The 68581-nt window shown below is 48.2% G+C and overlaps 5 protein-coding genes across 9 annotated transcripts in view; 3 read left to right on the top strand and 2 right to left on the bottom strand.

Annotated features, from left to right (window-relative positions):
• LOC134034934 (thread biopolymer filament subunit gamma-like) overlaps positions 1–1770 on the bottom strand; it is a 5938-nt gene extending 4168 nt beyond the window's left edge. For both annotated transcript variants that reach the window (XM_062479643.1, XM_062479644.1), the window contains exons 1-4: positions 1073–1770; positions 786–846; positions 554–649; positions 123–302 (exon numbers count right to left, since the gene is read on the bottom strand). In XM_062479643.1, coding sequence (XP_062335627.1) covers positions 123–302; positions 554–649; positions 786–846; positions 1073–1746 — 1011 coding nt within the window. In that variant the 5' untranslated portion in view covers positions 1747–1770. The remainder of the gene's footprint in view (positions 1–122; positions 303–553; positions 650–785; positions 847–1072) is intronic.
• Positions 1771–2486: 716 nt separating this feature from the next.
• lztfl1 (leucine zipper transcription factor-like 1) lies at positions 2487–9537 on the bottom strand. Of its 2 annotated transcripts, none has more exons than XM_062480142.1 (10): positions 9340–9537; positions 8839–8963; positions 8401–8595; positions 5944–6001; positions 5039–5110; positions 4873–4938; positions 4671–4748; positions 3871–4047; positions 3599–3702; positions 2487–3501 (listed from the first exon to the last, which is right to left on the bottom strand). In XM_062480142.1, exons 1-10 carry the CDS (start codon positions 9340–9342, stop codon positions 3483–3485), a joined length of 897 nt encoding a protein of 298 aa, XP_062336126.1. In that variant the 5' UTR covers positions 9343–9537; the 3' UTR covers positions 2487–3482. The 2 variants fall into 2 exon arrangements, with proteins under 2 accessions (XP_062336126.1, XP_062336127.1); XM_062480143.1 differs by having other exon boundaries at positions 3871–4029.
• Positions 9538–13397: 3860 nt separating this feature from the next.
• LOC134034741 (dnaJ homolog subfamily C member 13) lies at positions 13398–42519 on the top strand. Its single transcript, XM_062479316.1, has 57 exons — positions 13398–13563; positions 16904–16984; positions 20841–20916; positions 21386–21535; positions 22167–22208; positions 22400–22600; positions 22856–23062; positions 23518–23613; positions 23779–23870; positions 23964–24130; positions 24271–24350; positions 24501–24670; positions 25620–25719; positions 25949–26056; positions 26154–26309; positions 26713–26769; positions 26857–26979; positions 27138–27212; positions 27669–27764; positions 27918–28058; positions 29089–29106; positions 29594–29676; positions 29937–30090; positions 30180–30283; positions 30379–30538; positions 30835–30897; positions 31110–31211; positions 31350–31454; positions 31606–31808; positions 31949–32033; positions 32216–32370; positions 32456–32501; positions 32781–32935; positions 33111–33312; positions 33572–33687; positions 33822–33900; positions 33997–34132; positions 34666–34850; positions 34990–35064; positions 35223–35342; positions 35555–35734; positions 35998–36204; positions 36335–36448; positions 36542–36658; positions 36800–36977; positions 37313–37404; positions 37631–37730; positions 37813–37887; positions 38032–38144; positions 38392–38561; positions 38661–38703; positions 38786–38959; positions 39123–39302; positions 39531–39671; positions 39947–40090; positions 40185–40284; positions 41192–42519. The coding sequence occupies exons 2-57, from the start codon at positions 16917–16919 to the stop codon at positions 41287–41289; spliced, it is 6777 nt and encodes a 2258-aa protein (XP_062335300.1). The 5' UTR covers positions 13398–13563; positions 16904–16916; the 3' UTR covers positions 41290–42519.
• A 302-nt stretch (positions 42520–42821) lies between these two features.
• On the top strand, positions 42822–52874 carry topbp1 (DNA topoisomerase II binding protein 1). 3 transcript variants are annotated; one of them, XM_062479919.1, is made up of 30 exons: positions 42822–43223; positions 43351–43444; positions 43534–43668; positions 43878–44021; positions 44254–44435; positions 44652–44845; positions 44983–45165; positions 45394–45560; positions 45702–45865; positions 45987–46240; positions 46389–46600; positions 46733–46837; positions 46987–47159; positions 47305–47516; positions 47648–47787; positions 47869–48045; positions 48124–48312; positions 48403–48527; positions 48647–48770; positions 48969–49130; positions 49234–49342; positions 49529–49724; positions 49823–50061; positions 50259–50392; positions 50638–50752; positions 50931–51094; positions 51418–51546; positions 51767–51856; positions 51951–52112; positions 52610–52874. In XM_062479919.1, exons 2-30 carry the CDS (start codon positions 43358–43360, stop codon positions 52748–52750), a joined length of 4608 nt encoding a protein of 1535 aa, XP_062335903.1. In that variant the 5' UTR covers positions 42822–43223; positions 43351–43357; the 3' UTR covers positions 52751–52874. The 3 variants fall into 3 exon arrangements, with proteins under 3 accessions (XP_062335903.1, XP_062335902.1, XP_062335900.1); XM_062479918.1 differs by having other exon boundaries at positions 44983–45183; positions 50641–50752; XM_062479916.1 differs by having other exon boundaries at positions 44983–45183.
• Positions 52875–53792: 918 nt separating this feature from the next.
• The window catches only part of tmem108 (transmembrane protein 108), a 31706-nt gene continuing 16917 nt past the window's right edge, over positions 53793–68581 (top strand). Inside the window, exons 1-2 of the mRNA XM_062480357.1 lie at positions 53793–53800; positions 54490–54587. Of these exons, the coding sequence (XP_062336341.1) occupies positions 53793–53800; positions 54490–54587 (106 nt within the window). The remainder of the gene's footprint in view (positions 53801–54489; positions 54588–68581) is intronic.

Genomic DNA, 68581 nt, shown 5'->3' with positions numbered 1-68581 from the left:
AAACGATGTGTTGGAATTATAAAACACTACAATATCTATTTCTAGACACTATTGTTTACTGATATTTCAAACTTAATTCACAAGACAAGAAACGCAGGTGAAGAGTGTCGGATGAGCTGTACCTTGAGTTTGTAGTACGCGTCAGCTTCCTCTCTGTGTTGTCTCACACAGTCCTCGTGCTCCATCCTCATCTTGTTGAGGGCGGCCGCCACGTCGAAGGACTTGTCCGTGTCCACCTGGATCATGGAGACTGACGTGTCCGTGGACGAGGCTCCCAGCTTGGACTGCAGGCTGAACAACTCCTGACCACAGAACCAGAAATGTCACGTTCTGCCTTGTTTTTGTGTGGTTACTCAGGTGTTGTGTTGTGGGGCGGGTCGAGGGGGGTGTTGTATTGTGTTGTGGTGAGTTGTTTGCTGTTGGGGGGGTTGGGGGTGGAAGGCTTCTGTTGTGTTTCTTTCTTGGAGTGTTTAATGTTTTGGTTTTGGTTTTGTTGTTGTGGTGTGTTGGGTGGGGTTGTGTTCTGTGTAAGCTATAGCCACAGTGGCATTACCTCATCCTGAGTCTTGGTGACAAAGTCCAGATCTTCTTTCAAGCTGGAGTGTTTGGCATGCAGTTCAACACTTACGTCAGAGGCCATATCAATGTCCTAAAAGCAGACACATTTTCAACAATTACATGTACAACTACACCTACAATAAGCACTGACTGTTGATCAGTCACTATTCATGTTAGACAATTCTCCTGTTGTGTCATATTTTCATGACCACATTAATGTTGCCTACCCTTTTCATTGATGCAATATCTGCTTCAAGCTGAAACCTCACACCCTGCTCAAAATCATATCTGCAAGACAAGAAAACAGAAGCCAAAATATATCATTTACATTTCACATAAATGTAGAAAAATATGCACAGTAAATCCACAGTAGCTCTATTTCTAAGAAGCTTCCTATATCAAATATATATATTTGATGTAAGAACGGATACAGTCCTTTAAGCCTCAGTTACATTTGGTATGTTAGCCGTTCTCTCTCAGAGTAAGGTATGTATTTTCATGAAGTGTCCCTTACTTGGCCTTCAGTTCGTGGGCCGTTCCCCGGATGCCGTCTAGTACAATCTCCAGCCTGACGGTGTCCAAGGACAGGCTCTCCAGCTTCCCCCTGTGCTCCACCAGCTGGCTCTCGTACCCCGCCGTGGTGACCATCCCCGAGCCCTCATGTGCCACGTCCGCCCCGCCGGTGAGCTGGGCCAGCTGGGCCTCTAGAGCGGCGTTCTCCTGATGGAGCTGCCTCACCTTGGTGATGTAGCCTGCGAAGCGCTCGTTGAGGCCAGAGAGCGTGTGTTTCTCCGCGGCGCGGGTGAGGACCGGGGCCAAGGCGAGCCCACCAGCCTGGGCGGAGCTAGCCGCAAGCAGGGAAGCCCCTGCGCTCATCCCCCCGGCGGCCATGGTACGGCCCATGGAAAAAGCAGAGCTGGCCATCAATGCCCCGACACCTCCTCCACCTCCACCCAGCCCAAAGCCTCCACCACCTCCTAGACCCAGCCCTCCACCCAGTCCCAGCCCATAGCCTCCTCCTCCACTCCCTAGACCCAGACCACCACCTAGCCCCATCCCCATGCCTAAGCCAGTCCCAGAACGGAGAGCAAGGGCCATCCCTCCAGCACCACCACCAGCCAAACCCAGGCTGGAGAAGCCCAAACCACCAGACCCGGACAGCCTGGAGGATGACAAAGAGAGAGCCATGATAGCTGGAGCAGGCAGAGATGTGCTTCAGGAAGCTAGTGGGGTGTGGATGAACACAGAAGGTTTATATAGAGAGATCAGGAGACAGACACGCCCAAACACACCTAGCCTAGATGGAGATCCCAAGGCACATCCAACCATCAGAAAATCACAGAAATCTATAAATATGTCACATAAGCAGTCACCTTGAGGCTATTCTGTAGCTTAGGATTGTTCCTATAGTTGCTTCAATCTTCTACCTCTGCAGTGTGGAACACAGTGTCCACGTTAACTGTGATGATGGGAGGGAGGCCCTGTCTGATCTTGAAAGCCTCTGGGGGAGGCGCCTCAGTCGGCTGCCCTGTGCTGAGGAGGCATGGGCAGACCTGTCTGCTGTGAGCAGGTGCTGGTGAAGACACACCCTGAACACACTGTCTCTGTGCAGCTGGAGGACACCTTACACGCTTCTATTTGATGTTCTGGTGAAGGATGCATGGAGGATTCCTTAACTGTAAAATAATATCTATGCTTCATAATTGTATGGATCATATGTAGACTCCATACTAAATCCATACTAAATGTATGGATTATTTAATCCCATGAATCAGTACTAGTATAACTACTTGTAGGAGTCCGTTTATCTCAAATCACTGTTCACTATATATGGTATCGTTTTAGATTAGTACTGTATGGCTGCAAAGGAATCACGTAAAGCAGAGCTTATCAAAGCAAATGTAAATGAAGCCATCCTCGTTTTTGGCAACCGTTTTTTTTATTTAGTTCCCACTTTGCACAATACACACATATGCATGTCTAACAGAACAATAGATGCATAATACTCTACAAGAGCATTACATCAGAGGCAGAGTTATATAGCTTTTCATTCACTTTCATTACTGTCAGCATTTAAGAAAAAATACACAGTTTGGTGTTCCCATAAAAATACTCCCTACTCACACACATCATTAAGCAGTAACAGAAGATATAAACGGTAAGAAATTAAAGCACGTGTCATAAATTACATTGTGACTGCACCACATTTCCCCAGACGTTCCTCCAAGGTATCAAGGAAAGGTCTCAAAGAAAACTAACTCGCTAGCGTAACTGAAATGTAAAGTACCTTGCTCCATTAGGCTAATCCCTACCTCTATCACACAAGCTTTTGTAGGGTTCGTCATTCTGAATAAAGCAGTTGTTGTCTGACTGGTGAACATAGCAGACACACTAGTGCATAAAGAAGACAGGTTCATCTATGTGGTGCCATAGAACTATGTATCAGTTTGATGAGAGAGAGAGAGAGGTTTGACTGCAGGCCTCAAGGTATCCAGCATTTTTACTCAACACCAAAATCATGAGAAGGCCAACTTTGACAGGGGGTGTGACAGTACTTGCATAGGACGCTAGCTGACTAAGAAACTGATTGAATAAAACATACACAAGCTACAACTGCAACTTTACGGGAGGCCACACCATGGTAGCAGAACAATCAGAAACTTCCAGAAACTAGAAACATCTGCTGGGCCCACAATCTCCATCCACCAAATGCCACGACCGTACTCACATTCCTCTACTAAAGTCAATGACTAGAAAAGATGTTGGAGAAGCTGGATGATAGAATTCTGGGGGGAAGCGTCTCTCGTTCTACAAGTGCAGCCGTAAGATAAATGATTTGTTCGGTCTCTCCTCCACACTCTCTTCTGATAGGTCCATTTGTCGTCCTGGTCTGCTGGGTCACGTTCATCTGTACTGGGTGAGGCTCATTCATCGGACTCATATCTGAAGTAAACAAATTCAAAAACTTTTTTTAGACAATTGCCATTCATGTGAAGGTAGATTTCTACACAGTGCTGTGTGTGGAGGCTCCCTCACTGACCTCTGCAGTCGTTTCCTGATATCCTTGATCTGCTCGTTCTTCTTGGTGAGTATTTCCTTCATGTTGCGGTAGGCTGCAGTCTGTTGGAACTTCTTCTCTAGCTCCTGGGCACGGACACACACACACACACACACACACACACAGACACACACACACACACACACACACAGGGTCAGGGCAGTAGAGGAGGGGATACTGTGACAGGTAGGACCCACAGTGACAGGTTAAACCCAGCCTGGGTAGACCCTAGCTCCTGGTGAATGCTGCGATACCTTCTCAGCCAGAGCCAGCTGATCCTGGACCCTGAGCAGGTCGTGCTTGGCAGAGACCAGGTTCTGCTGCAGGTCCTTCTGGGAGGCGGCGCTGGCGTGGAGGGAGCGCTGGTAGTCCTCCTGCAGCGCCGACACCGTTCCTTCCAGGCTGCTGATCTCCTGGGAACGACACGCCAGCTGTGCGAGACAAGCGGGAACTGTCAGTGGTGAAGTTGGGGGTAAAACACACTACACACATGCACACAGACAAATACACACATACGGAGACATACAATTCCATGCCTGGACGTACTGGCAAACACCATTGTAAGCTTTCACTCACAAAATGTCTCTCTCAAACACTTCTAAATGTGCACTCACGTAGGTCAGATTGATACATACCAGTTCATTTCCATGAGAGCAAATGAAATCAAATAACAGTTGACAAGCAAGAAAGAGCCAAATGCAGGACAATATTTGAAGAAGCGCTAGATTACTTATCTACAAAACAGGATTCCAGCATAGATGTAAGCCAAACCAAAAAACTGAAGGACTATCAAACAGAGATATGGTATAAGCCCCCCCCCCTCTATCTAACCCTCCACTCATCCACCCTTTCTACTCAAGTCATACTCACATCCTTGTGTCTAATACCAAGATCGACTAGTACCCCATGACTGGAGACCTTGTTTACATCTCTACCTGGGTCGGAGAACTCAGGTCCACACATGCACAGCAGCAGCTCATGTGGATTTGTCCCTGGTTTACTGGCCGTACAAAAAGTATCTGTATGAATACTAGGTACTGTGTTAATACTCTACCTGCTGTTCCCCTTGGATCTTCTGCAGATCTTTCAGAGCTCGCTCAGCCTGGCTCTTCTCATCCATAGCACTCATGGCCTGACAAAACAATGACAGTTTTCCTTCATTTATCATTAAACCACCCAATTCATGTATCAAGGGTAGAACTGTCTGTCGCCTGGCGAGACATGATGTTCAAGACATTTTACGATGTCGGTGATACCTGAGATTCCAGCGTCCGGAGTCTGCCTTTCAGCTTTTCGTTCTCCTCCTGCAGTCTGGATATCTCCTGGCCCCCAATCAATTCATAAAGAACAGGTTCAGAAGGATGCTTTTAATATAACAGCACTAATCCCTGGTAATCCCAGGCTTGAGGATGAGATCCATACCTTGTTCAGGAGCTCCGACACCCCTCCCTCATTTAGGGGTGCTAGCTTAGGCTTGCTGATCTCCTGGTTGACCTAAGATTCAAGTTTCAAGTTTATTTGCCATTTGTAGCAAGTACAGGTACATTGGAATTCTTTAGTCCTGCACCTCTTGACGATTCCTAGCGGCCTATCTAAACCTATAATAAATAATCTAAACCTTTGATAAATACTCTTCATCCTAACCTATATGAGTTACTATACTTATCAACAATATATATGATAAAGTAAGAATTTAAATTTGTTATGATATTGAATAATTCACCGAACCACTGAGAATAACCTAAACTAAGAAAATTAATTCAGGAGAACACAACAAAGACACAATAAAGAAGGCAGCTAGACGCCCCAAACTGTTCTGGTATATGTAGGCCATGCCTTCCAAAAACTAGAACGACAGGACCAGAGGTGACGAAAGGGCACTGTGCGTGACAAGCACCATGTGTGAAAAACAACAGTACTTCTTCTGCTGTGGAACATTTTATTATTGGCCCTCCTCACAGTGTATATGTCCTTGTGGTTGAGGAGGAGTAGAGGGGGGGGGTGGTTCACCTCAAACACTACCACTTGATGTTCTAGAGAAGGCTATTGCCTCTGGCTAGGTGTGACATTACAAAATCCCTACTTTCCAACACCTCATTCTGACATACTGAAACCACCAATTGATTGGTCAGTTTCCATGCACGGCATCACTGTTGTTACAATGCATGCATGACTGTTTACTTGACTACTTGGACTGTTGTTGTGAAAGGGGTCTAAGATCTTGTGATACGAACAGGATTTCACTGAATTGAAATATTATCCAAAGTGTTTGGATAATATGTGTAATAACTCCAACAAAAGTTATTCTGATGTTATAATAGACTCACCTTATTAGTGCTTTTAAAATCTGTCTTCTCAAACTCAGCCACTTGTTCTAACAGTTCTCTACAGACAGGAATAGACACAAGAAACACAGATCACAAAAAAAAGTATAAATAAAAGTACACTACATACTGCAACCAAGACTATTAATACATTTGAACCACTTCATCAAAATAATTGAATAAAGCGTTTCATGGGAAAGTCAGTGTACGTGACTTTGCCGTGTTGGTCAACATTTATGAGGTGTGAATTTAGCAAGCCGGTGCAAAACATCCAACAAAAAACATCCATTCTTTAAACAAAGAAAAATATTTACACCCATTGTCCTAGAAAACAAATGCTTAAAACTCAACACGTGATGTGTTTGAGGTGAACACAACTGTCAGTTTACTTCAATGTGGTTGGAAAAGGCAGATAAATGCACGTAGACCTGTGGTAAGGGGTGTATCTACGCCTTACTGACAGTCACTAAAGTCCTACACATCTCACACTTCCAACAGGCCTGTTTGTCTCACTGCACAAAAACATGAAACAACACCATCTACAACACGCCTGGGTTTGCCTGTTTGGTGCTTTGACTTTCCTCAGGGTCACCAGTTCACTAGATGATGTCTTATAGTGAATGCAACCCCCTCCACCGCTCCTGTCACACACAGCTGCAAGCAAAAAGCGCCATAACTCAATGTTCACTGGATTTACTGAACACAGTAATTACTGAATTTGACAGAAGGATTTAATTTCACAGGATCTTCTTCTAGGAATGGTGATGCCATTTTCCAAGAGAATTGATTTGTCAGTCGTGCATTTATATGTGTTGATCTCTTATCTCAAACATAACCTCCGGAGCAGGTTAGGTGTGCAGCCTGGGTTACCATGGCAATGCACTGGTACAAAATGAACCACGGCTTCTGCAGAGATAATGACCTATTCATTTGAATCAGTTGTGTTCCAAGGAGCAAACAAACATCTTAAACCAGAGTTGAGAAACACTAGTGTCAGGTCCTTTTAGGCAGCTCTATTCAGGCAGAGGCAAATCAAAGGCCAAGTTACAAAGCATCTCCTCGTGACTTTTCTCCATGTTGATGAAGGACTAAAAGCTTTTCAACATCAAAAAGCTACAACTTTTTACTCTGTACCTACCTCCTCCTCAAGAGACACACTCACCCACAGCCAATGAAATGCTCTCCAGGCTGGTCAGGTTCACTAAATCACACTATAAATCTTCCAGAGCAATGTTTCTCTGGCTTTGTACCAAGTCAGGATCTGCCCTCAGAGACAGGGAGGGGGTGAGCAGGGCCCACCTGCACCATGAATACAGAGAACCCTGATAGCCCCTTATATTAGACAGTATACTGTAAGTCCTAAAACACAGCAAATACCCCCCAAAGTTAAGGATGCTTAGTAACTGCTTATTACCAAGGTTTCACTATTGATTGCCCATTGCAAACGGGGTTAAAAACAAAATGATGTCTGACAACCACACACATAGTGATGTAGTACCTACTTCAAGGTGTATAACAATGTCATATGGATTTGTGTCCAGACTTGCCAATTACACATTCTTGGCAGCCAGGCCTGGTTACCTTGACTGCAAGAAGCCCGTCTTCTTTCACTTTTTTTAAGTTTCTCAGTTACTACTTTCTTCTCCTGTTTGCACTCTTTGCCTACTCGCTTGACACGTTTCTCTTATTACAAGTGCTGGCAGAAAACATGCAGTAAAGATCACAAAAGAAACATAAAAGTAACAGAATACGAACTAGAAAACGGTAACCACAACAGGTCACACAGCTGTGGTTCCGAAGCTGCTTTCACTGTGAGTGCCTTAACCACATAGGTGAAGCAGTGTGCCGTTCACATGAAGAGCCCTGAAGAAGATGCTACAATTTGGGAGGTGCCCGACTGTGTAAACATGAACATATGAGGCACTCCTTCCAGAAGCTAAGTGTGGTCACAGCAATGACATTCTTCCTACCTGAGCATGTGTGTGACACTCCTGACCCTTGAACTGTTGAACTGCATTATGACATGTTCCCATGAATCTTTTTCGAATAACTATTCCAACAAACAATGTGAAAAACAACGAATTTCAGTCCAACCTAAATAAAAAAATAAAAACTAAGTGTGCCATAAAAGACCAACCCCGCACAGATAAATACTGGTGGCAAGGGGTGGCAAGGGGTGGCCGCTGCCACCCCAATAAAAAATACTGCCACCCCAATCTTCCCATGGAAAAATATTATTTGTACATTACAGAACATTTCAATAAATAATATTAATGTTATTGTTTAATGCAAACTACAATGTTATAGCCTAATCATTTACCATAGGGAGTACTGTACCCCCCTACTTTGGGTTTTGATTCGCCTCCAGGAGGCCACCCAACAACTTCCTTCTGCCACCCCATTGGCCCCCCCGAATGAAAATCTCTAGATCCGCCACTGCTCCTCCAGACTACCTCTCACCTATTCTCCAGCTCTGAGATGTCGGCCTGCAGACGCAGGTAGAACTTCTCAGCCTGGGAGAAGAGCTGTCTGAGGAGGAGCACGTTGGTGTGGGCCGTGTTGATGAGCTCCGTCTCCACCTCCCCACGCACCACCGCCTGCAGCCCGTCCAGCATGTCCCGCACCTCATCCACCGTGAACGTCTCCTCTACCAGTCTGGCCAAACACACCATTTTATTTTGATACATTTTTTACTCATATCGGCTCATTTGTACATACACACATTATTTTTTTTACTCATATCGACATTTATTATTAATATACTTTTTACTCCCATCCCTTCGATCAGCCTGAAAACACACATTAAAACACAAATGCAAGCACACAGACAAACATAGATGGACACAAACAAATGACACATTAAACCATAGTCAAGGAAAACATTTAAGGAAAACACACCGGCTGTCCTTGAGCTCTTCAAAGCAGGTGTCAATAGTCTTAAGTCTCAGGACCCTCTTAGAGCGTGCAAAGCGCATGTAGTTGATGGTTTCATTCTGATGGTGTTCATTGAAACCAAACTCAGCCTTGGAGAGAGAGAAAGAGAAATTAAAGTTCGGGTTTCATGAGTGCCAAATGATCACCAAAACTTTCACCACATATAAATTTGTCTCGTGTTTATAGCTGGATGGTTTGTCACAAAAACCAAGGCAGGGGTCTAAGACCATCTTATTGGTGTTATGAGCCTAGCAGAGCTACAGAAACTGTTAACCTAGCTTGCAGTTTCAGATTTAGCAACCTAACATCAGCTATTGTAGCTACATTCACATTCAATATAATACATGTTTATAAGCTATAGGTGGGCTTCTTGCTAAGGTATTAGAAGCACGCTTCACGTACGGCTGGTTGGCCAACGATGTCTGACTAGCTAGCTTATGTTAGCATGCTAGCTACTGTACTCACCATTGTGGCTAACGTAGAAGGATCAACTAAAACACCAATTGCGACTTTTTAAACCGGTATCTTTAGAGTAACAATGCACGCTAGGAAGCAAAGGTTACACACAAAAAACTCAGTTCAGAGCCTTTTTTTATGTACTTCAGTTCGATTCGCTTGGAAATTGTGTTATATCTGAGAAGATAATCTGGTCATTTACTAGCTAGCCCTCTCTGTTTGGAGAATGTACCTTGGTTACAGAATACTAGCGTCATGAGCTGGTTACTAAGGGCAGGTTCAACAGCACAACGTTCTGAACTGTTAATAATATGAACACTAACAATAATACACTGTCGAGGCAATCTCAGGGCGCCACAGGTTTAAAAAGGAAAAAAGAAAAAGTAAAATAGTAAATAAATAGCTGTATATGGAAAATGCATATTTAAGATCTGTAAATGATACAGTATCGACTGAGGTGCTCAGATATTTAGGATTCGAGTTCCAAGTTTCAAGTAGAGCTAAAACACACGCACATAAGCGCGCGCACACGCACACACACATACAGTAGGCTACATGCACTCTGAAATCTGCTAGTTATAAATTGTGTGTGTTGTATATACCAGCAAAAACAAATTGTTTCTGTCTATCATTTAGAAAACACCACTGTGAAACTTCGGTGAAGGTATTTTAACAACCATAATTAACTCTGCTATCTGTGACCCCAACCGTTAAAGACCATTCAGGGTTCAGTTGTTACAGGGGTTACATTGTCTGGACTTTACTGCTGGTGAACTCGTTCCAACTGAGTGCCATTTATTTGACCAGTTTTAGATAGATAGTTCCCATGATAGTTCCCATATTTATATAATGGTCTCAAAATCTTACCTAATTTAGTAAAGTTTCACGATATTCCATAGTTTCTAGATACGATCTGGTTGCTTGTCAGGAGCCTATCTGGTTCAACACACTAAACGGATTGGACACAGTGTGTGTGTGTGTTGTTCCTTGGGCCCGACTCAGCCCTTAATTCCTATTTGACTCCATGTGGCCCGAATCAGAAGTTCATAAAAGTTCAGTTAGTCTGCCTCCTTGGATGCCTTCTTCCTCAGAAGCATAGTGGGAGACGTCAATGTACATTTTGTTTGGGAGACTCAGAAAAACGAAAAGCTCTCTTTTCCCCTCCTTGTGTCGGTTTATAATTAAATTAGGGCTAACCGGTAGCGCATGGTTAGCCACTAGAATCAGATGCTTCATAACGTGATCTCTCTGGCGTTGCTGTCTGTCCCACTCCACACAACTCTGACACTTACAGAGGCCACGATGTTTCCTCTCTACCTTCAATCACGGTGAGTTTCTCACACTCTTTAAACCAGCAAACCAAGTGCCACCGAAAAGAAACAGTTCATCTCAAACTAAAGGGGCTAAAAAGTCACAGTTAGAATGTGTTCAGTTTCGGGGATGTGAGGGAAAGTAGAGGAACATCTTTTGAGGCTTGAACAGTAGATTGGTCTGTTATGGACGTGCACAGCTTTGTGAGAAGGCCTACTGAGGCTTCTATTTATGGCACAGAAATACATTGTGCATATAGATAAACAGCAACTGTAGTACACAGGATAGGTGGGACACTCAGTCAAGAGAGAACATACAATGGAAACTATGGCAACGATTTCTTTGTGGTTTGTCAGCTGGTGTAATGTGCTTTTCTAGGCTGTTTCATCACAGACAAATATCCCCCAAATCCCTTTCAAACTTCATTGCTTTGTCATACAATTTCTTCCGAATTTGTCTTTCACTGAAAACTTGATTGTAACCGGATGATTGTAACCAAATCAAATCAAATGTATTTGTATAGCCCTTTTTACACGCAAGCATGTCACAGAGGGCTTCACATACGCCCATAGAACTGCCCCTCAACCAACCTAAACCCTCAAGGAAGACAAGGAAAAACTCCCCCAAAAACTCTTAACAGGAGAAAAAATGGAAGAAACCTTGGGAGGAGCAATTCAGAGAGGGATCCCCTCCTCCAGAGACGGTTGGTGAGAGAGAGGAGCAGAACACAGGCTAAACATAGTCATACAGTGTCGATGGGTTTTGAAACACCAAAATCCATTGTTCAACTTTATAGATGTAGGACAGGACCGGGAGACTCGCGACCAGGTCCAGCGTTGGCCGACCGACGACCAGGCAGGTGCTGACAACTCAAACCCCCCACACCACAAGGGATGTGTGTGGGGGGGGACAGAGAGAGGAGAGCAGGGATTAGAGAATGCCAGGAGCAGCTAACAGTTACAGTCATAATTGAATGAGATCCCCACCGGTCAAGTGTGGACTGGTGCAGCAATTTAACAGAGCAAAAAAGGGGAATTTGATGCAACCCCACACACCAAGACAGCGACAGCCCCCCTCGTTTGGAACATGAAATCTGTTCCAGGGGAAGAGAACTCTAAAATAAGTTATACTTATAGAATAAGGATGGAAACAACCCGTCCCCCGTTGCCTCCAACTAGTAACATACTTTCCTTTAACAGTCGTAGAATTGACTAAACAATAACGTTTTTAACCTAATTTTAAATGTCGAAACAGTATCAGACTCCTTCATTGAGACAGGTAATTTGTTCCAGAGAAGAGGTGCTCTATATGAGAACGCCCTACCTCCAGCTGTTTTTTTCTTAATTTTGGGAACCACCAGATAGCCGGCATCTTGAGATCTAAGTGTCCTTGCGGGGCAATAGGGTGCAAGGAGACCGGAGAGGTACAGTGGTGCCAATCCATGCAGAGATTTGTAGGTTAGTAGTAGAACTTTGAAGTCAGCTCTGGCTTGGATAGGGAGCCAGTGTAGAGAGACAAGAGTAGATGTTATGTGATCAGACTTTCTTGTTCTGGTCAATAGTCTAGCAGCAGCATTTTGCACCCGCTGTAAATTTTTTAGGTGGGTAATTGGGAGGCCAGAGAACAACACATTGCAATAGTCCAATCGGGACGTAACAAATGCATGTATTAGTTTTTCGGCATCATCCTTTGAGATAAATTTTCGTATTTTGGCAATATTACGTAGATGAAAAAATGCAGTTCTGGTAATTTGCTTAATATGGTACTCAAAAGAAAGGTCTGGGTCCATTGTGACTCCTACATTTTTTACCAGCTGGCTTTGAGAGACTTTGACGCCGTCTAGGTCTAAGGTCAGATTGGAAAAAAAAATTCTATATTTTTTAGGACCGAAAATTTGAACCTCGGTTTTATCCGAATTTAGAAGAATCACCAGAGAATATTTAGTAGTGCATTTAGAGTAGGCCAGCTCAAGTGGTTAGACATTGGCTAGATATGTTAAGTTAATATAAATATTCCTATTTCTACTTTGTGCAGCATGAAAACACATCTGCTGTATAGTAAAGGAGGCCAGTAGGCCACACGTCTAGCTTGGGAAGTGCAGTGTGGGGAAAGCAGCTCTAGAGGGCACCAAACTCTTAAAGAAAGTGTTAGGCCTAAAAACCCACTGCGCTGACCATGATTGCTTGTTTTTGACCTCCCTACATAGGTGACTGGAAGAATGATAATTTACAAACTATAAGATGTTTGAAGAACTTGTGTAAAATGTTAGAAGTTATATTATTATATCTCTGGTTGATATTAAGAGAGTAATGGAGGTCTAATTAAGCAGATCAGGTATTATTACTTTTCATATAGGCTAATGTAGCCTGCAGGCTATGTAGTCTTGGTTTCGATGGGGCAGTCATTTGTTGAGATTTAGAATTTATAGTCTAAATGCTGACTAATTTGCACCATGAAAGATGCCATAGATTACTTTTAAAAGATTAGGGTATGTAAACTATTAACACTGTGCCTGGAAGGTATTTTCTTTAACACCGTCTTGCCTACATCTTACAAATCCCTTTGTATCTTGTACGTGTACTCTCTATCAATTCATTGTGGTCAAGCAACTGATTCAAGGTCAGGTTTGGCTTTGGTCTTTATATAGAGCTATCGCACAAGACGGTTCCTAGATCAGACGTCTCCCTATAGGTACTTCCTGGCAAACAGATCAGCTGACAGACTCATGACAGCAAGCATTCGCGCTTGCGCTGTAATGTACTTTTGGTATGAGGAATATGGCAGCGTCCTGAGTTCCAAGAAGACAGCGCAATTGAGAAGCTAGTCCATCGGATTGATAAAACAGATACACACCTGCAACCCATATTGGAGGGTGGGGGGCTAAGGGACGGATACGAATTGCATTTGGTAGCGAATATACAGGTAAATGAATCTGCGACTGGTACTCCACCACTCAATCTCCATGTTTTCGTTCCATGGATTGATTCAGACACTTTCTTTTCTGGAGCGAGCAAGCTAGCTGCCAAAAATACGTTTGTTTGGCTACTCAGCTAGCCGGTATGCTGACCCTTTGCAAACGTGGATACACGTTTTCATATCGTTAGATATCGCTGTCATAATGAGCATAATATCAAGATAACACTGTCTGCAGTAACGCATCACGGAAATGAGTGGCCCTGTCTGTCAACTTGCTAGCTGGTCAAGAACACTAGACGTTCTCGTCTGGCCTCCTGTCCTGCTCCTCCCGGCTAACTTGCTCGCTATTTTTGAGCTGTTTGTTAGCATCTTGCTAGCTCGCATGTCGCTGTCAGAGTTTGCCGGGTTACATGGTCTCTGTCAAACGGGCTGTGATCATCAAATGAGTCGGCATTTATTTATCAAATTGTAGAGACTCTGGCCCAACGAACAGGCAACATATTAATTATTCCACGGGTTGCATTCGTTCGTAGAAACTAGAGACGTAGCGCTAGTTTATATTGTTATAAGTTAGTACGTAACCACCACAACAATACACATTTTCTTGTGTAACATGCCGGGGGTGTCATGCAAATGTTTTTGTTGTTTTAGTAAAGCATGTACTTGACTGTGGGAGGGACTATTGGTTGCCCTTTTTTGTATTCTTGAAAGAAAGGTCATGGCTGAAAGTCATGGGAAAATAATTAACTTGATTAACTTTGTAAGGAAATACTGTCTTGCATATAAGTTTTTGGGGGGAGACGATGCCTCGACCACAGTAGCACTATTATCTCATTGTAGCCTATAACCTAGGTACACTTCCTACCTGCAGTACTACACTAGTAAGTTCCAGACAACTTTTGCAAGTCTATGCACAGTCAGCACTAGCTGCCTTGGAAGCCAAGCTGTCCCTTCACATGTTCTACTGCAACCAACCCCTGTTGTGTCTCATTCCCCTGTTGTGTCTCTTCTGATGGACTAAAAGTCCATCAGAAGTTCCTCAGTGGGGTATTACGCTACTTCTCTATGTTGTAAATTGTTTTTTTTTTCTGTAGCCCTCAGTAGTGTAGCTAGTGGCAACTGGGCATTTAGATCTTACTGTAATTCATCATCCGCTGCATCTGTACAATTTTTCCATAATTTCTTATTAAAGCTCAGCTCATAATTCTTATCTGTTCTAAACTTGATTCTTGGAGGGATGTGCATGTTTAGAACAGCAGTTTTAAAACTGAGAACAGCTGGAAACCTACTATTTTAAATGTAAAACATGTATTGGGGGTTGCACGTAAACCAGGCTAGCAAGCCTATGCACTGCACTGCCCTCTGCTCCACCAGTGCTAGGTCAGTCATAGATTTCTGGTTCTATTGATCTTTCACAGGAAGGGCCATCACATGACTTAGTACTGGAATCTGCACCGGTCTTTTTATACCCTCATCCGAGTAACAGAATTAAACTGTACAGCCCTCAAACGTAGTGCCCAGCACGTGGAGCCAGCCTTGATGCCTCTTGTAAACCTCGCATTTGTGCTTTCTGCCCACCCCCTCCCCGTGTTCGCTCCAGTATAAGAGCTACAGAGGCAGAGAATTGCAGAGGAATGTCAGGCAGAAGGCTTCTCGTCTTTGCTCGCTCGGTCCTCTTTCTAGCATAGATTTACGTATCAAATGGTTAACATCCAGGCCCATTGTCACATGCTTGGTCTTGGACGTAGTCGTCGTGTGTGTGGATCATACAGAACTCTGTGATCAGACCTGGCCTGTGACAAGGGCCAAACTCTCATCTCCTTGAAGCACATTGGACTCCAGGCATCATTGATTGGGACTTATTTTTCTGTTCCCTGCTTCATCTGCAAGCTGACATGGAGAGGAAGGAAAGGAGTCAGTACTTCCCAGGATCTGCTGACACAGGTCCTCCTGGTGACGGCGGTGTGGCTGACAGAGAAAGGTCGCTGGCTGTTCCCCTCTGGTGTTCCTCTGGCCGCTTGACTTTGCTGGACTGTTAATGGTCTGGTCTGTGGTCGGATTGAATTGTTTATAGTGATCTTGTGTTGATGTCGTGTTGTGTGCGCGTACGTGCATGCATGTGTGAGTTAGATCTCAACATTTCAGCAGAAAATATGTAAACAGATAGCATCTGAATAACTGAAACATCTTTTACGCCTCAAAGTAGAGGAAACTGAAGGTTGCAGAAGAACAAAGCACCGAGTTGATTTAGTTTCCAGACTTTTTGTAGCAGCTGGCTTAGTAATTAGATTTAAGTCCTTATTTTCATCTAGTCCTTAGACTGGAAAGAATCATTGTTTTATCTAGTTATCTGGGTTTGTTATTTATCATTGAAATCTTTTCCCCGTCAGTCAGGGGATTCCACCGTGTCTGGTGTGAGGATGAGTCTCCCTGGCTGTTTAACACTGTTTACAGGTACAGAGTGATGACTTTGTCAGCGCCTCGAGAGGAGGACTCTCAGAGCCGAGGGAGGCTCGAAAAGGATTTGACTTTGAGGTGTAGAATGTTTGTGGGTTATGTCAAGTGTGCGCGTTGGAGGTGGGCGTTAGAAGTGTGCTTGTGTGTCATCATTTAGGCCTAGTTGGAATGTGACATTCCATGACATCAGCTTTAGGATATACGGTATTGGAGGGTGAAGGTCATGCTTGGTCTACCCGTTAAGGAGTAGCGTCACACATATGTGATTCTGAACATTCCAACCGACTATTTTCCGATAGACAAAAACTATATGACAAACGCTATAGTATGGCTTCAAAATTTACAATTAGGAGGCTAACAAGTAACACTAGCAGGTAGTAGCATTGCTACGAGTATTATGCTAGGTTGCTAGGTAACGGAAGCTAACTAAAACTAGCTAGCTTCCGTTTTGGAAAAATAACTCACTCCTTAAAAGGTTAAAGCTAACAGCAGCCAGTCTATAAGGTAGTTCATGTTTGTCATACAGAATGGCCTGTATGCTTTAGTCACTCTTCTTTCCCCTCTCCTTCACATTACTATGTGTTTAGGGAAATCCCTTCTACTGTACCACTGTGTCTCCCTGTAATTGAGTTCCCATTCAAGTGTGTGTGCCTGTGTGTGTGTGTGTGTGTTTGTGTATGTGTGTGTGTGCCTGTGTGTGTGCCTGTGTGTGTGTGTGCCTGTGTGTGTGTGTGCCTGTGTGTGCCTGTGTGTGCGTGTGTGTGTGTGTGTGAAGGCCTGGCCTACAAAGCTGCACAGAGTTGAAACAACTGAGATGTGGAACAACTGAATCCCTAGAAATCATGGCTATTTTGTGACCTTATTTGACATTTGCTTTTGTTTGTTGCAGGTCCTGCCAGAAGATGAATGTCGTCAAAGACAACAAAGACCTGGCCTGTTTCTACACCACAAAGCACTCCTGGAGGGGAAAGTAAGAGAGAGAACCCAGTCGCGTCACTTCTACTTCCTGAATGGTCGTAGCTAGGCTAACAGACTTCAAAACAATATTGTTTTCAATGAGAGGCCTAATGGACAGGGGCTCATAGTATTGCAGATACAGATTGTACTGTGTTTCAGCTCAATTTGATCAGTACTAGTGTCAGGCCAAAGGAGCCAAGATGTTTTTAGCAATGCACATTGCACATGCTACTAATTTAGAGAAAACCCACTGTATACTGTAACAGCTCTGATCAGAGAAAGTCTACAGCTCCCAGTTATATTCTGGGCCTAATGTCTGAGTCTGTTGCAGCATGTCCATAGCCAGGCAGAATATGGCCCGATATTTTCTTTCTAAAGCCCTGTAGTTCAATATGTCTCTTGAAATATCTCGTACATTCTTTATCTCTCTTTGTTTTTCTCTCTCTTTTTCTGACTGGTTCACAAGTACAGTTGGATGAGTAAGCAATGATCTTACAACCTAACTGGCCAGTAGAACACGAAGAGAATGAAAGAGAAACCTACAGATCCAAGTGACCCTCTGTTAGAGTCAATAAAAGAATATACAAACCCACCCACAGGAAGGACATATGCTCACATGACCAAATACCTGCTCTCTAAGAGGCTTAGTCTCCCATTAGGGCTCTGGTTGAGGGAGGTAATGTTAGTAGTGCTGGAGAGGAGAGCTGCATTAGTCCAGCCAGGGCTTCCTCCTGCTAATGACCCCCTGGTTAGAAAGCCTCCAGGGACTGACCTGAGGGGCTGATACTGAATCAGAGGGGGAGTGCAGACTAGTGTGGACAGGTCTTCAGAGCAGTGAAAGATGGAAGGGAGAGGCAGTGGGGACTACAGTGTGTGTGTGTTCGCCTGTATTTTGTTTCTGTTGAAGGCAAACCTCCTTTTACTGTAACTGAAGACACAGCCTCTTCCTCAGAGCGACATTAATTACCATCCACCTTGATGAGTCCATCCTCCAACGAGGACACTTCTGTTCTTTTAATGATGTAGCCTCGACTCAGCAGCTACCAACACGCAGCTGTGTAGGGAGACAGATGGGAGGTGAGGCCAACCACAGAGATTTAGAAAGCAGGTCTTCTTCTTTTTGTCTTCTGTTCCATGCTGTCTGTTAGTGTGGGGTTTCTGCAGCAAACACATCCTCTTTTTCCAGTGGTGACTGACAGTTGGGTTGGACAGGGTTACAATGGGCTATACTGGTTCCACTGTGGCGCGCTGGACTGTCTTCCTCTTGATGTGCTGCCTACTGAGAGGCTGTTAGAGCCAGGCCTGCTGTGGCCTTCCCCCGGGACAGGAAGGACCTACACACACAAACACACACACAAACACACACACTCAAACCCACATCCACACACACACTGACATACATTCAAACCCACTCACACATACTACCACACTCCCCCCTTTACACTTGCCTCTGGTGGTTTCAGACTAGTGGCAGTTCTTCAAACACACCCCTCCCTCTGTCTTCATGTGAGTGTTGCAAGTGGTGTTGCTGTGACCACCATTGCTGTCGCTTCTGCTATGCTATGGTAACCAGCAGGGTTTAGATGAGAGACTGTCGTGCTGTGTTCACTAGCAACATTGACAGGGTAGCAGCATTGTAAAGGCATAATGGTATCATGCTCCTCTGTTGAGTTGGGCTTGCCGTCTCTGCTGAATGGGGCTGAGATATGGAGTTGAAGGGTCTATTGGTTTTTCCTCAGTAATCTGATTGATTGGATGACCGTTCCAACTTCTCGTTCTCCTGATTTAATCATGGCTATGGAAGAGTACACTGACCACATCCTCTGAAGACTACTTAGGAGAAACTTAGCTTGGCCCTATATTTGCTTTCAGACAAGGCTTGTCATTGTATCTAGGCCTATAGATAGAATTGTTACTGGACTGACATTGCCAGATATCTGCTTGTTGTTTCATTAGAAACCCCCCTAGGGTCCAGGCTTCTTAGCTTGATAAGCAGGACCAACAGGAAGTTGCTTAATGTGGTGATGAGTTATTCTGAATATGAGACCGGGGGGGAAAGTGAAGCCGTACTCTGGCGTGGTGTCAGGTGTCAGAGACAGCGTGGGTTCAGACCTCGAAGAACATAGAAAAAAAACGGTCTGTCTGTGCTCATCAGGCCTGGGCTGAAATGTAGCTGGAATCTTTTCAAAACGCTCATTTCCGATGCTTGTATTTGATTGATCTCGCCTGGCACAGTGGAGCCAAAGGACCAGTCCCTAAAATGTACGGTAGACTTCTCTAATTTCAGCCTGTTTGAAAGGGCTTCAAATCCTTTTGACTCAGACTGGTATAGATGCAGACCTGTGCGTGTCTGACCTGTCATGATGTGTTCTGTCTCTGGAATGGTACATTGTTACAGCTCGCTATACCGGGGAGTAATGAGCTGTCTCCCTTAATAAGGTTCTTTTATTGGAGAATTAAACCCTCACATTTATGACCTGGTAATATGATCTTTCTCTATCACCTACGCACACACACACACTCGCGCGCGCACACACACACAGCTCTGTGCCGGCCTCTGTTCGTGAAGACGAACAGTGAGAAATTGTCTATGAAGCACCAGACAAATGTGGGCTATTCATTTCACTGGGAAAGACCCGTCCACTGTGTGTCTGTGTATATATCGTGTATGTATAGTGTGTGTTTGTATACAGGCTGTGTGTGTGTGTGTGTGTGTGCACGTGTGCCATCAGTGTTTCCAGCTTTCGAGGCCTGTCCTAGTGCCGCTCGGTGATATCACTGCCTTCTTCTATCCGTGTGACAGGGGTAGAGCAGGCCAGCCTGTTACGCCACAGCCCAGTAGAGACTTCAGAGCAGTTAAGAGTTCCTACTGTTGGCCCTCACTGTGTACTTTACCCTGAAAGCATCTCTCTCTCACCTGACACCACTCTCACCACCGGGGAGTAAAGTCCTGCCTGGACATCTTTAACGTGTAGCTTTATAACTTTTACTGAGGCGGTTAGCGATTTGATGAGGAGGCCTGTCCTTGAAATGCTCTGACCTCATCCTCGGGATATCGAAGAGAGTGTGTGTGGTGGACGAGGGCGAGGTCAGGTCGCCCAGGTGTTGCTTGGATACGCCCGCACACTCCGTGAGGGAGGACAGACCACTCACTATCCTAAAAACAAAACAAGAAAGCAAATCCTGTGATGTCTTTGATCTGCCTTACCTTTTGAACCTGCAAAGAGGAGGAAATGAAAGAGGAATAAAAGAAAGAGAACAGGGCCTGGAGGTGGGGATGAGCCCTCGGTGAGCAGGGTGCTTGGAGGAGACCCGTGTTTGTGTCTACTTACCTTAACACACCACACCTTCTCACACAAAGAGTTTCATCATGAAAATGTCACCCTATATTCTCCCAAGTCTGCTATTCGTTTCACATCCTAAGGCTTGCAATAACATGCTTATGAAATCTGCCAGCAGAGCCATTGTGTTGATGTGAGACCTGCTCTGACCTCTTATGTAGCCTATCTGCCTCGCTGCTAACCCAAAAAAAAAAAATCTCCAAAAAATGTTTCTAAAGGTTTTACAAATATTTTGGGGAAAAAGTTAAGAAACGTTTTAAAAATAGTTTTTTCAAAAATAGGTTTGCATCATTGATGAGAACTCTACTAAACTCTACTGTACTCTGCTCTGCTTTACTCTACTCTGTTTTATGCCACTTGCCAACTGACCGCACAATGACTGGCAAGATAGATTACAGCATTTCCATCATAGGGTATTTTCAGCAGAGAAGGTATTTTGGGAACTGATTGATACGGAACAATGTTGGCATCAGTTTGACCTCAGGGATGATGGGATTGTGGCTAGTCTGACTGTCCTCTCTCTTCCAGATACAAGCGAGTCTTCTCAGTGGGCACCCATGGCATCACCACGTATAACCCCACCACGCTAGAAGTGACCAATCAGGTCTGAATGCCAGCCAACCAGGCATTACAATGCCTTTGATCTCTACTATGTATCTCTCTTTCTCTGTCTGTCTCTGTTTCTCCTTCTCCTTGTCTCCCCCCGCTCCTCCCCCTCTCTCTCTTTCTTTATTCCTCCAGATGTCACACAACACACAAACAGTAGACTTACCCTTATCACAAGTGCCTAAGCAGGAATGTTACTTGATTCAGTGAAGCATTTTTAACCCCCCTCTCTCGCTCTCGCTCGCCCTCCCTCACCCTCCCTCCCTCACCCTCCCTCCCTCACCCTCCCTCACCCTCCCTCACCCTCCCTCACCCTCCCTCACCCTCCCTCCCTCACCCTCCCTCCCTCACCCTCCCTCCCTCACCCTCCCTCACCCTCCCTCACCCTCCCTCACCCTCCCTCACCCTCCCTCCCTCACCCTCCCTCACCCTCCCTCACCCTCCCTCCCTCTCTCACCCTCCCTCAGTGGCCTTACGGGGACATCTGTGGCATCACCCCAGTAGGGAAGGGCCAGGGCACCGAGTTCAACCTTACATTCCGGAAGGGCAGCGGCAAAAAGTCCGAAACACTCAAGTTCTCCACGGAGCACCGCACTGAGCTGCTCACAGAAGCACTGGTGAGAGGCCCTGGGGGGCTGGGCCTAAGACTGGGTGGGCCGGTGCTAGGGTCAAGGGGGCTAGGAGCTTGGGCCTGGGCAGAGGGCCGCCTCGCTGAGGCCAGTGACTAACTCATCTGAGTAGCAAACACTAACACTGTCTGAATGCTGTCGCGTCTGTGAACTTGCACACAGTGACTTATTTTGCTTAGTAGCAAAATCTGGTCACGCTGTTAGCTTCTGCTGTGCCGGCAGAACATGACATTTGCAGGGAATCAGCTGCTAATTTTACAGTATGCAGCCCTCCGCACTCCCCTGACATGAAGGTTTCTCACGCAGCTAGTTTATCCACCACCAGTGTTGTGGCTGTAATGAAGCCGTTCTGTTGCTGCGTGAGATATGAGACCCCTGAATAAGGCTGGTGGTACTGCTACCCTGAAACAGGCTAGCAGTACTAGCTAACTAAACCGGTTATATGAATAACATGCCATTGATGTAGATTTGCAAATACATCTCCACAGTGTTTTCTCTCAGTGGTGGTGGCCTGATGGATTCAAACTGGCGTGAGTGTGTTGTGTGTGGCGTTATCCGTGTCTACAAATGGTGGTGGTGACGTGGTCTGATCTCCAGTCTGATCTCTTTGTGTCTGCAGAGGTTCAGAACAGACTTCTCCGAAGGCAAGATAACAGGACGGGTGAGTGCTCAGACTGTTACCTTCTTATCTGTTGAAGAGAGGAAGTAGGGTGGGGGGGGGGGGGATGACGGACGCAGCTTCCGGTGTGTGAATGGCTGCTATGTAACGGGACCATTGTTGTTTTTACTGTGCTATACGCCCTTAGTATGTGACTTGACGTCCGTGTGCACGTGTGTGTTTGTGCTTGCCAGCGCTACAACTGTTACAAGCACCACTGGAGCGACACGCGCAGGTCGGTGGGGTTGGAGGTGACGCCGGGGGGCATCGACCAGATCGACCCCCTCACCAACAGGGTGGTGTGTTCCTACGACTACCGCTCCGTGGAGGGCTTCGCCGAGGTCTCCGACTACCAGGGCGGCTTCTGCATCCTGTATGGCGGCTTCAGTCGCTTGGTACGTACACGTGTGTGTGTGTGTGTGTGTGTGTGTGTTTGGGGGGCGAGGGGACGTTTCTTTGTTGGATGTGAAGATTTGATTCTCGGGTTTTTGTCAAATTCTCTCCATCCCCCTCCTCTCTCCCTCTCTCCCTCTCCCTCTCTCTCTCTCTCTCTCTCTCTCTCTCTCTCTCTCTCTCTCTCTCTCTCTCTCTCTCTCTCTCTCTCTCTCTCTCTCTCTCTCTCTCTCTCTCTCTCTCTCTCTCTCTCTCAGCACCTGTTCGCTTCGGAGCACAGGGATGAGATCATCCGCAGCGCCGTCGAGCATGCCGGGAACTTCATCGGCATCATGCTGCGCCTGCGGAAGGAGACCCTGACCTTCGAGGGCTTCGCCACAGAGCGCCTGGGGAAGTACAGCTCGGATGAGAGCATCACCTCTCTGGCCGAGTTTGTGGTCCAGAAGATCTCTCCACGCCACTCGGTCAGAACCTCCATCTCTCCTCTCCTCCTGTCTATCACACACAGAAACACCAGCAAACAAATACATAGAAACCTCTACTCACGTCAATGTACAAGCATATATGCTTGTACATTTTTATTGTCTAATATGACTTTGAAATCATTTAAAATAAGATAAAAACAATTCATATTTGATTGTGTTGCATGCACTCCCGTTTGCGTTACATTTACATTACATGACATTACATTTACATTTAGTCATTTAGCAGACGCTCTTATCCAGAGCGACTTACAGTAAGTACAGGGACATTACCCCGAGGCAAGTAGGGTGAAGTGCCTTGCCCAAGGACATAACGTCATTTTGCATGGCCGGGAATCGAACCAGCAACCTTTTGATTACTAGCCTGATTCCCTAACCGCTCAGCCACCTGACTCCCCTCCCTGTTTGCTAACATGTGCTGTGTGTGTCCCTGGCAGGAGCCTGTGAAGAGGATCCTGGCCCTCACAGAGACCTGCCTGGTGGAGAGAGACCCCGCCTCCTACAACATCGTCACCCTCAAGCCCTTCGAAGAGGTGGGCAGGACTGGGGACCCACAACTGTACACACAGAACTGGAGACACACACGAGAACCAAAGAAACTCCCGATGGAACATACACGCATAAGAGAACCATCTATCATGTGTTGCTGTGGACTGATTTGCCTGCTGTAACAAGTGAACTGACCTGTGTGTGTGCAGGTGTTTGCCCTCATCTGTGATGTGGACAACCCACAGTTGTTCACGGTGGAGTTCATCCGAGGACAGATCAGGAAATACTCCTCCACAGAAAGGTACTATACCCAAAATGGTACTGTGTTTGTGCACATGCTGCATAACCTCATTTAACGCCACTGCTCTTTTCTTGAATGTGTGTGTGCGTGCAGGGACTCCCTGATGGCTAGCCTGCTCGATGGGGTGCGTGCGTCGGGGAACAGGGACGTGTGTGTTAAGATGGCCCCCACGCAGAGGGGCCAGCGCTGGGGGCTACTCAGCATGCCCGTGGACGAGGAAGTGGAGAGCATCCACATCAAGTTCCTGGCAGCGCCCCCTAGTGAGTGAATGAGACACGTGCAGGAGGACTGTGATGTCCCTCCAATGGAAAAAGATTTCTGTAACAAAAAGTACATTTTGAATCATTATTACTTACTTTCTCCCCCCCCCCCCCTCTTCCTACCTCTCCTTCTCCCTCAGATGGCAACTTTGCAGATGCCGTTTTCAGATTCAACGCTAACATTTCCTACAGCGGAGTGCTGCACGCCGTCACACAGGACGTGAGTTTGAGTGTTTAAACAGTGTGGGTCTCCCTCCTCCTCTTCCTCCTCCCAGTGTCTCTTCTCAGACGCGGTGTGCTTGTGTATGCATGTGTCTGTGTGTGTCTTGCTGCCTGAACTGACAGTCTCTCCCCCCTCCCACCTCCCCAGGGTCTGTTCTCAGAGAACAAGGAGAAGCTGATCAGTAACGCCATCCTGGCCCTGCTCTCCCAGGAGGCTGAGATGTCGGGGCCCAACGTCGAGCTGGAGAGCCAGTTCCAGGCTGTCCGCCGCCTGGTGGCCTCCAAGGCAGGCTTCCAGGCCTTCACCCAGCTGCCCAAGTAAGGGCCACGCCCTGCCTTCCCTCATCTCCTCTCCATCTCTTTTAATGTCTCTGCTCCCTAAAATAAACTGTCGAGCCGTGCTATGCACCTCTCCTCTTCCTCTACCTCTCACAACCCCCCCCCCCCATCTTCCCCCTAGCTTCCTCTCCCCTTCCTAGGTTGTGTGTTGCTGTAGAGTGTTAGGTTGTTGCTGTAGTGTGTGCGGGGGATTCTGGTAACAGACGTGCTCTGTCGTTCCAAGGTCTGGTCAAGGGTCTGGACTCACAGATGGAACGTAAATATGAATCCATACATCTCAGTCTGCCCCCCTGTCTCTGGCTCTGTCTGTTCCCTCTCGTCTCTCCTCGTCTCCCCCCTTCGCCTGTCTCTCCTCGTGTGTCTGTATGAGTGTCTGTCTGTCTGTACACGTTAATCTTTCCTGTCATCAGCGTCTCTTGACAGGTCAGTCTGACACGTTGTTTTGCTCTCTCTTTCCCTCTCTCTCTCTCTCTCTCTCTCTCTCGCACTCTTTCCTTCTCTGTATCCCCCTTATGCTCTATCTCTCCCTCTCCCCATCTCCATGTCTTGCAGTGTGTCTATCTATGAATTCCCCTCCTTGTACCTCTCTCATATGCAGTATCCAGGACACCTGTCTCTCTGTCCTAAGGGTCACTGAGATGTATGAGAGCAACTGGATTTATTTCTACTCTTTGTTGCTATGGAGATGAGAATTAACCAGACCTCCTTCAACCATATTTGTATGACTTAGATTCCATGCAAATATTGTCCCGGTCTGTACTTAGGGTATCTAGTTAGTTAGGCCTTTTAAAATGACCATGTCAAAACATTGTTAATAAGCTGTTTGTGGATTAGCAATCTATAACTTTGTATGTGTCTGTGTTGGCATTGTGGTGTGTTTCGTCATTGTGGTGTGTGTGTGGTTGTGGTGTGTGTGTGTGTGTTTCAGATTCAGGGAGAAGTTGGGGGTGAAGACTGTGAAAGCTCTGAAGAGGAACAACAACGGCGTTACTCATGCAGCTATTGACATGCTCTGCGCCCTGATGTGTGTAAGTGCTCGATGCATTACTGGAGCACTTACACACATACTCTCTCTCTAAAGCAATCCATATACAATAACATCACATTTTTGTACTGATTGCCCCTGGTGAAATGCTATTATTTAGGGCCTGGTCTGCTGCCAAGACTCATATTACAAATTCCTTGTCTATTAAAAACTTGGGATGAAAGACGTGATTGTTTGCCAAATTCACTGACTTTTTTTGTATTGCCTCGTAGCCGATGCACGATGACTATGACCTGAGGCAGGAGCAGCTGAACAAGGCCTCCCTGCTCTCCTCCAAGAAGTTCCTGGAGAACCTTCTAGAGAAGTTCATCAGTAACGTGGTACGTGTGAGACAACTGCTCAGCACGACGTTCAAGACGACCTCCTCATTTCCTTCCGTCTCTGACTTCCTGTCTTCTTCTCTCTCCCTCTCTGCAGGACCATGGGACTGGAGCATTGGTCATCAGCTCGCTGCTGGACTTCATGACCTTTGCCCTCTGCGCTCCCTACAGCGAGACCACAGAAGGGCAGCAGTTTGACATGCTGCTGGAGATGGTGGCCTCCAATGGTCGGACCCTCTTCAAGCTCTTCCAGGTCGGTGGAGGTCCAAGACGGGAAAGTCAAGCGTCTACAGACAGTGAGGTGTCAATGGGATGCACTAGGGCAGTGGTTCCCAACCCTGGTCCTCAGGGCACCACTGTCCTGCCTGTTTTAGATGTTTCCCTGCTCCAACACACCTGATTCGAATGAATGGGTCGTTATCCAGCTCTGCAGAAGCCTGTTTATGACCATTCATTTCAATCAGGTGTGTTGGAGCAGGGAAACATCTAAAACAGGCAGGACAGGGTGCCCTGAGGACCAGGGGTGGGAACCACTGCACTAGAGAACAGTTAGAACCTGGGTGCACAGATGTTGGTTAAGTGTGTAGAGGAGGGACTACTTCGTAGAGGAGGGACTACTTTGTGGCTCCCTGACCTGTTGTCCCTGCTGTCCCCAGCATCCCTCCATGGCTATCGTGAAGGGAGCCGGTCTCGTCATGAAGGCCATCATTGAGGTGAGCTTCTGGGGACTGATGATGATGATGGAGATGTTTGATGAGTGGATGTGAGGATGATGTTCTGTCGTGGTTGTGTGTTGTCAGGAGGGGGATAAGGAGATAGCCACCAAGATGCAGGAGCTGGCACTGAGTGAAGGAGCCCTGCCCAGACACCTGCACACATCCATGTTCACCGTCAGCTCCGACCAGAGGATGCTCACCAACAGGTGAAACACACACAATTCCCTTCAACTCTAAGTAGTTAGAAGCAGCTAACTATATTTTCCAATTCGTGCTCATCTGTGAATGGCAGGCAGACCTACAAGGTGTTTGAGAACCAGACCAGACTGATGATGTTCTCTCTTCTCCCTCCATGTTTCCCAGGCAAACTGAGTCGTCACCTGGTGGGTCTGTGGACGGCAGAGAACCCTATCGCCTTGAACCTGCTCAAGAGGATTCTGGTGAGCTTCCCCTACAACACTCTCTGAACCAGCTGCTGTGGACCTCTGCTGGGCTGGAGGACTAATCATCTTCACTGCATACACCTAACAGGAAACATTTGATCTCCTCGCTATTTCTCTCTCTCTCCTGCTCCATGTCTCTCTCTCTCTCTCTCTCTCTCTCTCTCCTCTCTCTCTCCTCTCTCTCTCTCCTCTCTTCTCTCCTCTCTCTCTCTCTCTCTCTCTCTCTCTCTCTCTCTCTTCTCTCTCTCTCTCTCTCTCTCTCTCTCTCTCTCTCTCTCTCTCTCTCTCTCTCTCTCTCTCTCTCTCTCTCTCTCTCTCTCTCTCTCTCTCTCTCTCTCTCTCTCTCTCTCTCTCTCTCTCTCTCTCTCTCTCTCTCTCTCTCTCTCTCTCTCTCTCTCTCTCTCTCTCTCTCCCTCTCTCCCTCTCTCCTCTCTCCCTCTCTCTCCCCTCCAGCCGACAGGTCTGCTGGCGTACCTGGACAGTCCTGATCCTGTCCCAGAGAAAGACCTGGACAGGATGCACATCCGCGACAACTTGAAGATCGCCACGGTATGTTCACCACAGCTGTGAATAACTTTAAGAACCATAGTTTATTGGTTATTTTGTTGGTCGTTTTAATGGACAGTGCGTATATAGCCAACGCTGGTGTCAGTGTGCTGGATGTATCGTGTAACCACCTCCTTTCTCTGTCTGGTTTGACAGGACCAGCTTGGTCGTAACAAGGTGCCCGAGTGGCAGCGCGTGGCTGGCAAGGCTGCCAAAGAGGTGGAGAAGTTTGCTAAGGAGAAGGCAGACATCGTCCTGATGCACTGGAGGGACAAGATGGGCATCGCCCAGAAGGAGGTGAGGATGCCTCTCCTTTCTTCCCCCACGATGGGGCTTCATTCTCGGGCAGAGGGCAGTGGATTGTCCCCTGCTACTGCTGCTTGTGCTCCACTCACTCTGGTGCTGGCTCTTTCCCTGCTGGCGCTTTATGCTATTGCAGGCCCTTAAATCCCTCTACATGGCCTGTTGCTCTAGGCTGGAGCTGGTGCTGTTAGCGTGACTGTTATAGCATTGTTAGCACCTGGCAGCTTGGTCTTTAGAACCTGGCTGGAACTGCTCTTTAACAAGCCTCTATTGGGTTTCCATTGCTCAGTAGATCACGTGCTATGTGCTCTGTGTGATATGTTTGCATATTTTTGTGTTAGTGTTTCCACTGGTACAATACACTTCACTTTTTTTTTACTTTGGGTGTGTTTGTTTTGATGTACAACTGGTCTGTCAGGGTGGAGCCTGCCCTGTGTGAAAATGTAAATGGTGTGTCTTGTTGTGTGTGTGTGTTTAGAAGATGACGTACTTCACTTTTTAACAAGAGGCCTTCTCTCTGTGGGCACAGCTAGCTGCACTTTGTCTTTGTTTCAAACCTCAAATCAAATGTACAGGAAGATCTCTCCGATCAAAGGGTCTGTCAGCACGGACCTCACCTATCAACCCATCACCTTCATAGTAGACTTTATTGTAGTCAATATTGGCCACTAACTCACTACAGGTTTAGAGGGTGGTGGCACTAGACTAATGATTAGAATTATCTTCTATTTGATTAATTGATTGATGATCTTGCCCTTTTTTTTTAAACCAATTACTTGAAACACTTTGATTTCCCACGGCAAACTCCATGAATTTCACATCAATCCAATAAGGATGACTCCATACCCATGTCACAATGTTTTGACATTGTAATGAAGATCTGAACTTGATTTGTTATGACCTGTAGATGACTCTTGACCCCTTATTGAGACCCCTTTGTGTTTGATCCAAGTAGCAATAATCTCTCTGTGTTGTCTCTGCCCCCCCCCCTCCTCTGGTCTTCCCCTGTTGTCAATCATTGCAGCAAGACAGAAATAGCCTGGTGAGTAGAACTGATGGCTAGCCCTCGTCCTCCTCTGTTTGACTCCTGACCTTGTGTCAGTCATTAATAGAGTCCATGTAACACATTATTTGGGATGGCATTTCAGTTTTATTGTAAATTGTGTATATACAGTATATATTACTTTAGTTTTTTTTCTCCCAACATTTTTATTTTATTTTTTGCCATCAGTTCATGTGGTTGGTGGTGGTTGTGCTTTATTTTATTTTTTCTATTGTTTATTTGAATGTACTAATAATGTATCAAGTGTATATTCGACATGCTCATTTTTGGTATATTCTTTTAAATGTGGTGGGTTGTAAAAAGAACACAGTACATGCATACCTTTTGTCATTCTCCTCAGGTAGAACCAATAGTGCTTGAAACTCTTTCAATAGTTTGAGCATTTGCTCAAGTCTGCCTGGTCAGGTGCTTTGACGGAGTTTGGAGCGTGAGGTGCCGTTACTGACGTGTGTTGGTTCCTCTACAGAACCCAAACCAAAAACCTGTCATTCTGAGGAAGAGGAGGCAGAGGATCAAGATCGAGGCCAACTGGGAGCTCTTCTACTACAGGTAACCACTCCCAAGGAAGTCTGAAATAAAAATCAAGGAGATTATTGATGTTAGGTATTATAACAATTAATTATATAGAATTACACCATTCGAATTTGAGCAGCCTGAAATAAAAATAAAAAACATTTGTGGCGCCACAAATAAATCTATGTATGGGAAACACTGTATAGTATAATGTTGCTTATAATTTTTTTAATGAAATTGCTTGCTTTTAAGTAGCTTTGCTAGATGAGTAAAATCTCATGTGTGTTCTCCCCCAGGTTCCAGCTGGACCACGCTCGCCCCAACCTCATCTGGAACCTGAAGACTCGTGAGGAGCTGCGGGACGCCCTCGAGGGGGAGATGAGGGCCTTCAGCGTGGACCGCGAGCTCGGCAACGCCAGCGTCATCTCCTGGAACCACCAGGAATTCGAGGTCAGGGGGTCACCTGGTCTCATCAGGTGTGAATGTTAAAAATATATATTATTATCTATACATAATCTCGATGCTTTGTCTGTGTGTAGGTGAAGTACGAGTGCCTTTCAGACGAGATTAAGATCGGGGATTATTACCTGCGTCTGCTGCTGGAGGAGGACGAGAGCGACGAGTCGGGTGCCATCAAGAGATCGTAAGACTGTCGAACATCTCAACAGTAGTTGAGCTAGCTCGAACCGATGTTTGTATGTAGCTAACACCTCCACGTGTTCCTCTCCATCTCCTCAGGTACGAGTTCTTCAACGAGCTGTACCACCGGTTCCTGCTCACCCCTAAGGTGACCATGAAGTGCCTGTGTCTGCAGGCCCTCTCCATCGTGTACGGGAAATGCTGTGAGGAGATCGGGCCCTTCACGGACACCAAGTACATCGTGGGCATGCTGGACCGGGTCAGTACCAGCACTCTCACTAATGACATCTCATGAACAGTGATCACTATGGGAATGTAACGGTCTGATCAAAAGTTTTTCTTTTTGGCCTTGAAGGTATATGTGATATATCTTTATATATAACGTATCATTTAACCTAGTAGATTACAAGGTTGGAATTAACTTGTACATGATTTGTTCAACTGGTGTTGTCGGATCTGGCAAGTGTCACTTCTCTTTCCAGCTCTTGGTAAACGGTTCATTTGTGCCAATTTAGTAACAATGATGTTCCACTTCTCTGTTCTGTGTGATTGCAGAGCACAGACAAACTGGAGCGAGACAGGCTCATCCTCTTCCTCAACAAACTCATCCTTAACAGAGTAAGCTAAACAACCACCACTTGACAGCACAAAAAAGACAATCAAAAAATGCTACAAGTTTGTCATTTTCAGGCAAGCTCTCATTACTTGCATCCATCTCCTTCCTTAGACCTCCCAACACAACAAGACCACCAAGAATGGTCATTCTGGGTTCAGCTCTGACTTAATCTAGCACTTTGTTGCCAATCGATCATGTATTTTGTCTCCTGCAGAAAAACGTGAAAGAGGTGATGGACTCCAACGGGGTTCGTATCCTGGTGGACCTGCTGACCCTGGCTCACCTCCACATCAGCAGAGCCACTGTGCCCCTGCAGGTACTGTAAGATGCCTCCACTCATAGGGGCTTATTACTAACTATCAGGTAGATCATTAACTAATGCTGACCTCTAATGTTGGATGGCTTCTGATGTTGGATGTGTGTGATGTTGGATGGCCTCTGATGTTTCCCTCAGACCAACGTGATCGAAGCGGCGCCAGACATGAAGCGAGAGAGCGAGAAGGAGTGGTACTTTGGCAACGCAGACAAAGAGCGGAGGGGTCCGTTCAGCTTCGAAGAGGTGAGGTGGTGTGCCCCGCTCCTCCTCAAGAGCACAAACCCTCAATCTGACGCCCGTCCAAAAAAATGTCAAACTTTGAAATGAAAGTGAAACAGCTGGACCCTTTTTTTTTTTTTTTTTTTTCCAATGTCCTCTGTCTTCCACGGTGCAGATGCAGGAGTTCTGGAACACGGGCGTGCTGACGGCCAAGACGCGGTGCTGGGCGCAGGGCATGGACGGCTGGCGCCCCCTGCAGGCCATCCCCCAGCTGAAGTGGTGCCTGCTGGCCTCGGGGCAAGCGGTGATGAACGAGACGGACCTGGCCACGCTCATCCTCAACATGCTCATCACCATGTGCTCCTACTACCCCAGCAGGTACACCCAGCCAGGGAGGCAGGAGCGGGCTACCTCGCTTTCTTTTTTTCATATCTCTGTTCCTCTTCCTCTCATTTTTTCTTCTCTTTATTCTCTCTCTGTTTCACAAAACGTGTCTGTGTGTGTGTGCGTTCACCCAGGGATCAGGATAATGCTATTATCCGTCCGCTACCGAGGATGAAGAGACTAATCAGTGACAACACCTGCCTGCCTCACATTGTGCAGGTTAGTTTAGCACAAACTCTATAACTGCCAAGCATGAAATACCTAGATGAGGATGACATTGGTGAAATGTGTTTTAAATATTTTATTCCCTGGCAGTAGGATTTCTGTGTTTACTAAATACATCTTTAAAAAATGCTGTCAATTAACTGTGTGTACTTCCTCTTCCTGTCTGTCCATTCAAGCTGCTGTTGACCTTTGACCCCATCCTGGTGGAGAAGGTGGCCAACCTCCTGTACCTGGTAATGCAGGACAACCCCAACCTGCAGAGGCTCTACCTCACCGGAATCTTCTTCTTCATCATGATGTACACTGGCTCCAACGTGCTGCCTGTGGCCAGGTCAGACCTCACACATACTGTACACACACACACTCATAGGGTTGTGTGTGTGTGGACTCCCAGTCATGCTGTGTGCCTCCTCCAGGTTCCTGAAGTACACTCACCTGAAGCAGGCCTTCAAGTCAGAGGAGGTGAGCTGACATGTAACCCTCTGTCTCTACTGTGTGCTCTACCTTGGCCTTGTATCCAACAGCTCTGTCTTCTCCCAGACTAGGATCTATGGATTTTAATATATCTTAGATATAAATCTGAGATGGATTTAAAGTGTAGTTGAACCAATGCTGGAATAACCAATACTAGGATTAAAACACTTGTCTTCTGGGGCGTGCTTGTGCTTGAGAGACAACACCATAACAACCTGACATGTCAGGTTTGACCTCCAAGTGACCCCTGACCTCTGCCCTCTCCAGGCCAAAGGTCAGGACATTGTCCAGCGCAGCGTGCTGGGGCCCGTGCTGCCTGAGGCCATGGTGTGCTACCTGGAGAACTACGAGGCTGAACGCTTCTCCGAGATCTTCCTGGGAGAGTTCGACACGCCAGAGGCCATCTGGAGCAGCGAGATGAGGTCTGTCACACGTTACAGTACTTACCTACCTTACTTTTGGGACAATTCTCCTGACACGTAATACTGCACTGTACTGCAGGTTCATAACGATACTAACACACTGCAAGTTAGTTAGAGAAGTCGTTCATCTCGTTGTGTTTGACCGTGTCGTCTGTGCATCCCGGACCTCCTGAAGGCGTTTGATGATCGAGAAGATTGCCGCTCACCTGGCGGACTTCAGCCCCCGCCTGCAGAGCAACACGCGAGCGCTGTACCAGTACTGCCCCATCCCCGTGGTCAGCTTCCCCCAGCTGGACTACGAGCTCTTCTGCAACATCTACTACCTCAGACATCTGTGTGACGCCACGCGCTTCCCCAACTGGCCTATCAGAGAGCCGGTACGTGTGTGTCGATTGTGTGTGTGTGTGTGTGGTGGTGGTGGTGGTGTGTTTATTTAATAAAAGAAGTTATCCTCTGAGCGTGCTTCCCCAACTGGCCTTTCAGAGAGCCGGTACGATTGTGTGTGTGCATTTGTCTTTATTGTGTGACAACGCATGAGAAAAGGTGAGTCATGCAGTATTCCCAGCTTGTAGAAGGAATGAGGTAGAAGAGAAAGCCCTGCTCTGAGTGCCTGTGGCTCTGCTCTGCCCCCTGCAGGTGAAGCTGCTGAAGGACACCCTCGAGGCCTGGAAGAGGGAGGTGGAGAAGAAGCCGCCCTCCATGTCTGTGGACGACGCCTACGAAGTCCTCAACCTGCCTAAAGGACAGGGACAGTGAGTCCCCGCCCCCTTTTCTCCTCCTCCCTCTGAAGCACAATACCTGTCTCACAATGTTTGCGATGTATGTACCTTCCTCGTGTATTGTAATGACAGTATGTGTGAGCTGGTTTCTACTGTGTGTCCCACAGGCATGAGGAGAGCAAGGTCAGGAAGGCCTACTTCCGACTGGCCCAGAAGTACCACCCGGACAAGAACCCAGAGGGCAGAGTATGTACCGAGCTCCCTCCAGTCAAGTGTCAGATCTCTGTGTGTCTTGTGTGGATATACTGAGTGATGCTTGTGTTTGTGTGTGTGGGTGTCCAGGACATGTTTGAGAAGGTGAACAAGGCCTACGAGTTCCTGTGCACCAAGTCTGCCCGCATCGTAGACGGACCAGACCCAGAGAACATCATCCTCATCCTCAAAGCCCAGAGCATCCTCTTTAACCGACACAAACAAGGTATCTCTCTCTCTCTCTCTCTCTCTCTCTCTCTCTCTCTCTCTCTCTCTCTCTCTCTCTCTCTCTCTCTCTCTCTCTCTCTCGTCCTCTCTCTCTCTCTCTTTCTCGTCCTCTTTCTCTCTCTCGTCCTCTCTCTCGTCCTCTTTCTCTCTCTGTCTCTCTCTCGTCCTTTTTCTTTCTTCATCTCTTTCTTCATCTGTCTTTTTGCAACCTCTTCTGCTATTTGTTTCTCTTTCTCCTTCTCTGCTCTGCCTGTCTCTCCTTCTGCCTGTCTTTCTGTCTTTGCCCTATTTGTATCACAGTAGGATACAGTTGACTACATGTGGGCTTTATTAATGACCCCATCATGTAATAACCCTCCACGCAAGGTCATTACACAGTAACATAATTATAAAGCTTCAAGTAGAACTCAGGCTAATTACACTCTGCTATAAAAAGCATCTGCCCACACCATGCAAAATACATCTTGTGTCGTTTAAATCACGAAATGCGATTGAAGTTTGACTCGGATCTGATAACGTCTGAATCCCCAGAACTGGAACCGTACAAGTACGCCGGCTACCCCATGCTCATCAAGACCATCACCATGGAGACGGGCGACGAGCAGCTCTTCTCCAAGACCTCCCCCCTGCTGCCGGCCGCCGCCGAGCTGGCCTTCCACACCGTCAACTGCTCCGCCCTCAACGCCGAGGAGCTGCGCCGGGAGAGCGGCATCGAGGTGCCTCCGCCACGCACGCCCCATGACCCTCTGCACCTCCATGCCACCTCATCCATCTTTTGTTTCACTGAAGAACAAGATGGCCGCCCGGCGTACGCTGTGCCGTGTGATGATGTGCTGTTGTTGTTTACCCCACCAGGTGCTGCTAGAGGCTCTGTCTCGCTGTGTGGCCGTCCTCACTGCCTCCAGCAAACCAGACGACATGGCCGTCCAGGTAAGACCAGGAGGAGACCCAAACTGTCATCCGCTGGAGAAAATGATCTTAGGCTGGGACTGGTTCAAGTGTGTGGATGGCATGGGTATTGCATCCCCTTCACAACTGCTCTGTGTGTGTTTGCTTGTTTGTGACGTTGTTGTTGTTGTTGTTTCCAGGTGTGCGGACAAGTGTGCAAGTGCTACAGTGTAGCAGCTCAGTTTGAGGAGTGCAGAGAGAAGATCATTGAGCTGCCGAACATCATCAGAGACCTGTGCCATGTCCTGTATTACGGCAAGGTGACACTTACCAGCTCTGTTTCATCACTGAGGGATTATGGGATTCTGCTTGCTTTTAGTTTTATAATGTTTATAGGAGGAAGTTTGAGAGGAAACCTCTCTTTCTCTCTCCACCCACTCTGTCATCCTGTCCCTCACTGTTTCTCCCTCTCCGCTGTCCTCCCCCTCCCCTCCCCTCCCCTCCCCTCCCCTCCCCTCCCCTCCTCCCTCAGGGTCTTCCTCGGACGGCAGCGCTGGCGGTCCAGTGCATCAGCTCCTTCGCCATCGACTTCTTCCTGCAGACGCACCTGTACCATGCCGGCGTGCTGTGGCACCTGCTGGTGCGCCTCTTCAACTATGACTACACGCTGGAGGAGAGCGGCGTGCAGGCCAGCCAGGACACCAACCAGCAGGTTACACCACTTACCAATGACTGTGTCCATTCATAACTAGCCACCAATAGTTGCCACAGCCAGGACACCAACTAGACGGTTTAACAATCTCAAACAATTTCTTTATTTTTATTATTTGACACTTACTGGTTATGGTTGTGTATATATGTTTTGGGGGTATGTTACAAGCATGTGTTATGTTACAGCCTGAAGTAAATTACATTAGTACGCTGGAAATGAAAGCTAAAGTCTAATCTAAATGAATGTGATGTGCTGTGATCCAGGAGGTGGCCAACAGCCTGGCCAAGCTCAGCCTGGTGGCCCTGAGTCGTCTGGGGGGGTACAGCATGGTCCTGGAGGGGGGCAGCCCTGGGGGCGAGGCCAACGGGGTGGACGGGGTGCCCCCAGAGAACCCCACCATCAGGAAGAGCCTGGCCGCCATGCTCACGCCGTACATCGCCAGGAAGCTGGGGTCGGGCAGGCCGGCGGAGGTGAGGGGGTGGGGGAGAGTCGCATGTTGCTTTAGTCTATCAATCCCACACACACACACACATTTTAAAGATGTTACTGTCCCTTCCCTTCCGTGTCTTCTTCCACCCCCCCCCCCCACGTCCTCCCCAGGTGTTGAAGCTGCTGAACAGTAACTCGGAGAACCCCTACCTGATCTGGAACAACGGAACCCGGGCGGAGCTGCTGGAGTTCCTGGAGATTCAGCAGGAGGGCAACATCAAGAGGGTCCGTTCACCCCTCCCTTCATTCACTCCCTCCTTCATCTTTTACGTGGGCAATTTCTTCTTTCTTTGATTGTGACCATGTCTCTGTCCCCAGGGAGAGAACGATAGGAGCTTTGGCTCAGAGTTTGTGTTCGAGGACCACGGAAAAGAGTTGATCGTCGGAGAGATCTTTGTCAGGGTGTACAACGAGCAGCCCACCTTTCCTCTGGAGGTGAGAGAACCAAGACTGGCACAACACCCAACCACATACATAAATCATCACAGTTGATCAGTTTAGGAGGTGTTGATCTCTCTGTTTATCTCGGTGCTGTCCTCAGTTCTCCAACGTCTTCATGTCTCCCGGTTCTCTCAGTTCCCCAAGGCGTTTGCAGCCAGCCTGCTGGACTATGTGGGCTCCCAGGCCCAGTACCTCCACACCCTGCTGGCCATGAGTCAGAGCAACAAGGTGGAGTCTCAGCAGCACGCAGAGAGGCTCCGCTGGGCTGAGATGGCCTTGGAGGCCCTGCGCAACGTCATCAAGAACAATCCCGGTGAGAGGAATGTTCTGGAATGTGACCTGTGCCTTATTCTACATCCTTTCTTTCTCCCTTCCTTCCTTCCTTTCTGGCAGGATAGGTAAAGGGCTGAATAGAGAAACACATGGTTTGACTTATCCAGGGTTAGGATTAGGTCAGAGATCCCCACAAGGGCAGGAGTAGATGAGGTTGCAAAGTAGTGCGTACTACCCACTAAGCTGACCTCCACCTCAGCATGTCTTGGATCATGTGACTCACTATTTGAATGCATTTCGTGTGTCTTGTCTAGAGTTTTGTTTTGCGGTGCTTTTCTTGTTTCTGATGCGGCTATGTTCTCTGTGTGACCCCAGGTTCAGAGACGGAGTGTATCGGCCATTTCAAGCTTCTCTTCTCCTTGCTGCGTGTTCACGGAGCTGGGAAGGTTCAGCAGCTCGCTCTCGAGGTACTTCAGGCCCCCCCCCCCCCCACCCACGCACACACACACCTAGTCTGTCTGCCTCACTCAGTCACACAAGTTTCTGTCCAAATACAAGTTGTAAGCTCGCCTACTAGCCTTTGGCTAGTGAAATATATGGATGTCTAGCCCATGTTTGAGGTATATTCACTACTACTACTACTACTACAAGGCCGGTGTTTTAGTGTCTGAAGTTGCTCGTTCTTCTCCTCAGGTTATAAACACTGTAACGTCCAACCAGGAATGTGTGAGCAACATCGCAGAGTCACTTGTCCTGTCCAACCTGTTGGTGCTACTGCACTCTCTGCCTTCCAGTAAGAACACACACACACACACACTTGAAATGTGCTGTTTTAGGCTGGTGTCTCACATGTCTTGATTGTCTAATTCCTCCAGGCAGACAACTTGTGTTGGAAACACTATATGCTTTGACCTCCAACACCAAGATAGTCAAAGAAGCCATGGCCAAAGGTAACATTCTGTGAACTGTATGTGTGGACTGAACATTTTTACTTTTTTAGTCATTAGCTTATGCAACAGTTTAACCTTTTGTCTGTCATGATTTTCTAACCTCACTGACCTACGTCCCCCCTCGGTGACCCCTGACCCCTCCAGGTGCATTGATCTACCTGCTGGACCTCTTCTGTAACTCCACCCACCCCCAGGTGCGCTCCCAGACAGCAGAGCTCTTCTCCAAGATGACCTCAGACAAGCTGGTGGGACCAAAGGTGGGTCTGGACGCAGGCTGCACACAACCCTCCAACCTTCATTCATAAAGTCTCATTGCGAATGCGGTCTCTTGCAATGGAGCCCAGCTTACAGCAACGTTATAGCTCAGTGGAGTAAATAGCCCAGGAAATAATGAAGACTGGTTCTAATATCACTGTGGTGTCGTCCTTTTGTCTTCCCTCTCTCCCCCCCCCCCCCCCCCCCCTCACCTTTCTCCTCATCTCTCTCTCTCTCTTCCTCTGCCAGGTGCGTCTGACTCTGATCCGCTTCCTGCCCGGTGTGTTCATGGACGCCATGCGCGACAACGCCGAGGCGGCCGTGCACATCTTCGAGGGGACGCACGAGAACCCCGAGCTCATCTGGAACGATGGCTCCCGAGAGACCGTCTCCACCACCGTCCGCGAGATGATGCTCGAGTACGGATCACTTCCTCTTCCTGTCTCGCTACCTCTTCCTGTTTCTGCCACTTCCTGTTACTCTTCCTATCTAAAGTCTGGTTCTCTCATCCTCTGCAGACACTTTAAGCAGCAGAAGGACAACCCAGACGTCAACTGGAGAGTAAGTTCAACAGTGAACACGCCAAAGCAAGTGATGATGTCCTTTTAATGTTTGGGGCTAACCAGGTCACAATTGTGTTTAGCTACCAGAGGACTTCACGGTGGCGTACGGGGCGGGACAGGGCGAGCTCGCCGTGGGCGGAGTCTTCCTGCGTATCTTCATCGCCCAGCCGGGCTGGGTGCTGCGTAAACCCAGGGAGTTCCTGGTGTCCCTCCTGGAGATCCTGACTGAGCTGCTGGAGAAGAACAACCCCAATGTGAGAACACGCATTCCCCCAGCATCCTACACCATCCCACATCCTATACAACTACCTAAAAGACCTAGCTATTTACACATCGTGTTCATTTGGTTCTGGACCTCAGGATAACTTCACTGCTTGTTAATTCTTAACTCTCCATCCCCTGCCTCCCTAATGACAGGGTGAGGCCCTAGAAACGGTTACCACGGCAGCGGTGTGCCTGTTCAGCACCCAGTGCCAGTTGGCAGACCAAGTCCCTCCTCTGGGTCACTTGCCCCGCGTCCTGGCTGCCCTCAACCACAAGAACAACGCCGTGCCCAAGAGCTCCATTAGACTCATCCACGTCCTCTCCGACAACGAGGTGAGCAGTGCTTGTACACACACACACACACGTTTTTAAATCATATCGAAAGCTCAAATCTGATCATGTCCGGCATGGAAGCTGTAGGCTAGGTGGTTCAGCAGTGAGATGCCTTTTGGAAAATATAGATATCTTTTAACTTTAACCCACTTCAAAGTGAGAGTAATTATCCATAATTCAGAGGGGAAAGAATATAATGTGTGTGTGTGTGTGTGTGTGTATCTGCAGCTGTGTGTGCGCTCCATGGCCTCCCTGGAGACCATCGGGCCCCTGATGAGTGGGATGAAGGTGCGAGCGGACATGGCGGGCCTGGCCTGCGAGGCCCTCAACCGCATGTTCCAGAAGGAGCAGACTGACCTAGTGGCTCAGGTAAAGCTCTCCTCTACACACCTACTAAGAGAACGTGAACTGTATCAAGATGTTCTTTAACACCCATATATGAACTATCAATGCTAGCTCTGTACTTACTGGATCGTATGCAGTACAGTGCTTACTAAATGTATTCATACCAAATGAACACAGTGTGTAAAGAGAATGTGTCTCTCACGGTGATAAATACAGTTGAGTGTATACAAACGTTTTGGGCCAACATTGCTGACCACCTCTGAGGGAGTTGAAACCCAGTGTGTGATGTGCTCCACCAGGCTCTGAGGGTGGAGTTGGTGCCATACCTCCTACGGCTGCTGGAAGGGATCGGTCTGGAGACCCTGGACAACCCCTCCGCCACCAAGGCCCAGATCGTCAAGGCTCTCAAGTCCATGACACGCAGCCTGCAGTACGGAGAACAGGTAAACAGACTGCGCTTCCCAAGACCTGGGGGGTATTACTGTTATAATACTGTCTAATACTTGGGTGGCTGAGACATCTTCCTGTGTGTTGAAGGTGAATGAGATCCTGTCTAGGTCCACGGTGTGGAGTGCCTTCAAAGACCAGAAACACGACCTCTTCATCTCCGATTCCCAGACCGCAGGGTACCTGACAGGTATGACGCTGCGGATGGCCCTTGTCTGTATTTTGAAGGCACGCTCTAAGCTGGATCTGAATCCTTGTGCTCCTATGCTTCCCTCAGCAGCGCTTGTGGCTCGCACTCACTGGTTTTGCTTCCTCCCTTATACCTTGCCTCCCCTTTCCTCTCCCTCCTCTTGCAATTCTGCTCCCACCCGTCTCTTCTTCCTCCTCCTATCAATACTTCTATTTCTCCTCCTCTCCTCCTCCTCCTCCCCCTCAGGTGTGTCCACTCCTTCTCTCATGGCAGCCAGTAGCCCCTTGCGGAGTGGCCTCTAGGAGCTATTGGAAGGGTCACTTCCAGCCCTCCTCTGTCTTGCTCTGACGCAGGTAGACTTTGTCCTCGCTCACTCCCACCTTCATTCCCGGCACTCTTTCTTCCCATAACTTCCTACCGTCGTGCATTTCCTCCACTTCCTGTCTCTCTCTTGTATCCACCTCTCCATCTTTCCGGGACAGGTAAGAGAAGGATGATCTCTGCATAGGGGGTGAGAGCCCAACAAAGAGGCGGTCTTTGATTAGATAACAATCTAATCTCACAACTCAACAGTGACCATGTATTATACCATATCAATCCCTAAACATCCACAGCATCCTTTGCATACATTTGATAAAACTCATAGGTCTCATAGCGTAGCACAACCTGAGATCTCTAGTACCATATCATGTCTCTTTGACTGGCTTTGAGGCTAAACATTAGTTATCCAAATGTACATTTTGATACGTTTGATTTATTTCCATCCAGGAAATTATTAGACACACATCACTACCAGAGGATAACACATATAAAAGTACAAACATAATACTACTAATAATCCCATGTGGTCTTCTGTGGTAAACCTTGTGCTACCTCCCACCCTCACCCCTCCTCCTCTGTCCTGCAGGGCCAGGAGTAGCAGGCTACCTTACAGCAGGAACGGGGGCCACCGTGATATCCAGCATCCCACCCCCTGTAGACAACGACATTGGAGACCTGGGCTGATGGATGGACAGACAGATATTGACTGATGATGAACTCAGGCTCCCAGAATGCCCTGCAGCTCCAACGCTGCAGCTCTGAGAGGACTGCTCAGCTCCCTGATGGGAGGAGAGAGAGAGGGAGGGAAAGAGGGTGGAAGAGAGAGAGAGAAGAGAGAAAGAGGGAGGAAGGAATGAGAGTGGGAGAGTGGGTTATCACTATAGCTTGACTGTCCCCACTTTGTCTGCCATACCCTCCAACTGTCACTCTCCTTCCAGCACTCACGGTCTTCGTAAACACTTTTTGATTGTTTTATTGAACAAACCCTTGTTATTTTTTTGTTAAAATTTGTGCTTCTTTTTGATTCTTCCAATGAGACGAGAATAGTTTACTTTTGTATAAATATATTTTTTACTCTTGATTTTCTTTTGTGGGAGGAAAAAACACTCAATGGGGGACTGAAAAGGATGAGTCCAGTTGGCCCGGTCTATCCTCCATTCTGTTCTCCTTTTTCTTCACCGTGCCCTGTCTAACCTTACTTGATCTCACACACACACACACACACACACCCTTGAAGGGTGTCTGGCCTGACTATATGTGACCACAAGACCAAGACTGCGTCACCTACAGGACCTCCAGTACTTAGTACTTTGTTCCTGTTCACTTCAATGGGATATTTCCTAATTTTATAATGTTGTTTTGAGAGTGTCACATGCAAAAGGTTATCAACTGATCTGAGAATTTTCACCAAATCTTGATGTATTGTCATCCTGCACCTGTTCGCTCAAGAAACCCGAGTGAGAACGTTCAGGCAGGAGCTGGCGATAAGTCCTACCCGTCCTTCACAATCACGTGAAGTTGGCTTGTGTGCTCTGTCCTCCAAGGCCCTGTTCTCTGTACCTCATCATGATTATGGCCCTGTCCACTATTCCACTCTACGTACTCCCAATGAAGGCTTTTCTCCTCTGCCTCTACCAACAAAATCTTAATCTCTGTGTTATTTTCCTTCCCCAGAATGCAAAAAGCACTAGAATATTTATAAGTCAATAACGGCCTTTACCAACTGAAATGAGCTTCTGCTAAGACTTGAGGAATGATGATACTGACTGATTATACATCTATGTGAAAGACTAGTGCAATTGTGAAATGTTCAATGTAATATGACGTATATAAACTTTCTATATTGAATGTACATTAAAAAAATGAATCAGTCACACTTGTACATACAATTTTAAGAATAAAAGGGAACCCACAGTGTTGTTCTTTTGCATTTGTACATGTCTGAAGCTTCCATCAAGTTTGAGGCTTACAAGGAGGAATTATGTTCATCTTCTCAACTGACAACTTCTTACAGGTAACAGACTGATACAGCTTTAAAAGCTGGTATATAATGTGACAATACTTCTACAAAGACTGTTTCTAGCCATAGCGTGTAGTTTAAATAGCGTGTATAAAGTACTGTCGAAGTATAGTTTAAGGCTCCGTAGCATTGCCTGAATAAAAATAAACATTTTTGTGCAGGCAACAGGGAGGGCTACACATCGATAACAGGTCCCACTTCCGTCTGAATCTGATTACGATTGGCGCGAATCACAACAACAACAATGCAACCCTCAAAACACTCGGCAACTTTAACTAGCTTTGTTTTATGATAACAGCTCACTTGAGATTAGCTCAGTTTAGCCACCTTTATTTTGAATTCCTATGAAATGGTGCGGATCAATATGTCAGATGATGTATGTTTAATGGTATCTAGTAATCGGGGTAAACCTTCGGAATCAGAACTGTAAAGTTCTAAGGGCACGGGCGCTCTATCGTCGAGAGCCCATGGTGTTTCTTAATCTCGTGACACTTGCCGGTTTATATAGCCATTCAAACTTTTCCCCAGTCCTTTGGCGTATTCATTTTTATTATTAAAGAATACTGTCAATTACTTAAATTAAAGGCTTGACACGGAGGTAAGAAGACTTAACTTTCCTATATAGCTAGCTAGCTAGCTGCTAGCTAGGTAGAGAGATGAAAGTCGGCAAGATTAGTAGCCAACAGTAGTCATGTAAAGAATCGTTGGTGTTTGCCTTTACGCAGGTTCAGCATGTCGAAAGGAGACAAAGAGCAATACGTGGTGAAGTTTGTTGAAACAAATGGCAAAAAGACGGGCTTTGCTGCTAAGGCCTATGAGGTAAATTTCACTGGTACTATGTTCTGAACATACAGCTGGACGCTGTCATGTCCATGACTACATAACAGAAGTGTCATGTTATGATACAGGCTATCATGGAGTTGCAGTCGGAGAAATATCTGAAAACCATAGATGAGAAGACTGCCCTGCAGATGGACCACAACGACAAGTCTCTGTTTGTCTTTAGCAATTTTTTCACGCCGGCCTTCCTCCACTGCAAGAAGGTCTGTATGGTTACTGTAGTTATGACTAAATTGATGTTCCCAGGTTTTGCTGCTACATCACTGTTTCCTACATTGTGTCTCTGTCTAACTTCTACAGCAGGGACAAAACAATACCCACATTTCAAAATATGAATTGACATGAATATGTACAAAAAACAAAAGATTATGGTAACACCCCTTGTCTCCTTCCCTCCCTGTGTCCTCTGTAGCTGGGCTGTAGAGTGGTGAGTCCTCTGGTGGTGCTGTACTGTCTGCAGCAGCATAGATGTGTCCCCAAAGCAGAGCAGCCCATCCACAACATGGCCATGGCTGACGTCACCATCTCCTGCACCAGTCTGGACAAGGATGCCAGGGTCAGTCCACAGAACACCGATTTCACATCCACAATGTTTCAGAGAGATTATATAGATGAGTGACATGATTCTCTATCCTGTGATCATTTTGTGTCTCTGTGGGTCGCTGTCTCCGTTGGACCATGTGTGTGTCCATAATGTGTCCATGTTTTCACATCACTCCGGAATGTGTGTATGTATTTGTCCCGTGTTTCTGCGTTGACCGCCCGTGCCCGTGTGTACCCGTCCACAGACGGACGTGATGAACCTGGTTCAGCTGATGGGAGGGCACTTCTACCGGGACCTCAACGTGTCTGTGACCCACCTGGTCGCCGGAGAGGTTGGCAGCAAGAAGTACCTGGTGGCGGCCAGCCTGGGCAAGCCCATCCTGCTGCCCTGCTGGGTCAGAGACTGCTGGGAAAAGTCCCAGGACAGGTGGGCTCGCTCGCTCTTCTTTCCATGTTTTACTTTAACAATTGTTCTTGTATGAATGGATACTTTTGGATAGCATTTTCTGGGCTAATACACGATAGACTTGAGTTGGCCTGAATTTGAGTGTAGCTGTATGTCAGAATGTTGCTCTACCCCTCCCTCTCCGTCACTCACACATTCACTCTTCCTTCCTCCTCCACCCGTCCACCCCCTCCCCAGCCTGTTCCGGTACACAGAGCTGCCGGATGAGGAGTACCGCTGCCCCGTGCTGCAGGGCTGCACTGTGTGTGTGACCGGCCTCTCCACCGTGGAGCGCAAGGAGGTGCAGCGCCTCTGCCAGGAGCACGGAGGCAGCTACACCGGCCAGCTCAAGATGAACGAGTGCACACACCTCATCGTCAGCGAGCCCTCCGGTAACTGAACAACTGACATACCCCTCGTTTTCATATCAACATTACAGTTTCTTGTCTCTTAAACTCGTCAACGGTTTTACAGCCTCATGGCTCTGTCACATCTGCCCCTAAGTTACAAAGTGTGTGTCCATGTCCAGGCCCAAAGTATGAGTGTGCCCGGAAGTGGAACGTGTTCTGCGTGTCTCTCCACTGGCTGTTTGACAGCATAGAGAAGGGCTTCTGTCAGGATGAGAGCAGGTACAATGTGGAGCGCTCAGCCACAGCCAAGTCCAGCAAGCCCCAGACCTCCACCCCCACCGGTGCCAGCAGGAAGAGGGACGGTGAGCTGCACCACAAAGGTCATTTTGTTAGTCTGCACTTCTTGAGTTTCCCTGATATCCAACCTTAACAGGTCTCTTCTTCAAAAGAGAACGTCATATGCGGTTGCATATTCATATGTTGTAAAGTGTGTTTCAGAGCTGTCTGATGGCCTCTGCTTGTGATCCTTTAGTTTGTTGTTCCACCTGTGTTTCCATGTGTTGGTCTGATTTGTTGTTGTTGTAATGCAGAGGGTCCATCTCTTCTGGGGCTGAGCCACATCTCTGTGAACAGCAGCCTGACGGTCAACGACACAGCCCTCACCAACGCGACGGTGAGCCGCCTGGACCTGCCAGACCCCCTGGACACCCTGGACCTCAGCACCTGCCCTTCAGACGATCTGCTGGACGGCTGCAAGGTCCACCTCGCATCTCTCCTCACCACACATCTCTGTTCTGTCACGCCCGTATGAGGTCCTGTTTATAAACGGGCCGTCCGTACGAGGTCAGGGTGAAAGGGCTTTGGTGGGGTTGTGTGTGAGTGTGGTCTCTGTGTGCAGATCTTCCTGTGTGGCCAGCCAGGGAAGAGGCTCGAGAAGCTGAGACGGCTGGTCAGTGCTGCCGGAGGCCTGCGCTTCAACCAGCCCTGCGACGGCCTCACACACATCGTCATGGGAGACGTGGACGCAGAGGCCACAGCCTTCCTTGACAAGGCCATGCACAGGTCAGAGGTCATGATGATGATGATGATTTGAAGGCCACAAATTCTAGGTTTTTCCAATTATGATATCATGCTTATTTAAAGAATTCTTTGGATTATACGTTGTGTGTGTGTTGTTCTCCAGGCCTCATGTGGTGACGGTACAGTGGCTACTAGACAGCTTCTCCAGAGGCAGCCTGCTGCCTGAGGAGTCCTACTTCCACCCCTCCTGTCTGCCACCTGCCCCGCCCACGCTGGCCATGCCTGCCCCCCGCACCCCTGCCCCCCGCCCCAGCTCCTCTTCAGCTGCCCCCCTGGCCCCCAGCCCCCCCACCCCCAGGCACCAGAGGGCAGAGGAGGACATGCTCTCTCAGTACCTGGATGATGACCCGACACTGGGTGAGAACCATCTCTAGAGAGATCCATCTCTCTCTTTTCTAATTGTCATTTGAAAACATGAGACCATACTCAATAAAACCAGACAGACCTTATTTCTACAGCTGACTAATGGCTTCCGTTCTTTCTCCTCTTGTCTTCCAACCTCCAGTGGAGATGCCCCCCCCAGCAGCTCCAGAACCAGAGCCGTGGGGGCCCGGCCGGACCTCCGTGGCTGGGGCTGGGGCTGGGGCTGGGGCAGACTCTACCATGCAGGAGGCCAGTGAGGCCGGCCTGTTTGCTGGAAAGAGGTTCCTTCTGGTGGGCTTTGAGCCGGACGCAGAAACTGAGCTGTCCTCCCTGTTGGTGGACAACGCAGGGAAGGTACTGATGATGATTAGGGTGGTGAAGACATTTTGTGTTTACAGTGACAGGGATGTGTGTGATGTGTGAACTCACAGATACGTTTCCACCCTGGTGTAGAATGAAGCTGTTCTAATCTAGTCCTAATCTCAGGTTCTGGTGGGCCGCACGCGGGCAGTGGCAGATTATGCTGTGGTCCCCCTGCTGGGCTGTGAGGTGGAGGCTACGGTGGAAGAGGTTGTCACGGATACCTGGCTGGTAAGATACTCACAGCACAGAGATGGAAATCATAACATTTTGTAAATCAGTTATTTTCTGGCAACTTGCCTCTCACAAGATACATTCTTGGAATAGTTTTACTGTTGGCTATTTATTGGGAATAACGTGTGTCTTTGTCTCTCCTGCAGGCTATGTGTGTGGAGCAGCAGTGTGTGCTGGACCTGTCCTCCCACCCTCTGTTCACCCCAGTCCCAGTCCTGGAGGGGCGCTCTCCTCTCAGAGACTGTGTCCTCTCTGTCAGTCAGTTCACTGGAGCAGAGAGGGAGTCCCTGATCGAGCTGGCCAGGCACCTTGGAGCCAGGTAACACACACACCCACTCCCACAGCATCTGTCTTATTTAGGCACACATTCTTCTGTGAGGGTCATTTTCAGGTCATTTTGTTTATGCTCTCTGTTTCTTTCCTATGTCCTCCTTCCTCCCCCCCCCCCCCCCCTCCTCCCATAGTGTGCAGGACTACTTTGTGCGCATGGCCAACCCAAGGAAGGGCATGCTGGCCAGCACCCACCTGGTTCTCCAGACCCCCGAGGGCTCCAAGTACCAGGCGGCCCAGAAGTGGGGCCTGCCCGCCGTCACCCTGCACTGGGTCCTGGAGTCAGCCCGGACAGGCCGGCGGGCTGAGGAGGGCCGCTTCCTGGTGGACCTGCCCCCTTCACCCGGTAGGGAGCACGCTGGCTCATCAGCCCATCCCAGCCTGGCTCCTACAGAATACAGCCCAGTCCCTAAGGCTTTCATTTAGCCTTGTCATTTCTCTTTCTGACTGTGTGACATTGTTCATGTCCCTCCACAGAGAGAGAGGAGGAGAGTTTCGTGGGGGGCTCCCAGAAGACCCCCATGCCCCCTCCTCAGGCCTCCCCTGAGATCGCCCTGCTGGGTCTGCAGAGCGGGAAAGCCATCACCCCTCTGGACTTGGGCCGCTTCCAGAGCAAGGTGTGTTGTCGGTTGATTGGTTGATTTGATAGATTCTGGTGGACCATGAAGTGTTGGCCAACACTGTGTGTGTGTGATAAGGTGTTCCAGTCAGCATTGGACCAGCTGAACCCCAAGATGGAGGCCAGCACCCCCGGTCAGGATGGGGGGGTGGGCAGCAAGAGAGCCCCCCCTCAGATAGAGACCCCCCTCAAGCTGGACACGCCCTCTCGCTTTCTCAGCAGAGACCAGCTCTTCAGACCCTCCTTCAACATCAAGGTCAGAATATAAAAGACTAGAACAAATGTCGACTGACTGCTCTAGACGCGTTACAAACGCTTGTCTCTTTTGTCTCAGGATGCGTTGGCGACGTTGGAGACCCCGGGGGGGCGGTCCCAGGCTGGGGAGAGGGCGGAGACGCCCCTGACAGACATAGTCAACAGGAACCGGCAGGTGGCGCTGGTGAACAGCACCCGTGGCCACGCCTCCTCAGACCTGCAGGCGCTCACAGCCAGCCCTCAGCTCAACATGGGGCCTGAGGCTGACGTATGAACACACTCACACACTTCCCAACAAACAAGCATAGCCTGTTCAATTTGGCATTTTAACATGTGGTGTGTGTGTGTGTGTGTCCAGGCCCCAGAGAAGGACTCCCCTGCTGCTCCCCTGGCTGGGGGGGTGGTGGTGTGTGTGGGGAAGAAACTGAGCAAGAAGCAGGGAGAGCTCAACGCCATCGCTGCCTCTCTGGGAGCAGACTTCAGGTACACCAAACTTCCCCTCTGCTGGTTCACATCACGGCTCACTTCCTGCTACGATTCAATAGCTACTTGACATTGTCTGTGAATGTATCACCTGTGTGTGTGTGTGTGTGTGTTTCCAGGTGGTCCTGTGACGACACTGTGACACACTACATCTACCAGGGTCGAGTAGGAGATAACACACGAGAGTACCGGGGGGTGAAGGAGAGAGGGCTGCATGTGGTCTCCCAGCACTGGCTCCTGGCTGTACGTTCCTTACACACACATTCACAGTGCTGTTTATGTACAACTATGTATGCTCATGAATATTGTCTCTGGCTTTAGAAGCTGCTAAGCTATTAGACTATGTGAGCACTGTAAATCCTACTGGTCATCTATTTATACAGTGATCTTGTTCTCTAGTTGTACAGATGGCACTAACTGCTTGTGTGTGTGTGTCTCCAGTGTGCTGAGCAGCAGAAGCATGTGTCTGAGTCCCTCTATCCCTTCACCTACAACCCCAAGATGAGCCTGACGCTCAGCCAGGCCCCAGACTGCACCCAGAGATCCCCCCCGGGGGCCCCCCTCTCCCTGGGCAGGTTCCTCACAGAGGCCTCAGACTGCAGGGTGAGTCTCGCCCACACAGACTAGCTTCTGGAAAGTCTGTCTTTCTCCCTTGTCATCTTTGTGTATGGCTCTTTATTTCTCCTCTCCTATTTCATGTCCTTAGGATGGTGCTGATCCTGAACACCGTGATGAAGGACAGCCCTCCACCTCCCACCGCCTCAGTGATGGAGAGCCTGATGGACATCAGGTGCAGGAGAACACCGAGAAGACAGGTCTGTCACACACACACACACACACAAACACACACTCTCATACACACAGCACCCGCAGACTCACCCCCCCCCCCTCCTCCTCTCTCCCCCCTCCTCCTCTTCCCCCCCCCCCCCCCTCCTCCTCTCTCCCCCCTCCTCCTCTTTCCCCCCCCCCTCCTCTCTCTCCCCCCCCCCCCCCCCCCCCAGACCTGTCTGAGACTCTGGAGATGAGGGAGACCCTGCACAGGCAGCTGCAGGCCATCATGTCAGCCACCAAGCTGACCACCGGGCGGCGCTCCTCCGCCAGGCTGACCAGGCTGGGCTCCGGGGGGGGCGACTCCCGCCCCCACACTCCGGACCGGGCGGGGCGCAGTGGGAGCCTGCGCACCCTGGAGGCCCTCAGGTAAGAGGGCAAACCACCCCCCCCCCCCCATCCCCTGGCATGTTATAATGTCTGCGTCAATCTGACAGGTGTGCCTGGCCTCCTGCCTGTGTCCCCAGGATGAGCAGGGAGGCCATCATGGACCTGAACACGGAGCCCTCCCAGAGCGAGCAGATCGTCTGGGACGACCCCACGGCCCGCGAGGAGAGAGCCAGGCTGGCTGACAACATGCAGTGGCCCGGTAGCCCCTCTCAGCACTCAGAGCCCCTGGCCCTGCCCCCGGCGCCGCCCGTCGCCTCCACAGACAACCACCCCCAGCTCAGAGACTCCATGACGGACTCAGAGCTGGTGGAAATGGGTGAGAAGGAGGATGGTTGAGATGAGACTTAACATATTTACATTAAAAAAATGTACAATGTCAAAGCTTTATAGCCTCAGGGTTTTAGAACTTTTATAAAGACATAACCTAGTTTGCATGTTGACATTTGTTGTGTTACTGCAAGGTGAAGCCGCCTCATGTGATGTCCTCATCTCTTCCTGTTATGCCCTCCCCAGTGGCCTGTGATGTCATAGAGCAGCAGATGGGTCTGGGGGTCAAGACTCTCCCAGTGGAGGAGCAGATCCTCACTCCTAAAGCCCCCAGTCTGGCCTTCCCCCTCGCTAACCCCCCCATGCCACCTGAACCACAGGTGAGAACACACTCGCATGCACACACTCTTTCTTTCTCAGACCCACACCTCTCTCCTGCTCTTACAGACAAACACACTGTCTCCAACAACACTTCCTCTCTCTCCTGCTCTTACAGACAAACACACTGTCTCCAACAACACTTCCTCTCTCTCCGAAACACACACATAACCTTTCACTGCAGCTCCCCATGGTGAGTTTCCTTCCGTGATATGTTAATGGTGAAAGGTTGTTCCCTCCATCCCAGCAGACAGAGGAGGAGGAGGAGGAGGGGTCAGGGGAGAAGAAGCCCCCCAGGTTCCAGCTGTCCTGCCTCAACCCCCAGGAACGCATCGACTACTGTCACCTCATAGAGGAGCTGGGTGAGTCTGAGGCCGGACTCTCACTGTTGCTATGTCTCTCTGTTGCTATGTTTCTCCACTTCTCTCTCTCTCTCACTATCTTGCTTTTTCTCTCTTTCCAATTTTCGCTTTCTCTGTCTCATTCCTGGTACTTCTCCCTCAGTCTCTCTGACTGTGTGTGTGTGTGTGTGTTCTGCAGGTGGGGTGGTCCTAGACAAGCAGTGTTTTGACCCCAGCTGTTCTCACATCATCGTGGGGAGCCCCCTGAGGAATGAGAAGTATCTGGCAGCCATGGCCGCAGGAAAGTGGATTCTACATCGCTCCTACCTGGAGGCCTGCCGCTCCGTAGGACACTTCATCCAGGTGTGTGTGTGTGTGAGACAGGACACTTCATCCAGGTGTGTGTGTGTGTCAGGAGGACCCTTCATCCAGGTGTGTGTGTGTGTGTCAGAAGGACACACACACACCAGGCATGCAATGCGGACAATATTAATATCTAACTAGAAAGGCAGGAATCTGTCAGTTTGTGCGTTCGTGTTTGTGGCTTGATTATTTAGAGAACCGAGTGCTTTTGTATTGCTCAGGACCCGAGGACGTGCATTCGCATGTAACGTTGTTTGGATCAGCGGTTTATAGATGTATAACTCTATAGATGAATGGTCACAGATGGGCTGTGTGTGTTCCAGGAGGAGGCGTATGAGTGGGGCAGCAGTTCCATACTGGAGGCTCTTCCCTCCGTCACCTCCCAGCAGAGGAGGTTGGCGCTGGCTGGCCTGCGCTGGAGGAGGAGCCTGCAACACCGCACTGGCACAGAGGTACACACCCTTTCATACACATTTAAGCTCAGACACACACGTTTGTCCTTACACATCAATACAGTCACTCATTCTCATGAGTTGAGTCATTCACTCACTATGACAGTCCCTCATGCACACACACACACAGTCCCTCTCATAGCCCATTCACATTGCGATTGAAGAGCTCCATCATTGCCCGGTGCCCCATGTAACTGTGATTACATGTGACTACCACCAGGGGGCGTTCAGTGGCTGGACCGTCATGCTGAACATCGACCAGAACAGAGAGGCTGGATTCAGAAGACTGCTGCAGTCTGGAGGAGCCAAGGTAGGGCTTTTTTACTCTCCTAACTCCCACCTAAAGCTTGTGTCTATCTACATCTTAAGACTGGGTAACCCTCACCTCATCCCCCTGTCTCCAGGTGCTGCCCAGTGCCTCCCCAGCCCTCTACAGCAGCACCACACACCTGTTTGCAGACTTCAGCATGCTGAAACCAGGAGACTTCATGGTGGACTTGTCCGAGGCAGCCTCCATGGGAGTCCAGTGCCTAAAGGCAGAGTACATAGCAGACTACCTGATGCAGGTTAGTATGGGCAGAGTACATAGCAGACTAGCTGATGCAGGTTAGTATGGGCAGAGTACATAGCAGACTACCTGATGCAGGTTAGTATGGGCAGAGTACATAGCAGACTAGCTGATGCAGGTTAGTATGGGCAGAGTACATAGCAGACTAGCTGATGCAGGTTAGTATGGGCAGAGTACATAGCAGACTAGCTGATGCAGGTTAGTATGGGCAGAGTACATAGCAGACTACCTGATGCAGGTTAGTATGGCTGGAGCAGGCCCTTGTTTATGCGCCATTGGGTTTTGGTTTTTATTCATTTTAATATTTTATAAAGCAGAAGTTTCTTGGTCTCAATGCTTAAAAATATAGAGAAATGCAGTGAAGCCACGTACCTATATTTTTGTGTGTAAAATGTTGTGGGGGACGAAAAAGTTGCGTATTTAAATTAACTATATGGAATATAATGTTCAAACCTACTTAGGCCTTTCTCACCTGTGTGGTGTTATTTGGTCCAGGAGCCCTCTCCTCCTGTAGAGCTGTACTTCCTGCCTGGGGCCTCTGCCCAGGCCCCGGACCCAGAGAGAGGAGCCACTCCCGGCCGCAAGCGCAAGGCATCAGGAGACTCCTCCAGGCTCAAGAAGAGCCGCCTCAAATGAATTGAACCTCCAAACTGTCTTCTCCTTGTCACCGACTATAGGTATTCCCATTTTAGCAGTGTCTTAGTAACTTGTCTCTGTAAATAAGTATTATTATGATTGTAAGAAAATAAAATTATTTGGAACATGATCGTTTTTCTTGCTCTCTCTGGCAAGAGTCAATGAAAATCTGTTGTCCTAAAGAGAGCACTATTGTGACTCGGGTCATTGATCCCAAACCAGTTGGCTACTTCAGTTGGTACACACACATTCACTGCAAACAAAGCTTTATCGCAATGAAGAATAACCTCCCACATAATCTAAGAAGTTCATTGGGGAAGAAGACATTTCGTCCACTTTCAATGATCAGTGTTCATCGTCCGCTGTGTATGCCGGCAGAGCGCCCTCTCTTGAAATGCCAGGTTTTGTTTACCCAGAGAGTGGTGGGCCAGATCCCTCTCCTTGTGTGAAGCTGTGCCAGGCTGGCTGGCTGGCTGACTGGCTGGTGAGGGGATTCGGCATCCATGGTGCCCATATGGATGGGTAAGGGGTTTAACCTCCAGGTCGCTGAGCCACCCAACAGTCTCTCCCCGGATTCAGCTGCCGTTAGAAGGCAACGGGATTAGGAAGGCGAGGAGAACGGCTTCCCTGTGGAGGAGAGAAGAGGGGGATGGAGGGATGGATGATGCTTTTAAAACCCCATGAGGGTGTTGTGGTGTAGCTCAGGCCAGACGAGTTACCAGCATTTCCTGACAATGATGCATCACATAGCACTTGGTGACATTATCTCGCAGGCCATGTTCAGTGGAGCTTCTATGGGTAGCATTCCAATGAGGTGTCCCCCTTATTGTTTTTGCTCCCAACTGCCTATTTTTTCAGCGTGGTGTTTATATTTTGTTTGGCTGTAAAGCAGAACAAGTCTCATAAAAGGGATGTCCAATTATTCATCCATCCCATATTCTGTGCCTGGTTGTAATGATAAGGACGTTGGATTACAGCTACCCACCCTCGCACCCTCTATCCTTGGCCCAAGACATACACAGGGACATTAGTGCTGACAACGATGTTGTGGTGAGGATTGGAAAGCGACGATAAGTGTAAATATGTTTGTGCACTTGAGATAGACCACTCATAGTTTACGTTACATGGCATAACCTTTAAAACAAAAATAATGTGTTTTATTCAACACTAGTGCATGATGGTATCCTCATTTGTAATGATTGTTTAATCCCTTTATTGTTCAGACTTGTGAGTGACCTACAGGCGGCCCTGTTTTCTTAGCGGGACAATTAATGCTAATCCGACGGAGCCCCGGGAAACCTCGCCTCTAATCTGAGTCAGGACACACAAAAAATGTGCCTGCTGTTGCAGTAGTGTGTCCTCATTAAAATTCCACATCCGTACGTACATTTGCCACGAAAATCACTCAGTGCTTTCCGCGCTTGGGTGGCACAGACATAGCGCACCTCTATGATCACATACGATGCCCGTGCTCACTACCAAGCCTGTTGCAAGCAGGACTTCGCAAATGTAATGGTCTCATCTCCACGACAACGAGCATAACCAGAGAATTCCAAACCGATTTTAAAGGTGGCTCCCCGCCGTCCTCCTATTGTGCAGCGCTTCAGCTAACTGTAGTTTCCCAGGGGACTTGACTAAAGCCACTGGGGTAGCTGGAACACATAGTTGGAGCTGCATCGGATAGAACATGAAGCTCATGTGACATTGTCGGTCTGATGGCAACATGTGCGTGCGGCTAGCGTGAGGAAGAGCGGTGACACAGCGGCTTTCTGTAGTCTGGGTTCATTTCTCTCGGATACGCGAAGTACCCGAACTGACGACGCACCTTGTGTAGTAGGTAAGCAGATTCTGTCATTGATTAACCCCATCCTTTCCAATATGGTGTGTTTATCGCATCCCTACATACGTTATTGTACATTATTTGGAGTTTATTCTTTATATAAATATGCCCAATGCTGTCTATAGTATTACGCCGGACTGCTTAGCTCACACGGAGTGCGTTTCTGTGAACCAAGGCTGAGAGCTACATATTTCGCTATGAGAACAGCTGCAGTACAGTTTTCTTTTTGCGCGCGAGTGTTTTGGATAGGGCTACTTGACTGAAGGTTCTCATCTATTCATGTGAAACTTGGGGCATTCTTTGTTGTTGACAGCTGTCATGGATAACCATGTCAGTGTTTACATTAAACATGGCTGAGGAATGGGTTGATAAACCGAACTCAACGAACGTTATGCCCCTCAGTCATTGATCTGCCCGTCGTCAAGGTATTAATTGACGTTTGTGGTAAACCTCGTATTGATAAACGCTGAGAAAAGCGGAGTCATCTGAGTTGTGCCTCTCACGGAGAACGTTGCAGTCCCAATGAATGTTGACAAGAGGTTGAAGAGATCACTTACAACTTCACATGTATGTTGGTTGTTAAGTTAAATGTGCCTTGTATGCTTTTACTGAATTGAGGTAACACAACTAGAGAAGACAGAGAGGGGTTACTGTTGGGAACTCCGTGTAATAATAATACCCTTATTGTTTAATAACTAAAGGGTATCATATAATATTTTGCTTCTCCAATGTGAATTAATGTGCTACATTTTTCTTTGTAGAACATTAGGCCCTTACTCGATTTTCACAAACTGTTATTATCCTTGGTTAAAATAGGTAAGGGGTTGCCAGTGTAGAAGACAACAAGGTAGTAAAGCAGAATGTTTATACCATGCTGTCCTTAAAGGTGTTTTTTCCTCTATCTCTAGTAACAGGCTGGAACAAAGCGGATAGTAAGGTTTACTCTCTTAAAAAGAGAGGCTGCATCTTCTCCAAGTCAGGAATCACTATAGACCCATTCTTCTCCTGAGAACTTGTGCTTTGCATTCGTGTAGACGGCTTGGTGGTAAAGAGCATACTAAGTGCATAGTAATAGAACCAGCCGGTCATTCTCTCCATTGTGAGTGGAATGTTTGGTCTGCCGTTTCTCCCCAGACCCCCCCACCCCTACCCCCTCTTTGTTCCAGAGACAATTCTCCACTGCTGTGTGTACAATGGCGGGAGACGGGGGGAGGGTCAGCGAGGGGCATTGACATGTGTGCCTGACAGCTTCCTCAGGGCCGGAGCACCCGCTGGGGTTCTCTAAAGAGACAGGAGAACATACAAGACACAGAACACATGATCGATCTATTTAGGATGTCTTGAGTTGGGGACAAGAGGCTTGGAGACAGTCCAATGGCTCAGGGAAGAAAACCGATTATGTTGTAAAAGGGCTGATCTATTTCTGTTTACAGAAGATGATCAGAGACAGTCATCTGGAAATGGGAATCAAACTGTCAAAGGGAAAGGTCAAAGTTAGACACCCATATGTATTCCCCCTTGTGTTCAATACAAACTCAATTTAACCTAACTCTTATGGGTTATGTTAATAGATGTACTATAGGACTGATTTAGATTGATTTCAGTGTTGTGGTTGTCTAACTGCAGGGGTCACACACAGAGGTTGCCAGGCCTTCCATCTGACAGATTTGTGGGTTAAGCTGGTCAAGTCTTCCTCATCTTCTCTGACGTGACCAGCCTGATGGAGGCCAGTGCTCGGAGAATGTGTATCGACTGCCTGGTATTGACTGTCACGCACGCCAACTTAGAGGATTATCTGTCTTCTGTCAGAAGAAGAGGCTTTTGAGGGACTGAGCTGCAGGTGGACTTTTCCATTCTGGCTTATCAAACGTTTGAGGAGAAGTTGATGTCACTGGTTGGAAGCAAAACACACAGAAAGTATCAACTTTCCCACCAAAAACACCACGCCTCCCCAAACAAAGTTATCTGGGATGTTCCAGGAAAAAGGAACATCTGGTGCCTGAACTGTGGAGATGCTGAAAGGCAAGCTATGGGAACAGTGGTTGTTACATAATAGGATCTATGGGTGTGTGGATTGGGTTATTTTTGTGCTTTTTGAAGCTAATTTACTTAAAATAACAAAATAAGATGTAAAAAACAAGAAAATGATGGGTGGACAACACCCAGCAGCACTGCCAAGATTTAAGAACCACATCCAAGTTTGACCTGACTGTGAGTCACAGTTTCAGGACACATTGCAGGACAGACAAGGGTCAAGCATGGGACAGTGTTGGAATGCAGGACTGGGACACCGGGGCTCATAAGTGACCTCATGACTGGTAGAGAATGGTACAGCAGTGAGAGCTGGAATTTGCCCGTGTGGGTAAATACCGCCCCTGCTCACTTTACAGTATGTGCTTACTGCTCACTTTACAGTATGTGCTTAGGCTGGATGGACTTAGAACCTTCCCCAGGGAGGGTGAAAACCCCCCTGAGTGAAAACAGAACAGAAGCAGGGGCATGCCATCAAACAAACAGCCATCGCTGTTTCTACTCCTGTCATTTTTCGAAATGCCAGAAGGCATTAGCGAACACCCTGCCGGCGCCCCCACTCAGCTGCTTTGAAAATGTATTTCCATTCAAACCCCAAAGAGGTGAGGGTTCCCACAGCAACTACAGGAATTGGTGCTGTAAAAATTATTTTTCTCTGCTTTTCAGAAAAAAGAAAAAAAATCCCCCCTCCTCTCTGATAATTCCATCAGTGAGAAAAGAGCCCAAAGTGCCAGTCAAGCAGAACCACCGGCCTTACCACCAGCACCAACAAAAACAAGCCCTGGCCCCAGCTGCTCCTAATCCCAGCAGTGGCCCCGGGGGTGGCAGAGAGAGACGAGGAGGGGGTCAGGAAAGTGCTGCAAATGGATAACTGACCATTATGGTGATCAAAGTGTGAGTGTGTGGGGGGGCTCGATGTGCACGGGGAGATAAGAACGGTGGTCCGGCTGGGCGTCAGGACGACCGGGCCTGCTTACTGGGGGAGAAATTCCTGACATTCCTAATATGCAGCCACGCCAATCTGATCTGTGACTCCACCCACTGACGTCCTGGTAACCTTTGTGCCAATGGGCTCATGGGAGAAGGGCCCTCTCTTGACCCCCAACCCTCTTTGTACAGTCCCACTGGTCCTTAATCCTCTGTAGATGGCAATGTAGAGGGTTTTTTGCAGGTATGTCCTTTACTCAGTGTGGGCCTGGTGGGGAAGCACTCTTACCGTAAGCAGGAGGATTAAACAGGTTCTTTATTAGCAGATTGCAGAGCCGGAGCTCCTTTTCAATATTGTTTTTCGTAATCTAAGCCCAGTCTGCCTGTCCCCAAAACACAGCAAAACAAGCAGCTTTCAGGGCTTGGAAGTTTATTAACCTGCTTAACGGGAAACTCTTAGATGATCCTTAGCCCAGCTCTGTGTAGAACCAGTATTATTTGGAGGATCTGAGCGTGCTGGGAGGGTTACTCTAGCGAGCCAGCTACTCAAGCCCATAAGACTGTTGAGTAAGAGATGATGATGGTTGTCTAGACTTTCATGTAATGTTTCAGAAGACTGAAACCTGTGTCACAGAATGAGTTTAGTAATCAAAGTTTCATAATGGCGATTGGTTAAATGAAGGCCTACTTTATTGTTGTTTATCTGTTGACTAGGCCTTATTTTTGGTTTTTATGTAGACAGTTGAGTCTTATATCTGTCCGTGAGCAGAGAGACACACGGCCATTCCCAGAAGCACAGCTCAATCCCCTTAAGGGTTTGGGGTTTGCAAATCTCTGGTACCCTTTGTACAAGGAATGTCATAAGGTAGAGCTTAACATTAGGCTTTATCCTCCTGGTGGTTGCTTTTTCTTCAAAATGTCTGCATTCTCGACCAGATCTCTCCAAGTCTTTTGTTTCCCAGTTGATTGAAAGCTTTTAAAACATTGTCCTCTAAGTTATGTCAGATATGATACCTGAATGAACTGTAAAAGGCTTGGTTAGACTGGGTAATGTAGTCTCTGGGGATGGAAAGAGACTCAGAAACTGAGGAAGAGATTCCAGTGGATAGAGGAGACTGCGAGGGCACCTGTTTACGATCAATCAGCACTTTTTATGTCCTGCTGCTGAATGAGCCTAATAGGATTATGAGCCAAAGAAGGAAGAGTAGGAGGACAAGAGGAAGAGAGGGGGAAGTATTGGGGGGGCATCCGCTTAGGGTCATGTGATGGAGAGGAAAAATGATGACAGGTGTCAACCTCCTTCCTGATTATTGAGAGCGGGGCTTTGACTGAGGCAGGGGATGGGGTAGAAGCTGGGGTTGTTGGACTCAACCTGCACTAATGGCTGACAGGTTGTGACCCTTGCTAACAAGCTAGCAAATCACCAACCTCGCCTCTCAAAGTGGAGCTCTCTGATGTGTTTTTGTGAAGGGTGAGCTTGTGCTCTTCAGTTTCCTAGGCAACTTCTTTGATACTCTCTGTTCAACCAGAATTAATACTGAGTTCTGGTGACTCATGTCACTACTGTATCTCGTTCTTGAGGGGATTTTGAGGAGTTCATTGATTGATTAAATCCATTGGGGCGATAAAAAAATACATACATCGCCAGAACATGTATTGAAAATCATCTAAATGTAGGTTTTGTGCCTTATTTTTGAGTAAATCTCAACAGTTAAGCCCAACCCTTTGTCCCCCAGTCCCCTCAGACAGGCACCATATGCTGTGGAGACCCAGGGGAGACCTTAGTGGGCTCCCATGTCACTGTCACCGGTTAATCACTAATGGGGAACGTTTGGGAGATTTGCCCCCCTTGCCCCAGCTCTGCCCCCACCCCCTCTCAGTTAGAACCTTCTCTCTTCTTCAAATCACAGATTTTCTCTTCCAAACCCACCATCCTCCCCTCATTACTTGAGGGAACCCCTCCGACCCCCTGTTCTTGGGTTTATTAAACCCTCTCGGCCAACAGTTTTGCATGAAGACAAGGCAGTCGGTAAAGCACATCTCTGTCTTTGGTCCCATTCATTAGTGTGCCAACTCCCAACGTTTTGGTTCATAAACCCTCCGCTCTCCATCCAGACCGAGTGTGTCTCTTCCTGCCGGTCCTGCCTCTGCTGCATATGACTCATTTCATGGCTGCTGGCTTAACTGATTGATTGGTTGAGTAGAGTGAGGCCTTGCTGATGTCCATTATATACAGAAACTGCAAGCCAGAGACCCACCCTTCTTTGTCAGGGTCACTTGAGGTATCCGTGGAGTGTCTCAGACAGGAACAGGAAAACGATGATATGGAAGATCTTCAGCAGCTGGTCAATGCCAGAAAGAGAGATAGATGGGGAAAGAGTGAAATGCAGAAGATGGTGCTGGAGAGGTTTGGAGCTCTGAGGTCTGAATTGGTTGGTAGGTGCTCTTTCATAGTTAAGAGAAAGGATGTTGAGCTGGTCTCAGCTTCACCCCACGGTGTCACTGTAACTGTTAATTTGCCCTAATCACCAAATTAGCCACTCTTGGGAAAACATTGTGTGTTAATATAGGAGACTATTGGTGCATCTCATCACCAATTAAGGAGTACTTCATATGGTTCTGTCTTTTTTACTCCTCTCTCTCTCTCTCTCTCTCTCCATCTCTCTCTCCCCCTTTCCTCTATCTCTCTGTATTTCTTATCTTGCTCTCTCTCTCTCCCTCACACACACACACTCTCTCTCTCTCTCTCTCTCTCTCTCTCTCTCTCTCTCTTCCTCCTTCCCCCCCGCCCCTCTCTCCACTAAGAGTTCTTGGTCCCTGGAGGTAGAAGTGGAACTGTCTGGTAATCTGAGACAGCATTAAATATTGAATAAGATGGAGCGAGGCGTCGTCACCGCAAATTAATTTCCATATACAGAGCTGCTGACGATCATGAATAAAGGAGAGGGGAGGGGGGGGGGTTGGAACACACACACTGCATGAGTGTGTGTGATTTTGCCTTGAGTATGCGTGTGTGAATGAGTATGTGACAAGGGTGGTGGTGTGAGTGTGGGGGGTCTAGCTAAACTAGCAGTGTCACCATGGAGACAGTGGCATCATTGAAGGGATGTATGGGGATGCTGGAGTGGACACTCAGACACACACACACACACCAAAACTGCTAAAAGCGTGCTACTCTTTCATAAAGTTGGTGGTCTAATCTCCAGAATATTGAATAGCTCTCTTGGCTGGGCTCAATCTCAGCATACAGGAAGTAGCTGTACTTTGAGGTGTCCTTCACCCTCTCTCACTGCTGTGGTGATCTGGCCCAGAGCTCAACACTTGAGTTATGGGTTACGTGTCTCTGGAGCCGGGCCCGCCGTCCTCCATGTGTTCTGTGTTCTCTTCCCCTGATTGGCGGTGTTCCCTTCCACCATTGGCTGTGTGTTCTGTAGCCACTCCCCTGATTGGCTGTGTGTTGGGGCAGCATTCTAGATGCAGCTCCCTGATACAGAGCCAGCCTCTTGTAGCCCCTGGACACACATCTCCTTCTCCTCCAACAGTCTCCTTGAGCCAGTGAGGCCGGGGGAGAAGAGATGACTTGGCGTTTGGCTCGTCAGTCAAGTCGCACATAAATCCTATAAAGTGGTTGGGATACGGGACTCTTTGTAAAAACACTGCAGTTTGTTGCAGTATATTCAGTCAAACATGCTTTCGAGACTGGACTTATTGTGTGTGTGCCCCCTTGTTTGTTTGTTTTTTGGGGGGTGTTCTGCTTTGCGTAAGCAATAATTGTGTGTGTGATGATAGAGGTGATGCACTTCTGACTACTAGAAGTGTTCCATCTCTTTCACACACACACACACCGTTTTGTTGTCTGCTGTGCTGCAGTCATCGCCTCTAGAAACCGTCACCACAGCAACTCTTAAAATAATGTCAGTATGGCTCCCTCCGACGTCTGCCAGGGGCTCTCTCTCTCCCCTTCGCTCGCTCACTCCCTCTCCCGCCCCCTCTCTCGCTCCCTCTCGCTCCCTCTCTCTCCCTCTCTCTCTCCCTCGCTCGCTCCCCTCATTCTTCACTCTTCTGCTAATAATAGATGCTGCTGATCATCCCGACTCATTGTCCCACACACAACAGCTCGGCGGAGCAAGTGATAAAGGAGGAGAAGAAAGAGAGAGCGAGCGAGAGACTCCTGCAGGCTTTCACCCGTTCGCTCCTCAGCCGGGAGACGCTCCCCAGGGTCGGGCGTTTGACATTTAACTAACACCTCCATAAACAGACCAGAGGAATGCCATTGACATTCATTCAGCCTGGCACGGTCCCTCCCTCGCTAGGCGTGTTTCGTGTCCTCGCCACCGCGATCCATCACGGGTCTGGATGCTTTCTACAACACACAATGTTGGCCTCTCCAGAACTAAGGCTTTTAACTGCAACCAACAAAACTTTCATATCTAGTATTATATGTTCCTCTGTACGCTTGAACAGGCATGATGCTTCTGAGAGTGGGGTGAAAACCTGGGAGGGGGGAGAGGGTCAACATATTCAGCTCATTTTTGCCTGGTTTGAAACCAGTTTATGGCTAGCTTTATAGTCTGTCTGTGTGTGTGTGATCAATCATGTTGTTTCCTAGCCAGCAAGCTCTGCTCTCGTCTCCAGTCATCCACCAGGGCCGACCACACCCCTGTGTCTGTTTACCTATTCATGTATTCACCCATGAGGGATAGCACAGGTATATCCAACACTCCATCTCCTGTCAAGAAAAGGTTGGTGCCACAGGTTGGTGGCTATGTTTCGCCTTCAAAATACTTCCAACTCACAAACGCACGCATATTTGCACACACTGCCACAAACACGCAAACTTTTTATATCGACAAACACACACACACCCTAACCAAGACGTCGGTTGTCCCAGGCGACCAGGCCAGCGTGTTGATAATTAGCGTGCTTGAGCGCGAGCGTTGATTGCTTCATTATTCTCCAGATAAGCGCCCGTGTTAGCCGCTTGATGGATGCAGCGGGGGTTGACAGTAATCCAGTCTCCTGCCTCTTCATAACCACGGCTCTTGTCAGAACAGAGGAGCGCCTCTCACCCACAGTATGAGCCGTGTGTGTTTACTGGGTACAGCCTTCACCCTTTCAGAGGGCGACACAGTAATGAAGCCAGCGCCAGGTCTCCACACACCTAGGCCGAACGCAATTAGTGGGCTACGCCACTCTCAGAGCCGGGGTGTAATTACTGCAGGGCCTTGATGATAACGCCAACATTAGGGCAGGAATCTCCATCGCTGTTGCCGGGTAGAACTCATGGAAAGACAGGGCTTTGATGGGAGCATCATCGTGTCTCCTGCCTTTTTTACTTCAAAGGCTTTCCTCTGAGATAATTGGCCACCCCATGCTGGTTAGAAATAGAGATGTGTTTTTGTGTCGGTTGGCACCATCTACTATGGCTTCTGCTTTTCTTCTTCGTTACCACTGTGACATACCAAGAAGGGGGCTTAAGTCGTGGTGAGGTAGAGAGCTGGGGCCAGTGACGACTGTCACTGAGAACACAGCCACCACTCAGCCGTGAGGTAGGACGGAGAAGCTGTCTGTTTGCTTTCTCTCCCTGGCTCCTGTCTCCCCCTGACTCTCATAACAGCCTACACAGGCCTTCTCTTAAGGCCCGAGGTCCTGCTTCAGTCACCGGGGCTGTAATCATGGCTGTCCTTCAGACGCTGCTGGGAAAGGTCAGCTCTGGTTCCCCAGCACCTCCCTCCTGAGCTGCAGAATTACTCCCAGGGCAGGTCTATCGCAAACTGCCACAGTCAGTCAGACAGACTTACTCAGGATCTGCAGACTGAACAGGGTGACCGCTGGGTTGCTGTTGTTTAACCCTTGTGCTGCCTTCGGGTCACATGACCCAAAGGTTCATAACGAACCATCGTTGTGTTTACCCAATTTTACCCAATACAAAAACAAATAAAAATAATTTTCTTTTAACCTTTGCAATGTGGGGGGTCTGAGACAGCCCAACGGTTAAAAGAAAATGCTTCACTTTGTTTTTGTATGCGGTAAAGTTGTCACAATACGACGGTGGGTCACAATGACTGATGGGTCAGAATGACCCGAAGATAACACAAGGGTTAAGGTTGTGCTTTATCTACTGTTGCAGCCAGAGTATCAAGGGAATAAGATCCAGTTAAATTCCATAAATCAATTATGCTTTTAATTTGTCTCACAGTTCTACTTTGTTGGTTTCCTTGCAGTTAGTGTGCCCAAGCTTTCAACAGTATTTGCAAATATTAATTGACCCAGGCCTACCAGACAATGACAGTGGCAGTCTGTTAGTGAAGTTCCTTCAGTTTTCAGTTCCGTCGTCTCGTGTAGTCTGTCAGCCTTAATCAGGGAGTAATTAACCAAGCTAATGGTTTATGTTTGTGTCCAGCTTCTCCAGTTTGGTTTGTGTTTGCGTGTGTGTGCAGCCAGACACGCTTTCGGGGACATCGGCTCTCCGAGTTAATCCGTCTCACTAATAGCGGGGGACTGAGCTTTGGAGGGGTGATGAGAACAATACAGGGCCCATCCATCCCTCTCCCCCCCCCCCTCTCCCCCCTCTCCCTCCCTCCCCCGTCTTCCCCCTCCCCCCTCTCCCTCCCTCTCTTTCTCTCTGTATTCTCTTGACACCTGGTTGCTCCCTGCTGGAAATTTCTGGTTTTTGGCCGCTTTCCACAGACTCTCTCTCACCTCCCCGCCTCACAGCCGTGTACTGGACACTTCAACACTCAAGGAAGCCTGGTACAATGTCCCTCCCCGATACACTATCCCCTTCAGTCCCCCCCCCCCCCCCCCCCCCCATCCTCACACACAGCACATCCTTCCTCCCTGGCCTCTGTTCCTGCCATTGTCAAGGTGACAGGGGTCTGCGTCAGGAGGTCAAATTAGTGAGTATACGAAGCTTCCTGAACCTATAGCTTCCTGATGTTTTACTTTCCTGAAGTGTGTGTGTGTGGGGGGGGGGGGGGTCGCTGTTCTTGTTTTGCATGTTTGTTTTGTGTGTATGTCTGTGTGTGTGCATGTATGTAGTATGTACGTGTGTGTCTTTGTACAGTATGTTGTGTGTGTGTGTTTGTAGCCGTGTAACTGTCAGCGTGTAAAAAGAGGGAGGTAGGGTTAGAGACACACTGGAAAGTAGGCAGTCCTTTTGTGTTGCCTGGACACACAGGCTTGTTGAAGGTACCTCATGGAAATTCCAGAACTTTCCAGGGGAGCTTTCCTTTACCCTGTACCGGACATAGCTTTGGAGTGGGTCACCGTTTCAAAACACAGAGAATGGAGAGAATACACAGATCTCCACAGGAAAAAATAACTACCAGAGTTCGTCATCCTGTTTGTTGATCCATCTTTGAAATACTGTTTTCTTCTTGCTTGCATCATTCAATCGGCAAACAGGTTGTTTGAGTAAGAGTCTGGCATTGTTCTGCATGTTGATTTGAGACTCTTCTGAATCTTGTGAATGAGAAGTCTTGAAGGCTATTTAACTAGGGGTGGAGGTTAAGGGAGCACAGCCTTCAAAATAATGAGTCCCAACTTCCAACACTGACCCATCACTCCAGGACTTAGTCTTATATCTGTTCCCAACATGGCGTGCTGACCCGAATGTTACTAACACCCATAATCCCAGAGATGAAACCTGCCAATAGTATTACTCCATGTGCGAAATGATTCCGGAAATCCAACGTACCTGGCTAGCAGGAAGTGTTGGCAGAGAGGAGGCATGTCATGCGCTCTGCACGCCCACGGGTCACAACCCCCCATCTGTGATATTACCCTCCTCTGTTTTAATCTGTCATGCAGAAACGCCTTGAGGCTGTTCAAAATGCCTTTCATGTTAATGCACAATACTTTATTAGAAGACATGAATCATTTAGACGAGCAGCTGGATACTTCCCCACTGTGTGTGTGTTCCTCTTCAGAACAGAATCCATCTATACAGACTACGGTATACAGTAGTTGCTCAATAGACGTTTCGGGAACTCAAAACTTTTGATGTTCAATTACAAAAACTCTGTTCATGTCTGTGTCGTGTGGGTCTGTGTCTTGTGGGTCTGTGTCCTGTGGGTCTGTGTTGTGTGGGTCTGTGTCGTGAGGGTCTGTGTCGTGAGGGTCTGTGTCGTGTGGGTCTGTGTCGTGAGGGTCTGTGTCGTGTGGGTCTGTGTCGTGTGGGTCTGTGTCGTGAGGGTCTGTGTCGTGAGGGTCTGTGTCGTGTGGGTCTGTGTCGTGAGGGTCTGTGTCGTGAGGGTCTGTGTCCTGTGGGTCTGTGTCGTGAGGGTCTGTGTCGTGTGGGTCTGTGTCGTGAGGATCTGTGTCGTGAGGGTCTGTGTCGTGAGGATCTGTGTCGTGAGGGTCTGTGTCCTGTGGGTCTGTGTCGTGAGGGTCTGTGTCCTGTGGGTCTGTGTCCTGTGGGTCTGTGTCCTGTGGGTCTGTGTCGTGTGGGTCTGTGTCGTGAGGGTCTGTGTCGTGAGGATCTGTGTCGTGAGGGTCTGTGTCGTGAGGATCTGTGTCGTGAGGGTCTGTGTCCTGTGGGTCTGTGTCGTGAGGGTCTGTGTCCTGTGGGTCTGTGTCCTGTGGGTCTGTGTCGTGTGGGTCTGTGTCGTGAGGGTCTGTGTCGTGAGGGTCTGTGTCGTGAGGGTCTGTGTCCTGTGGGTCTGTGTCGTGAGGGTCTGTGTCGTGAGGGTCTGTGTCCTGTGGGTCTGTGTCGTGTGGGTCTGTGTCCTGTGGGTCTGTGTCGTGAGGGTCTGTGTCGTGAGGGTCTGTGTCCTGTGGGTCTGTGTCGTGTGGGTCTGTGTCCTGTGGGTCTGTGTCGTGAGGGTCTGTGTCCTGTGGGTCTGTGTCGTGAGGGTCTGTGTCGTGTGGGTCTGTGTCGTGAGGATCTGTGTCGTGAGGGTCTGTGTCGTGAGGATCTGTGTCGTGAGGATCTGTGTCGTGAGGGTCTGTGTCCTGTGGGTCTGTGTCCTGTGGGTCTGTGTCCTGTGGGTCTGTGTCCTGTGGGTCTGTGTCCTGTGGGTCTGTGTCCTGTGACAGGCTCTGACGTCACAGCGTAACAGGGTCGGTGGGTCCTGGGAGGGGGGGGGGGGCGGGGGGGAGGCTACGAAGCCCAGTGGGAAGAAGGAGGATGGATGGAGGTCTGACAGTTTCCCCCGGCGTGGCGACGCTACTGCTGTGCAACGCTGGCTTTATGCAGGGCTGCCTGCTCGCTGGGCTGTTTGTCTTCATACAGGCCTAACAGCTCCTGATGACACCTGGCTCCTTCTGTTCACTGTCTCTGGGGCTAAAAATATATCTTCCTGTTTTTTTTCCCCACCAATCAGGGTGGCTTGGCTGGACACTGAGGTCTCAATGGTGGGGAACGTTGTACCTTCCATGGTGCATTCACTCTGGAGACCTGTGTCTGAAACACTGCCTGGGTAGGGATATGGTTCACAAAGCAGAAATGAACACAAACGACATTTCCATTCATTTTGAACAGTTAAATATTGTATGCTCAGGACCTGAGGAGTATGTTTGTGCGTTTTAGAGTTTACCAGACTGTTCCAAAAGTGAATGCCAATGGTCATCCTTAGTGAATCAGTTCATCTTAGCAACATTATCTAGAACTCTTTGAACAAGTGAACAGTAGTCTGTCAGTCTGTGTCGCCTGTCACTCTCTCTCACACACACACACACACAGACACACACACGAGAAGGAGTGACAGGTGTCCCACTTGATTGATTGACTGAGGGAGGACACACAAACCTCACAGCTTGGCTTTACTAGAACCCTGGCTTAAACATCTCCCCCCCCCCCCCCCCCCCTCAATCAGTCAAACATGTTCCCGGTATTGTCATTCATATCACAATGTCAGTGCCTCGCCCAGAAACTGAAAAAGCTCTGTTGTGTGTGTTGAGGTTAACATATTGAGGTGAATGACTGCACGTCATGAAGCTACCCATCCTAAAAGTTTGAGTTTGCTATGCTTTTCATGCCTTTCATTTAGGAACTGCTCTGAGTCAGCTGGTAGTTTGTTCGCTCTCAAGTCAAAACTACAGACACTTACTGGATCATCCCTCTCTAGAGCACTGACACTTATAGATTAGAGGAAGAGACTGAAAAGCCAGCCTGAAGCTACAGAGATGAAAGTGAGATGCGCTAAAGGAGTTTCAAGGGAGTGCAGCGTGAAGGATGATGGGAAGCTAATGCTACAACATCTAGTCATGTCTCACGCTCAGAGATCACAGCTCAGAAATGTCTGGCAGCTCCTCTCTGATAACCTCTCCCTAACCGGAGAACCATCAGGATGAAGCAGCAATCTGTGGTTGGTCTGTTTACATTTTGTACTGCTTCCTCTCTGGTACAGATCGTCCCCCAGCAGGCAAAAAAAAGAAAAAAATAGTCAAAAGGCCTGCAGTGTTACCACCAGATTGTCACTCAGTCAAGGGCTTGATGCCAGCTTTGGTATCTGACTTCTAAGAACCAGCCTGCCAACAACAGCCTGTCAGCCAGTCTGTCAACCAGCCCAACAGCTATCAAACCCTAGTACAATACAAGCACACAATCAGCGCCCGATTAAGCTTGAGTTTTGATAGCCAATCAAGTGGCCCCATGGGAAGGGGAGGAGTTTAACTGTCATTGATTGGGGGTTAAATGGCTTCATGCCCCTGTGTTATCTGCTGCTAGGGATTTATTGATTACACAGTCCAGTAATCAATAACCCCACACAGAGGAGGGGCCGGATTAACATGTCTGTCTGTTTTTCTGACTGGTTGGCTGCTGGACTGAGATCTGTACATTCCTGAAGTGAGAGAGGATCCAGTGCTCAGTTTGACCTTGTGTTGTTCTGTGCACCTGACAATAAAAAACTTGAAACTTGATCCCAGATCATTCAGGACAGCTGTGAAACCAACTTGTGACCAAAGCAGCATCTCTGTGTGTCCAGAATGTGTTTTATGCTCCCTGTAACTTATCTGTGGCCCCCAGGGGTCTGCGTGCCTCTCTTGACTAAACAGTGTGACAGATCAACATGAATACCAGAGTTTGT

The sequence above is a fragment of the Osmerus eperlanus genome, chromosome 15 (genome assembly GCF_963692335.1).
Source record: "Osmerus eperlanus chromosome 15, fOsmEpe2.1, whole genome shotgun sequence".
Classification (NCBI taxonomy): Eukaryota; Metazoa; Chordata; class Actinopteri; order Osmeriformes; family Osmeridae; genus Osmerus; species Osmerus eperlanus.
Note: the sequence above shows the minus strand (reverse complement) of the source record. Positions and strands in the feature narration are given on the sequence as shown.

Bases quoted from the DNA above. Each gene is read 5' to 3' on its own strand.
- lztfl1 (XM_062480142.1), bottom strand. The intron at 4,048-4,670 runs GTAGAGTATTAA...TGTCTCGCACAG, and splicing joins AGATCCAAGGGGAACAGCAG to CTGGCGTGTCGTTCCCAGGA. The intron at 3,703-3,870 runs GTATCGCAGCAT...GTCCGTGCCCAG, and splicing joins AGCTGGCTCTGGCTGAGAAG to GAGCTAGAGAAGAAGTTCCA.
- topbp1 (XM_062479916.1), top strand. From the start codon at position 43,358: ATGTCGAAAGGAGACAAAGAGCAATACGTGGTGAAGTTTGTTGAAACA. The intron at 46,838-46,986 runs GTAAGATACTCA...TCTCTCCTGCAG, and splicing joins TTGTCACGGATACCTGGCTG to GCTATGTGTGTGGAGCAGCA. The intron at 47,517-47,647 runs GTAGGGAGCACG...GTCCCTCCACAG, and splicing joins GGACCTGCCCCCTTCACCCG to AGAGAGAGGAGGAGAGTTTC.
- LOC134034741 (XM_062479316.1), top strand. From the start codon at position 16,917: ATGAATGTCGTCAAAGACAACAAAGACCTGGCCTGTTTCTACACCACA. The intron at 24,351-24,500 runs GTGAGTTTGAGT...CCACCTCCCCAG, and splicing joins TGCACGCCGTCACACAGGAC to GGTCTGTTCTCAGAGAACAA. The intron at 32,936-33,110 runs GTCTGTCACACG...GACCTCCTGAAG, and splicing joins ATCTGGAGCAGCGAGATGAG to GCGTTTGATGATCGAGAAGA.